Here is a 56,423-nt window from a genome sequence, read left to right as displayed (position 1 = left end):
CAACAAGTCTTCATACAAAACTCCAAATCTCAAATCAAAACAACCAATGCTGGTGTACTCCAAGGACCTGTACTAAGATGTCAAAACGATCTTTTTTTCTGATAATTCACCAGCAACAATTGAAACTTCTACGATGATGATATTCAAAAAATTCTAAATTGGGCTTACCGTTGGCTTGTGAAGTTTAATCCAGCTAAAGCTGAAGCTATTCTTATATCAAATTCTAATAATCAACTTGACATTGATATTCATTTCAATAACTCTGATATTGATTTTGTTGAAACCACAAACAACGTCTGTAAAAATGCTCTAAAACAACAAGGAATGTTGCGCAAGTTGAAATATATTCTAAGCCGCAAAACACTTAACAGAATTTACCTATCTTTTATTCTTCCTCTTCTAGAATACGAATGTGAAGTGCGAGATGAATATTCCTGTGCGGATGCAGATAAACTAGAAAACGAATGATTAAGAAACAACATGCATCGTCAATGGAATGACATCTTACGCGAGTAAATACTCTTTCTACTTTGAAACAGGACGGGAACCTTAATCAAAGATACGTTAATGTCAAAAGTTTCTTCTGTCATAATGGAATGACTCTAACCTACTAACAAGACATAACGCCCCCTCTAGTATCCTCATCTACTCCACATAAACTTCATGACTTCAACTTTCCAACCTTCAACTATTCGCCTTTGGAATGAATTTTCCCGAAGAAAACTCACTAACGCTACATACTTTTAAGAATGTTAAAAAGAAAAATGAAGTCCTTGTAGCCCGTCCTTATTTCCAGATAGGTGACAGAAAACCAAATATCTTAATGAAAAGGCTTAGACACAACTATTGCACCTTAGTGACCTATTCTCTTGTAACCTAGCGATGGTTCATGTATACATGATCCTATATGCGCTTGTGGCGAGTTGAATGAGACGTCGTTTCATTTCTTGTTCCTAGATTTACTAAACAGAGAACAACTATTTTCAGAAAATTACAAATATATAGTCCCCTACGTATTTAATGCTGTACGGACAGCCTTACTCGATCCAGCAGAACACAAGTGTGTATTGAAGTTTAGAACTATATTTCAAGTACTGTTTGTTTTTGTGCAAGATTATTTTCTTTAATAAGCTCTCTGCTAGTTCAATCTCCCCTCCCCTACCATTCTTTTGTCTTCAAACTTATTAAATTACCAAATTAATGTAATGACAAGGCCATATCTTCAAGGAAAGGGCTTACATCGATATAGTGTTGGCATTGTGCCCAAACCTATTTAAACAGCCTAGAGGAACGAAATGGAACCGAGGTAGCTAGTCCATTTCACTCATTTAGAAACATTACCCTGATATTATCAAAACATGAGGTGTCAGAAAATCTATGGAGGTTTCGTTAAAATTTAATGATTTTATGGTTCAAATAACAACAGTGCATGCCAAGCCATGTTTTTGTTCATTTTATTGTTAATCAAATGAAAATACATCACATCTGAAAATATAACAATGATAAAATTGACGGTAGATGTAATAAATCTCATCATCACAATACCCGACATCGCCCGACTTCTTGGTGTCCCAAAGTCGACAATGTCATAAAATGATTTACCTACATCAAAATTTCCCATGATAAACAGGAAGTTAATTATAATTTCGCCTACATTTGCCAGTTTATATGTAGCTGGCAAAATGTACTAAGCAAATGAACATCACTTCCTACTTAGTAGGGCGGTGGGTGTCTGACGGAAATAAAGTTTCATAAATTCATTGATGACCCTTAACATGTGAAATCAGATTTATAACAATTGTACGTGCAATGCGGTATCAACGTGCATATATACAGGTGTCTACTGGTGGTTTCATAGAGAGGGAGGACTGATCACTTTCAAAATCTGATCACAAGAACACGCATAACAATGGCGAATAATACGCTACAAACATAAAAACGAGCAGCGTAACTAATAGTGTTCAAATGCTACATTTTGTATTGGTATACAATTGATATTATTTCCGATTATAATATGGAAACTTTTACACGAGATTTCGCTTTTAAGACAAACTAATTAGGTTGATTTCACAAAAATGGCTCATCAGTATGCTCAACATACTTATTAAATACATAAAATTTGTTGCATTTTCTAAATTCCCGATTGATAATCGAAATATGTATCGCCATTTATTGATTATACTAAACCATTTTGTTTTTACTATTGCATCTCGTACTAATTATTTTAAATATGATTGAAAATCATGAGGTTTCCGTTTTGTTCATACGTAGTAAAGTGATATATAATGATATAAAAATGGAATGTTTTCACATGTCGCAAAGATTTAAATGTAACATCGACAAGAGCATAATAATCATTTCATGCACATGTTTTGGTGAATATTCATTGTTGGTCATTTGAAATATTTTACCATGTTCTTTATAATTTTATGACTTTCTTTTACATTTCGAACTCTTGAGGAATGTTTAGATTCGCAATTGACGAAAAGCATTGTTTAATTTACGTTCTGATTAATATACATCCTCTCAAGCATTAACCGCGAAATTCTACCACAACAATATTAACATTTTTTATACGAACCCAGTGATGTAAGTTTACTCTCTAAAATAGAACCAGGTGCTTGAATAAGTGTCTTAAACGTTACTGTAATGGGTTTAGTAAAAACTAGTCACGGACACTTTTTAATGAGTCTAGAAGATTATCAGAAATACATACATATGTTCACCAGAACAACCCATTACATGAGGAACCAAATACCAAAAACAATAAATAACATGTCTGATTCTGTCTAATACTTCGTATACAAATATTTCATTTCTATATAATAATCTAGAAACATAGTTTACCACACTCACAAACAAAACCATTCTATATCTAATGTCTATAACAATCTTATATTAAATACGACATTCTCTCAAACAACTCCAACATAAATATATAATGTTCTAATATTTTATCATTCCATTTACAAAAAATCTACCCTAAATATATCATATAAAATTGGTCATTTTTACACAATAAACACACTCGAAATCTATGTACAATGAATTCAGATTCTGTAGTTACACATGTAATAAAACATTTTGATATAGTCACAATCCAATGTTTTGAAATCCGAAACAAATATCGTATTAGTTGCTGTAGCATAATATGAATTTCATGAAGCAAATATACACAATTGGTTTAACTCTTTTGGCTTCCTATATCATTTCTAAATATGTCTGTTTATGAAAAAGACATATAGATAGCAACTTCCACCATTTTTTCATATTAATATTCACAAAAAAATATGGCGATGCGGTTCTTATCACTATCAAATATAACTTATTCGCCTTAGAGGTTTACATAATGTTTCTGGTGCTTGGAGTTATGGAGCAACAATCAAAAGTGGAAAATAATGATATAATTAATAAAAAAAAACCCGATCAGTTCTGGTTCAATTTCGACATAAAAACACAACTTCCGTAATACAAACCTAAAGACAATGACTTCAAACACATCACTATACAATATCATATTTTAAATTGCTGAACCGAACAAGACGAATACGTTTTGATTCTCTCCTGAATTACCACAACAAATAAGTGACATTTCTAATAACACCAATCAAGTACTCAACTTCCAATAAAGCAATGAATATCTGAGCTAGCAGCAAGAAAAGCACTTGTAAATAATATATATATATATTGTATATATACATATGCATTTAAGGTCTCATCTAATTATTCTGCTAATGTAATTACAAGTGACTTCATCCCCTCAATCGCTCATTTGAAGTTCAAATGATGAAGAATTTACGTAATTACAAGTGACTTCATCCCCTCAATCGCTCATTTGAAGTTCAAATGATGAAGAATTTATATCAAATTAACGTTTAAAGTTTTCGCGACCCAACTAATGATGTTACTGGATATGTTTAATGGCTTATATAAGAGCACACTAGTACTCGAAAGACAGTAACCCCGATATTTACAGTGGACTGGGGAACCGCCACCTGGGGAATTCACGCCTTTGTGCACCTGTAATCCTACGTAATACTATTTCAAGAGTGTATTTTTTTCATCCTTAAATCTAAGACATTATGTCACATTACCCTTTATTTTCGTTCGTATATAGGAAGTACCCATTTTATATCTTTTTCTTAAAGGGGCATGGTTCAGCATCTGATAGACAGAATTACTTGTGCGAGACCTAAAGCTATACATCACATAAACATTTAGATCTGTAGACCCGAATGCATTATCTACATCTTTAATGTGAATTTAAAGACAAGCTGCCGATTTTCTTTGTGTCATTCAGATGAAAATTAACATATATATGCCAAATTACTCTTACTGCGGCACACGTAAAGATATTAAATTAAAAATACTGCCGAGATCAGGACAAAATAGCAAACAGTAGAGAATTAACTTGCTTATAAATACCTCTACATAAAACCCCAATACTGTGATGCTAAATGATAATATGTTGTCCGTTAATTTGATGGATGAAAAATGCCATAAAGTCCACTGTATTACGAGTCTATATTTGAATGTCTCCCAATTGGTTCACTCGCTCATGGCTGCATTGCCCTCGGTACTACCAAAGCGCTATATGCTTTCAAGAACGATCCCATAAAATTGATGAAGAGTACGGAAAACAGTAGTGTCAATATAATTAGGAGTTTCTTATTCAGTGAGGCGTTTATGCTTGCCAGTATGTTGACAGTCGCGATCAAAGATTAATTGACAGTCGCGATCAAAGATTAATTAAGTGTATAATAATGCAATGACATGTACAAATAAATGTTTGAGATTGAGACCAGTTTAGACTACGCGACGACACACACCAACGCAAGCATCCGAGTATTTCAAGAAATGCCAACATGTTTTTACTATCCTCTAGAAATAAATTCACATAAAATCAAATATAACCAGGAGATGCTGTCACTTATTCGGACTGAACATAAAAGTTTTCAATTAAGAAATGTTTGCTTTACATATACCTAGAATAATCATCCTTAATTTAAGATCCTCAAACAGTCAATTACTCATTGGAGCCTGACATCAAGGAGACAAGCATATTCATGTCAAATATACCTAATGCCTCACAGCACATATCTAATCAACAATGAAATGATACGAGATCTAAATCCGACATGTATGACTTTAAACAAAATATTTCACTTCCACATTTCCATATTATTTCATCTAAATTGATGGTCTGTATTTTTACACTTTCACATACAATACCTTTTGTAACCTATTTAACTATCATGTACAAAACGTTCAGGATATATATAGTGTTACTCAAACCATGGGACCAGATGATAGTTGTATACAATACACACATACACTCTATAATCTATTGTCTAACACCATGCTACCTTAAACCTGTTTCTGACATAATGCATATTTTCGAGGGTGGCTATTTATTGTGGAAAGAATCAAATCACAAAATATAGATATAGATCATGAGTGTATGCAATATTTCGTATGTAATATATTTAAGGCAACACATTGCAAAAGAGAAGTCGATGACACTATCTATAGGCCTATAGCAAAGACATCTTTGAGTGAATCATAGCATTCTAAATATATATATTTTTTAATTTCAGTTTCCAATGATCAGCAGTAAATGAATTTTCATGTAACTATATGGATAAATTGTAATAAGTAATACAAAAAAAAAAAAAACAACATTTGACATCATGAAATGACGACTTCATAAAATGCAACGAATTTTTTTTTTTTTTAAGAACTATAATAGTAATCGATGATATAATGAAGAGGACAACTTTACAGAATCATTGTCTGTCATCATTATTCAAAATCAAATCATTAAAGGTTTTTTTTTAATGAGCTAACACAACATTACCTGAAGGGATGGGCAAACCTGGTAACTTACAGCTATCGTCAGAGATATGATATTGTCTGAAAAATACATTTATTTGTTATAATGATGACTTTGTACTTCAAATTGCAATCTTACAACGATCTGTACGGCTTATGGCTCTCATTCCGATGCATCACAACTGTATCAGCAAACACGATCCCATTACACAGATTACGGTAGTGATGATCCTGGCAGCGCCTCCTACCGGCTCTAGTGCAGATCATGTTACCATATCATGTGTGGCATAACTGGTGATTACAACCAACGCAAACAGGAAATTTCGAATTCAATTATTCTATCTGCCTACTTGACACCTTGGATAATTATTTGTCATCTTCAGATCATCGTTAACAACAGGCTTCCGAAAGGTGCTTCATTTCACATGGATTAACATTGTGATGTGACAAGTATGACATTCTGATAGCAAAGACCTTTTTTCCTAAATTGTCATTAGATTTAAACTCAAATTGTGGCAATGCATACATCGCAAATGAGACACATTTTAAATGAAGCCAAACGTAAGGTAAATTATTATTACGGTAAACTAAACAGCAAATGACAACTTTAATCCACTGAAAAATTCTCATGCGCTAAGTGTTTTAATGATGGAGAATAGAGCTTGGGTTACAAACACACGCAAGATTTGCTGTAGATTCATTCCAAATTGTAACCACCACGAACCATCTCAAGTTAGCAGCGAGATATACACGATGTGACAGTATTTAAATGTCGCTGCTTTGTGGTACTTCAAATGACGCCTCACCACAACAGTTGATTAAAATTCCGCCAGCTTTTGTTTACATACAAAAGTTACTAGTCTAAACTAGACCTATAAGTATACAAATGTAGTTCTGGTTTTGTTGTCAGCATCCTGGTTCTCATTAGCATCAGTAGCATCATATTTATTGGACTTAGATTTACATAGTGTTGCTGATAAAGCAGCAGACGCTTATCCCCCTGGAACACCTGGTTTATTTTAACACAGTTCAAGGGTATCCGTGGAAATCTGTATCAAGATTTTTGTCAGCATTTTGAACTCATTTTATTGATTTTGAGAATGACTATTTTCTTACTGTACATACATCGAATCTGTACATATACTCTATTTGGATTCTTTAGCTTTACTCTTTAGCTTACAATGTACAACTACATTAATATGCCCTGTACACAATGTGTATGTCTAAATGCCTCAATTATTTACATAATACTTGTATTTGTGGACTATGTTTTATGCATACATGTAATTAAATAATAAAGTTATCACTTGTGATGCCAATACGGATTTATTTTCTCCACAATTCAAAAAATCTTCAAATTTGAACTTCTTGAAATTATTATAAATACAATTTTTATGGAGGACAAAAGCACTTTAAGATAATTCAATGCTGGGAAAACTATGAAAAACCATGTGAACACCCAAAATGAAGATGACAACTCTTGGTCATTTGCCTTTAACCTCTTTCCTATGTATCTACATAGTAGCACAGTATACTCAGTTGTTGACAGAGTCAGAAGAGGAATGAAGGCTTCAAATTCTTTCCACCACAATCCCAGCAGTATTCCTTTCTTGTGCATATGCATGCTTTGGGAAAGGACTTTAAAAGGCAGCTAAGCAGAAAATAAAGCATCTGTCTCAAGGATGAAGGACAGGGAGTTAAATCTAAAGTATGTAGAGAATTTAAACTCAACATTCTGTTATATTAGATAGACTTTTGGACAGAACATTGAATCCCTAGCTCAGTCTTGTTACTTTTTTTCCCTTCTTTTTTAAAGGTCAACAATTTGTTTTTTGGATAGATATTATTAATACCATCAATTTGCAAAACAGCTCAGTGCTTGAATACACAAAAACTTTGGTGGGACATGTACAATATCTCAGAAACGACAGCAACAACACTATTAACTCCAGATCATCAAGATGATAACCACATTTTGAAACCTGAATGTTGTGATTTGATACCATGTTTCACAATGCTTGTCAGTGTAATGATGCATAAATGGTGGTCAAAAGTTATTGAAAACTTGATGGAGGTGGTGTTGGTGATGGTGTTGGTTGTAGTGGTGGTGGTGGTTTTATGGGTTTGACATTTGTGCATGGATCAACATGGTAGTAAAATTTTAGTGACATATAATCAATTTAATACATATATATAAAGTATATATTCAATTAATTATAAATCTAGGTCAAACTCATATTCAATATGGAATATTGTCTTGTTTATATTCTATTTCAGTCATATTTCCAATAGACAAAACTTCTTTCCAGTAAAGACATGCTTTAAGTAGACTTCAGTTCAAAACATATAATTTTCATTTTCATGCACTTAGAACAATACATTACAATTTCCCCCAAATTACAATTCATTTGTGCTCAGTAAAACATTTACTTGAGAATAGTGTTAAGCTTGAACTAAATCATCTACAGAACAGTAATTTTTCAAAGCACAAGCATAGTTGCATGTACGAGAGAAACACATAACATATTGTATACAGGAGACAAACATCAAGCCCATCTATTATGACTTTGAGCTCTGCTCTTTAAGTCTAATACAGAATAACAAAATTAAACTGTCCGTTTTCAGGTATAAGATCTTCATGTATTTAATGTGTTATCCCCTTTCTAAATTTCATTTTCTAATGCAAACGAAGATTTTGTTCATGCAAGGTTTAATTAGTATGAAAGGTTTTTGTCAAACTAATTTATTCTATACAATATAAATTTGTTATACAAAGAGCATAAATTATACCAGGTAATTCAATTATATACAGTAAACAATAAACTCAGATGACATGCAGCCATGGTAAATGTGAGGTAAAAATCCAAAGCTGATCAAAGCTCTAAGGAATGATGTGTGTGGGATCCTGTACTAATATAGACACTCACTTGATAAAACTGCTGTAAAAGGAACTCAAAATCAAAATGAGAAATACTTATTGAAAATAACTACTGAAAATAACTACTAACAGCTCAAAAAAGGATTTTTTTCTCGTTGGAAGCATTCTGCTGAATTACGATTATTTAAATTATAGTTTTTCTTCATCTAAGTCAACTAAGTATGTTAACAGTATTTAATGTCAATAAATAGTTCATAAAGTAGATACTAAAAAAAAAAAAAAAAAATTTAAACCCACATATGATAAAAATGTGTGGTAGACTTGATCCACAGTTGGACAGACACAAGCTGCTGCTATACTGAGTAAAGATAGGACTGAGAATATGTAAACTTTGGTGTATCAAAGGGAGAGAACCACTTCCAGCTAAAGGGGTGTCCAAATACTGTCTTTATGCTGAACCATTTGGACTTCTGCTCCCAGGTCACCTGCTCCTTCTTCAGGTGTTCAATACCCTGAAACAGAAAAGAAGGATCTGCTAGTGATAATGTTTATAATGTCTTCCCTTCAAATTTGCACTGGCGTACCGGTTCTGGTTTGTATCTTGAGACATATCAAAGCTGTTATTAGTCTGACCAGTTTTATTATATTGTTACAGGCATGAACATTTTGTTCTGTTTAATTTTAATAACATTCCATGTACTTTTAATTGATACTGCAAATTCCTACTGCTTAAACAATGAATTTGTGAATAAATGTTGACATTTTCATAGTCAATAGGGAATCAGGAAGCATATACAATAAATCACATTAGTTGAAATACTATCCTAGAAATTGTTTTTAGCGGATCTACCAATAGACTTTGTACACCACACAACTGTCTGAATAACGGAATAACCTTTTAAGAATGTACTCAAGAAGCTTTCATTTTATATAATATATATAATATAAGGAACTACAGTGTCATTAGCTAACAGCTGCTTACTCTGTGGCTTGAGATGGCTCAAGTAAAGGAGATCTCTCCTTTCATTATACAGTCAGAGCTGAGCTTGTGATCGCTCAAGCTCGGGGGTTTCATGCCCAACTAGTATCATTAGTATTTTAACTGTATAGGTGTATCTTTTCTAGTAGTGAGTTTAACATAATTATGTAATATTGTAAGTAATTTGATGTAATTCAGTGTAAGAATGAGCAGCCCCTAAGAATGCCAAAAGTTTAAGTAATTAAGCCTGGTCAAGTTATAGGTTCATTCAATAAATTTTTGAACTTCGCTACTGTTTGTTGTGTTGTGTATAAAATTGTCATATAAAGAAAACATAATCGTAATGTTATTTTCAATTGATGAAGAAGCAAAGAGTAAATAATTTAGTGAATTAAGGTGTAGCTCAGAAAATCTCCCGAATATTTAGTGTATATGAGTGTGGTATTAGTCAACATCAATAGACTGTTTATTCAGTAAGGATAGCAAATACCAGGCAGGAAAATAGAATTGAGACGGGCAAGTTTTTATATTTTCAGACTTTGTTTTATGCACTAGTTTATTGACTATATTCTATATACAGATCTAACATTTTTTCCATTAACTTCAGATGTTCCTTTGAACCCAGTGTCATTAGATCATAATGGAGATTTATCTATTTGTACTCAAATTCAAGGACAGTTACATTTTCTTCCTTGATTGCATCTTAATTATATTATCTCTATTGAATTTTATTAATGTTCCCAGAATAAATTCATCAATCTTTAATGAGAAATTAAAGACCAAATCCAAAACACCATCGCCGCCAACAAAATCATCTCATTTTTATAGTTATTAGATTGTCAATGGCAATTCCTTTTTCTGCCAAAATTTCATGATTTCCAAATTAGATTTCAATTTTTTGCATTAACCTTGATCCTGCCCCATAAACCACAAATTCATTATACGTGTTTCTATGAAACTTAACTACATTATGTAAATTTGAATGTATAAAAACATCATTCCAGCTTGTAGTACATACACCACATTATTGGTAATGCAGATTTTGTCCTCTTAACTGTCTTAACTTTTAATCGCATAACCATAACAAGATTTATCACGGTACTAGTTGTCCCTCAGAAATGACAATAACATTATTTATAAGAACAAAGCAATTTTAGCATGCATCATTGATATAATTGAATCAAATTTAGTCATCACTTGAATAATCACAATCCTTTTTTCCTGAGAAACTTCATGGACAGATTTTTTTAAAACATAATAAAGGAGGGATGCCAATTTGGGTTCAATTAGCTAAGATCATGACCACCATACAGTGGTTACTATGCATTGTTGTCAAGTTATTGTGGGGTTGATAAATGGAAGTTTTCAGTAGCTTTTTAAGTATCTGATATCAAAATTCACCAGATGCTTAAAACTGGGTCATCTATTTTTTTTCACTTTTTTACATTTTTTTTTCAACTGAATTTTTAAAACCTGTAACTTCTTTAGCAGGGACTGCAAAAACTATTATTTTTACTCAAATATTGAATTTGTATGAACTTTAATGTTGAACTTTTTTTTTCACTATCGGTCTGACCTTTGACCCTAAAATTTGTATGAGCCCACCAAAATCTGATGTTTTGAATAACATACAGTACCATTATAAATGCAGCTGACCTTTAAGTTATCTTCCAAAAATCACTGAGGGGCCGCACAATGGCCTACATGTAATTAAATTGGCACTTTTCTGTCTTCTTATTTATTAACATACAGTTTTTAGTATGGTGAAGGGTACCAGAAGTTTATTTGAGTACATATACATGATAATAATACTGTACTGTACTACAAAGCTAAATTAAACTACAGTCAAATTACTGCATAATGAAATTTTGAAGTTTTGACTACATGTATATTTTTTTAGTGTAGAACTTTCCACATCAGCAATATACTGTTCCTAAGCCAGGGTTTCAATTCAGATATACAAATTGCACTTAACAGCATTATCAATGGTAATTTCAACAGTAAACTTTAATGAACCTGAATAAATAAATACAAATTATGTGCTGCATATGTAGAGCATAATTATACCTGCTAGAATTATAGGGCAGAATTATACCTGCTGCCCCAATCGCATTATCATAAGAGGCAACTAAATTTGGAACCCTATATTTCTCTTCTTTCCAGCAACTTTGTTCTTCCTAATGTCTCCCTTGACACTTTCATTTTTGGTGTTGAGTTGAGTGTTCACCCCTGTGACAAAGGCTTTGGGTTATGTCCCCTGGTCGTGACATGCTACTCCACCTAGCGCTCAGTATTCATGAAAATGGGACAGGTTTGATGGAAATTAAATGAAGATAAACCCATAGGGGATTAACTTGAAGCGTAACTTGATAAAGTTTTATAAACAAAAACATAGAGAGGCTTTAATTGCTTACCTGGTCGAATATAAAACCTTTGGTCCCTATGGAGGTGACGCAGACAAATCTAAATTTAGGAGTGTATTATCACTTATATTAACGTAGACTGTTTAAAATCTATTAGGCTACATGCCCAAGGGTTAGGTATTTTCAAAATCAAATATTTCCAAGACAATTGACATTTTTCCATTTGCCAAGACAATTATGAAAGTCTCTTTATGCATGTGATATTAAATTGTTTTCCTTCCTCTACATTCTTAGTTCAGAAAACCCACCCAGCTCCAGGAAAATTATTTAGATGTGTTTGTGTATAGGGTTTGAAAATTACATTTCTACCACAATACCCTGTGTTATTCCACTCTCAAGCCATTGTATAAATGATTCCACTAGTGGAATATGACCTTCCGGTCTTTTGATTGGTCAAGAATTTGAACTCTGACTCGAACTGCAATTGTTACTGACGTCATCAATAATCGAATGACGTCACATCACCGGTTCCCAGCTGTCACCTGTACACCTTATTTGTATACGTGAAATAAGACTTGGCCATGATTCCCTTTGATTCAAGCCGATATTATTGTGGTAGAAACAGGTCACGCGACCCGTGATTTTTGGATATGGAATTTATTTCACACCCGTAAGTTATTTTTCAAAAGTTACAAAAGATACTCACTAAAGCTTGTGTCTTGTGTGAATTAAAAAAAAAAACTTACTCGTGTGAAATAAATTCCATATCCAACAACCAGTCGTTGTGTAACCTCGTTGTGTAACCTCTATTTATTTAAAATGACAGTTATCTATAAGGTAACATATTGGATGGTCGGACAGCATAGTGGAAACACACTTGCCTTTCACCTAGGCAGTGTGAAAAGGTATATGCTCTAACTGTGATTAAAAGGACACTGGCACGCTTCCATCCAAGCCAACAAGCATGATCAACAGAAGCTGTATAAGTTGGTTAGCAATTTTTGCAAAATAAATAGTTTCATTTATAATTTTTGGTATTTTTACAAATATTTTCCTGAATTCAAAACTTACTTAAAATCTCCAGGAAGAACATAATTAAGATGGATAAGTTAAAGTCACCAATGAAAGAGAATTTACTTTATCATAATGGTACATATACCTAATACCTTGGTATATAATGTACTTATTTACATGTACATACAATGCACTTATATATATATGTATACATGTCTTGCCTACTCAGGCCTTACTCTTCCACAATGTTAGATAGAGCTGGCAAATACAACAGCCTGAGACCTTCGTGGAATACATAGCTGTGATGACATAGCTGTGATGATACTAAATAAAAATACAGTAGAATATCTGATTAAACCACAGGCAATGTTTGCTTGGGTCTATCCCAATGATTAATTAGGCTAAACAAGCAACACCTTCGGCCTGACCTTCAGCCTTGATATGATCTTTGCATATCATGTGACTTCTCCCAACTGTCGATCTGTGACTGTACGCAACCGTTCAATGAGGACAATGTGCTATCCACTGACATCTAAGGCTACATACAGTAAATAGAAAAGATGAAATTGTGATTAATGAGATGCTGCCTTACCCATGATAACCCCCGAGTAGAGACAACTTTTGGTCAAATCAATACCATAAATATCTATAAGTACACGTTTTGTAGGGGAAATCTCCCTAAATGTCAGTTATTACCAGACTGAACTCTGTGCTAGAAACAGAATTTATCAAATTTATTTGCAAGAAAACTAATTTTGAATGTCTGCACGATAGAACATGGCTTGAGTCAAATTCAAACTATTAAGTGTAATGGACTTTCTGAAATTATCCATTAAGATATAAATCATGTATGGTGGCTTGAACATAAAAAAAAAATTTAATCTGTAAAACACTTATTAATCTGGTCCGTCTAGTTATTAATATATAAGACCCTGTCTAATAGGACAGCCCTATCAGGAAAGCAAAATCTTCCAAATGATGGTAATAGTCTTTATTTAATAATGGAGAGGTTTCATGATATTAATTTAACAAAATTTCACATGTTTTTATGATGGTCTCTTCTACATATAGAGTCCAATTTACCCCACAAAAAAACATTCTACAGTATGTGTTCTCTCCTCCAGAGACTTGTTATATTATAATTCACAAGATGTCTATAACAATTTTAAGCTTAAAGGAAACATCTACACTAATTATATAAGCAATGGCTTAGCAATCTACACATTTCTGTTTACATCTAGTTGTTGTTTACTGTTCCTGCTGTCAGACATTCTTAAGCTTTCAAGTGCAAGTAAAGAGGAAAGTAAACACATTCAATCATTTTAATCCTCTATCTATCATATACTTTATGTGGAAAACCCTTTAGCTAAAGACTACATAATAACTTGCACTCCAGGTGAAATTCAATGTTGTACAAATCAAATCTGGTGTACGATAACACATATATGTCCATGTACACATGCCAACTATATCCAGCTTTGGGACAGGAAGGAAATGAAAAAAAACAAACAGTCAAAATATCACAAAATGTGTTGTTTTCAATTGTTTAATCTATGTATATTTTTCCTTTATATAAACTTCTAAAGAATCTTAGTGCACTTGCGGGCATATCTGTCACACATAGGCTTATATAAAGAATCTGCACTAGCAGAACCCATAATAACGGAGGATACAAATATATCATGGGTGTCTGTACAATAGTCCAGAATATTTCACTTGAGGTAGTGATAATCGACCCATGTTCTATTGCATGAGGCCGAAGGCCGAAGGCTGAGTGCAATAGAAAATTGGTCGATTATCGGTACCGAGGGTCAAATATATTCTGGACTATTGCACAAACACCCATGATATACTTGTTTTATTACATAATCACTAAAACACACTTAGACGGCCTAGAAGTTGCCATGACTGTCGTCTGGAGGTGCTGACATCTGTGTAACTTAGACACTTGAAATAGTAGGACTAAATTCCAAAACATCACAAGTGTTCAATAGTTTGCACATAGCAGTGCAATAGTCATTTTAGCTGTGATATAGTTCAAACTAGAACTGTCGCCAGGATGGCTGACTAATACCCCCGCAATCTGCACGAGTCAATGGTGAATAGGGACTATTAATTAGAGGCTAACTAAGATAACCCAGTAATATAATGACCAGTTGCCATAGCAACCATATTTTGAAAAAAAAAGAAAGTGGCATGCACATCTACACATGGTCCTCTATATTTGTGTGAAGTTTCATTGAAATCGGCCCTTCGGTTTAGGAGGAGTTGTCCGAACAAACTTAAAGTTATGGTTCTTATCAGAAAACCTGTTTATAGTGACCAGTTGCCATAGAAACCATAATTTTGAAAAAAAAAGAAAGTGGCATGCACATCTACACATGGTCCTCTATATTTGTGTGAAGTTTCATTGAAATCGGCCCTTCGGTTTAGGAGGAGTTAATTGTCCGAACAAACTTAAAGTTATGGTTCTTATCAGAAAACCTGTTTATAGTGACCAGTTGCCATAGAAACCATAATTTTGAAAAAAAAGAAAGTGGCATGCACATCTACACATGGTCCTCTATATTTGTGTGAAGTTTCATTAAAATTGGCCATTTAGTTTAGGAGGAGTTGTCCGGACAAACTTAAAGTTATGGTTCTTATCGGAAAACCTGTTTATAGTGACCAGTTGCCATAGCAACCAAAATTTTGTGAAAAATAAAGTGGCATGCACATCTACACATGGTCCTCTATATATGTGAAGTTTCATTGAAGTTTCATTGAAATTGGCCATTTAGTTAAGGAGGAGTAGTCCGGACAAACTTAAAGTTATGGTTCTTATCAGAAAACCTGTTTATAGTGACCAGTTGCCATAGCAACCATAATTTTGAGAAAAATAAAGTGGCATGCACATCTACACATGATCATTAATATTTGTGTGAAGTTTCATGGGAATTGGCCCATCGGTTTAGGAGGAGTTGTCCGGACAAAATGCGTCTACAGACAGACAACCTGATTCCAGTATACCCCCCCTAACTTCGTTGCGGGGGAATAAATACAGCTTATATGTATAGTTAAGGAAAATCAAGTGCATTATGTAATAAATATATATATATACAGTATATATGTTTAGTATATGTATATCTATTATATAAAAAATGCTTTTCACAAATAATTGAGAAAATTTTCAGCCTTATAAAGAAACCTAAAGCAAAGTAGACAAAGAATACTCCATCACATAATCTCATTTATTGGGATTCAAAATGCCCCAGCAGAAGATTTTAATCCCTGGAAAGCCAAGTAATTATTATAAGAGATCCGATATCTCAGGTCTTGAGATATAAGTCACAGTGACATGTATAAAGAAATCAATACCAGAAGTTGGTTGTGACATAATAAGGAGATATGAATTTCTCTAATGACACAAACCAGGCTATCAATTAGGTGGTTTAATCAAGATAACTGTTAGGAGAGTTTGGCACTCGTATCTAGCTGAGAAATGAAAAGGACAAAAACACAATCATTTACCAGTAAAGACTTGGTTACAGTGAGTCGTTGTCAAGGGGATGTAGATCATACATTTACACAGCAATTAAGTCAGTAATTTTTAATCTGCGTTTTAGGACAGTTTTATCTCTAGATCTAGATCTTCTGCTGACTGATATATCATAATGATCCATTTCTCTCCTGAAGCTTTAGGAAGCGATGTAGTCAATGATGTACTTATCAAACTCATTATAGCCTGGAATTTGAACTTATTTAAGAATACTTTTTGTATACTGTAGAAGTGAATATTTTCGCGCGTTGAAATTTTCGCCAAGTCTGCTTCCAAACTGTTCGCGGTGTGGATATTTTCGCCCTGTCAGCCATGATGAAAATATATTGTCCTGCTGCGATGTCATGGGTCAGTACGTAAAGTAAGATACTTTTTCAGAAAATTCCATTGAAATCTCGAGTTGATCAACCCAATACAACTTCATCCCTCACGCTAAGTAGACAGGCCACGCGGGGTGCCGCCCACGGTATAGTTGAAAGAATCGGCGTTACGGTCGACCGAAATGAAGAAAATTTAATGATAAATAAACATTGAACTAGATAAAATGCTATCATTTTACACATTACTTAAATTAGTATCGCCATGCGAGTCTCTTGACCGACCATGACAACGTAACATATCACGGACGATATGACGCTTGAATGCCAACATATATACCACTAGGAACTTGCGTCTTGGATTTTATGGTATTTAGTTTATTTGGTGGAAATATTCGCGTGTCAATAATTTCACGTGTTATTATGTCCGCGTGTGGATAATTTCGCGGATATTTAATGGTAGAAAATTCCCACGTCACAAACATTTCTACTTTTACAGTACGGCAAATAAAGTATGGCAAACTCGAACAATTTTAACAGCCGATTTTATATCTTATGAACCACAACATCTATTAGAATTACCTAACAAAAAATACACAGCAAGAATAATAAGGTTGAAAATACATAAAGTTTTATAATAAAAGGACATGTATCATCTTTCAAAACACAAAGAAATAAGGAGCCGCAAAGATTGGCGTTATCTCCTGCCACCAGCTGTTGGTATGAAAACCCAACTATGATATATATATCAACCTTATAGTTAGAGTTAATATCTTGAAGTAGATCCTATGTGTGTTTCACATGAAAAGGCACAACTTGGCCACTAACCTAATATAAATTGAAAGTTTTGTGGAGTTGAGTGGAATGCTTTTGTGTTTTTGAATGTTTCCATGGTAATACAAAAAATATAAAAAAAAAAATGAAATGTCTTCCATACCAAAAAGGCACAAATAGGGCACTAACCTAATATATACAGAGAGTTTTGTGGAGTTGCAATGGAAGGGTTTTGAAGTTACGGCACGGAAAAGCCCTCGGACAGATAGACGCACGGACAGATGGAGCCCAATTTAATTTCCCCTGGAAATGCATTTCGCGGCGGATAAAAAATCAGACATTTGTAAAAATATTTTACATTTTGAAGGACTACAGACTGAGTTGGGTGAGGTTTCCCCATCTACAGAATATGGGTCATGATGATGGAGAACAATTTTCAATTTCAATCTAGAGAATTTTAGGAAAGTCCTAATATATGTGCAGTTTAATTTATTCAGAGCAGAAAAATTACTTCACATAAGTAAATCCTTATGCGAGTCTCAAAAACATATCCTACAAATAGAAATTTTTCACAAAGCCTATATATATATATAAGCAATATATCTACAAACACCAATAACAAATACTACTATATAGTTAAACTGTACCTCCAACAGAACATACAACAAAGACATTGAAAGTTCTAACATTTAAGTTCAAGACAAACAAGTAATGGTCCTTTGAGGGTTTAATTGAAGGCAATAACCCACAGCAAATTGATGGCCCAAGCACAGGTAACTATACAATTACTTTTGTAAGTCGACGGCATTATAATGTTTCTGGCTTAATCAAGATGAGGATGTGCCCTGGATCAAGCAATCAAGTTTGAATGGTTTCTACACCGCTGCCGTATTTGAGACAAATTAAAATGTACTGCGACACAACCAATAAGGTTGAGTGACAGACACTTTGGCCCTAAAATAGTTATAATTCTCTCAGACTCAATGTATTCTTGTCAGTGAACAATGCTTAAAAATCTTATATTGCTGAATTTATCTGTATACAAAACAATTCTGTGTCCTTGGTCTTCAATTACCTCACAAGATCATCTGACTTTTCATTTCACTTTTCACCCGAAGTGGTACCATCAATAAATTATCTGTTTGTGTAATTGAATAAATTCTTCATTATATTCAGAGTAGATCAGTACTGCAATAAGACGGAAGAAGCAAAGACAAGGATATTTACTTTAAGTCTACAGGGTCTGAGTCTACTTTTATCATTTCTTCCAAACATAAGACGATCAATTAAAGTTATAATAATTTTTATCAATAGATAACACGGTGGGGAAACTACGTTACAAACGTTACTAAGAGAACAACAAGACCGTGGATACATCTCTCGCTTCTCTGTAAGCCTGTCTTACTTTTTACACTTACCCCACAACTTCCCATTTATCGATATGGTCGAAAGTACATTTGATGCATTAAAGATTCTTTGACTGGCAACCGATTATTCACAGGATATGTGGTTGTTTCAAACATTCCAAGACCATTCCGTATACTTGTAACTTTGGCGGTGTTTTCATCAGGACAATTTAGTAAAATTTTAGCAATCATCCACACAGAAATACCATTAATAACACTTGCAGTTTTTCAACCAAAAAAGTTGATGTACAGCTAGTAAATAGGGGAATCGTGTATAAATGAACTTGTTTTTGACATTATTTCATCTCAATATTCCATCTAAGCTTAAATTGTCGGTTGACACAACGTCCTGACAAACACTATCAAAGTTACGAGGATTGTCTTTGAATGTTTAAAACAACCGCCAATTATTTGAACAATCCGTTGCCAGTCATAGAATCTTGGATGCTTCAAATGTACTTTCGACCATTTATTGATAAATGGGAAGTCGGAGGATAAAAGTAAAAAGTAAGACAGACTTGCTTACCGGTCGAGAAGCGAGAGATGTGTCCACCATCTTTGTGTTTTCTTAGTAATGTTTGTGACGTAGTTTCCCCACCATGGATAATCCTTCATTGTGTTAGCAACTTAAGAAATATTTAGGAATGATTTTTTTATTTATCTATATTTTTTTTTTTTTTTCGTATATAAGATTTTTGACAAACTGATTTTTAAATGCCCCTTTGAGCAAGTGAATTAAAATTTTAATACGTGCATGGCTGTCAATGAATAGACACTTCTTCAATATTTTGCAGAATATCATGATCTAAAATCTGTTGTAATCAAATGTCCCAAACTTTAATTACCTAGGGTTAGTAGCATAAAAATTACAAGAATCTTGATATTTTGATAATTTTGCTGACTTTTATTGGGAAATACACTATTAAGAATGGGGCTTTGTATGGAACCCGAATATATGGGCAGGAAAAACACCAATCATAGTTTCTACAAATCCTTTAACTATTGAGTAGCTACTGCAATCACACTTATTCAGCAGCCATTTCTAGTCTACTGCTAAGCTTCTGTTGTAATTTTAGTGGAGATTTGTAAAAGACGTAGCACACTGGAATTTATAATGTTTTGTTGCTTTTGCATCATAATGAATATATACTTTATGATATATGATGACTGATGAATAAATTGGGTTTTTAAATTTTACCAAAATATATGCTACTCGACAAGGATATGGTGCCACTCTCAGCTGATAACAAGAATTTGTATCGTTTTCAAAAGAATTCCATACACTACATATATCTATAAACAAATCTTTTATTATATATACATATACATCCTTACTAACAGGTTTGGTTTCAACAGTAAAGTACATTTTTTCATATATTTCAACATTATACAAGAATTCAATCAATATTAAGTTTAAGTAGCCATCAACCAGAAAGCTAAAATATCATTTTGAAAAGATATTTTCAAAGTGATTCCCTTCTGATACAATTCTCAGTTATGCTGTGTGATGTAGCTTATTCCATACCCCTTATTTCTAACACAATCACATTTGTACTCACTGTTTCATCAGTACAGATGCCTGAGAGCTGAGTGCCACACATGATGGCAGTAAATATGCCAAACAGGAGACTCTCAAAGATGAGGAATATTAGGAAAACTGTTGTAGCTGGTGGGGATATCCCGGAACAATCTGGAAAAACAAAATAATTAAGATATTTACTTAGCTTTTAAAAAATTGCTTAAAAAATCAGTAGATTACATTTTTAAATAAATCATTGAAATCAGTAAACTGCAGTTCATTACTGTCTTAATTAATATCAAATGTGTCCAAAAGCTTAAGGTCACGCACCCCAATTTAACAAACATTAAAAGAGTTGTCTGTCGACAACTTAGCTGGGTGAGTGGGTTGAAATTCGAAACAGATTTTTGAAAAGTATAAGGTCAAAGGTCACAGTCAAAGTCAGCAGGTCTACAAATGTAGTTCCAATGGAAAAGTTTTGTCACAAGGAACACACGTCAAGTATGTAAGCTGGATCCTCATTGGTATTAACACAACACTGTCTATACAGATGCTGACACAGACACCGGCCGATGCCAGGGTATAGCAAAAGCTCCCCTCAACTTCGTCCCGGGGAACCAAAAATTGTCTATAATGACCACCTGTTTTGATTTCCAATGTTACACAATTCAATGTTCATGTATTTGATTCACGCTATAAAGGGCACCTGTTTATAAAAGGACACTGCTCCTATTATCTAATGGTCTCTAGCTATGGTCTATATGCAGGGTTGATCAGTGCATTCATGCATGACCAATACTGTATCTTTCAGACGACATCATCAATGTTTAAAGCATGGTAAATCATGTATTTTTCAACTGAAACTATATGTTATTAAATACTAGATGTATATATGAGCTAATTAAGACATCTTGTTGTCAAATCATATTTAAATGAAACTATATACGTGGTACTATTAAATACTAAATGCAGTCAAACTTCGTTAACTCGAACTCGGATAACTCGAAGACCCCTTTTAACTCGAAGTATTACTCCGGTCCCGGCCAAAATCCTTCTTTTTCTTAGTAATAAAAACTCGGATAATTCAAACTCAGATAATTCGAAAAACTCGGTTATCCGGAAGTAAAATGTTGGTCCCGATATTATAAAACCTATGTAAAATGTACCAGTTATCCCGAAGCTGAACATTATTTTCATTTTTAAACAAAATGTGTCTACAAAATACTCATCGTATGTCTCGGTAAATTGTTTACAATTTCGGGCACGGGAAATATCCTGTTTTTGTTTCGGTTTGTTATTAAATTACATTAAACATACCCGACTATTGTTACTGTAAAACCCGTCTTTATTAAGATCCAACCGTATTGATGTTGACAAACAGCACTTACATAAGCTGATGATTAAAGTAGTGCGATAATTATACTCAAGCTCGCTACACTGTCAAATGTGTCTGGGTCACCATGTGCGATCAGGCGGAACTTATCCGACACACCTGAAATCACAACCATGGCAGAGTAACGCACAATTATTTCCAGGAACTGATCGAACTATGATAAGTTATTTAAGTTTATGGTTTTAAAACTATTGGATCATATTTATGTGACTCAATCAACGTGTACTTGCGCACTGTGTATTTCCGGCTACTACTCCACTTGTCAACACGTGGCCTGTGCTGATACATTTGTATATGTATTATTTGCCGCAGACTTCGTATATTGGTTTTTTATGATGTTTAACAATAATATCATTTATGTACCATGATAGAAATTACTTAAATAGATATTAAAGTGCTGAAATTGTGTGGTAATCTTCTCGTCTTTCACTCACTAAGAAATGACATGTCGGACACGATTGACTCCCAATCACAGGTATACACGCCTACTTGATTTCAAAATGATACGACAGTATTGCATGAAATATAATTTATTTATTAGAAATATTGTTTTTAGTATAAATAATGAATACAATTTTGTTATAATTATTATTTGAAATCAAATAGGTGTGTTGCTGTTAATGATGCATCTTTCTGTTAAGGATTTTTTAAAGATATATATATAACCAACAACTCGGATATCTCGACGTTTTTTCACGATCCCGATGACTTCGAGTTAACGAGGTTCGACTGTATATGAGCCAAGAAATCGTGTTGTCAGTCACTCTAATTGATTTCTTTTTCAGTATTTTGCGTCATTTATACCAAAGACCAGCAGAAGTGTCAAATATGCGTATTTCATTGTATTAAGACCTAGCTCCGTAACACAATTAAACGTCCACTGGATTATCCTAATAATGTACAGCCTAGTTAATGCCGAACAGGCTGTTTCATTACAGACATGTACAGATCACATCCTGTACCAAACAGATGCTACATAATACTGTACATCGGTTAGTCTCTATCTTATATGAATTTCATGATGTTTGTTTGATCATCAAAATATTTTGATGACTGAATGCTTTTGATACACTAATTCATTTCACAAAGTAATATCTTTGAAGGATTTCAACACTTATATATATATATATACAATGTATTAATATATATCTTCCCATTAATCAGACATCAATATGCTGCAGTCTGATTGGTGAAATCGCAGCATTTATCATTCACTAGTCAGTGCTAATATCTGTCAGTGATACAGTCATATTCGATATACACGATCGGTCATCCAATGGATGAGTGGACATTGGCTATCAGACATACTGACCATTAGATATTATATTAACAAGCAATTCAGCCACTTCTAACCTTCAGTAAATCACTATAATACAAACTTTGGTAACAGTTCTAGAAAAAAAAATACATAGAGCCATGACGTCAATTTAATTATATAGAGTCATATGAGGTCAACTTTATTAAATCGAGCCATGACATTAATTCCATGAAATAGAGGCATGACGTCAATTTCATAATAAAATGGAGCAATGACATCAGTTTTATCAAATATAGCCATGATGTCAATTTCATCAAAATAGAACCTTATCATGTCAATTTCATTAAAATAGAGCATTTTGATGTCCATGTCATTAATACAGCCATGACATAAATTTCATTAAGTAGATCCTTATGACATTAACAAGAGGCCTTAACGGTCAACTGAGATTTGAAATATTTCAGTTAATTTAAATTACCCTTTTTGGCCCCGCCCATCAGCCCATTAGAATGAATTCCAATAGAAATCAAACAAGTTATAATCAAAAATGTGATTTCCCTATATAAACTATAGTAAAATTTACCCCCTCCCCAGGGGCAAACTTGTGACCCCAGGGTCATGAAATTCATAGTTTTAGAAAAGCACCATAAGACCTTTTCATCTATGAAGAGTGTTTGATTCCATCATATCTGAGAGTAAAGAAGAAGATTTTTGAAATTTCAGTCAATTTGACCCTTTTTGGCCCCGCACATCATCCCCTGGTGGTCAGTCAGGGCCAACATGTGCATACCATCAACCTGCCATCACAAGCTGATAATGTTAACCAAGTTAGAATTAATTCCAATAGAAATCAAATACAAGGGCCTTAACAGTCATCTGACTCTAAATTAAAGACCCTTATACTATGGCACTGTAGGCCATGGTGGCCATCTTGGAATTTGGATCAACCTGAAAAATAACAAAACTTGATCAAGACTATCTCAGGATCATTTCTGGTAAGTTAGAGCTGAATCCCACAGGTGTAATTTGAGAAGAAGTTTGAAATAGGTGTTGTTAAGGAAAACCATGATTGCACAATCTTACTAGGTGTTGTTAAGGAAAACCATGATTGCACAATCATGTTACAAAATGGCTGTCGTGGCTGCCATGTCAAAGTTTTTACGAGGCCTAAAAATAACAACACTTTGTTGGCTCTCCTTCCTTAACATCCTCACCAATTTCCAGCTCAATGGCACCAATGGAACTGGAGAAGAAGTTTAAAATGTGTTTTCAAGATTGCTGCCATGGCGGCCATCTTAGATTTCTGACTGACCCGAAAAATAACAACACTTGATCAAGACTATCTCAGGATCATTTCTGGAAAGTTAGAGCTGAATCCCACAGGTGTCATTTGAGAAGAAGTTTGAAATACGTGTTGTGCAGGAAAACCATGATTGCGCAATCATGTTACAAAATGGCCGCCGTGGCTGCCATATGTCAAAGTTTTTACGAGGCCGAAAAATAACAACACTTTGTTGGCTCTCCTTCCTTAACATCCTCACCAATTTCCAGCTCTTCGGGTCAGATGACCTAAAAAGTCAAAAATGTGATTTCCCTATATAAACTATAGTAAAGTTTACCCCCTACCAAGGGGCAAACGTGAGACCCCTGGGTCATGAAATTCACAATTTTGGTAAAGCACCGTAAGACCTTTCCATCTGTGAAGAGTATTTGATTCAATCATATCTGAGAGTAGAGAAGAAGATTTTTGAAATTTCAGTCAATTTGACCCTTTTTAGCCCCGCCCATCATCCCCTGGGGGTCAGTCAGGGCCAACATGTGCATACCATCAACTTGCCATCACAAGCTGATAATGTTAACCAAGTTAGATTGAATTCCATTACAAATCCAACAAATAAAAGTCAAAAATGTGATTTCCCTATATAAACTATAGTCAAGTTTACCCCTTCCCCAGGGGCAAACTTGAGACCCCTGGGTCATGAAATTCACAATTTTGGTAAAGCACCTTAAGACCCTTCCATCTATGAAGAGTGTTTGATTCCATCATATCTGAGAGTAGAGAAGAAGATTTTTGAAATTTCAGTCAATTTGACCCTTTTTAGCACCGCCCCTCAGGCCCCTGGGGGGTTGGGGACCATATAATTCACAATTTTGGTTGACCTTTAGCCATAGAAGTTTCATGACAAATTTCCTTGAATTTGGTTTAGGGGTTTTGGAGAAGAAGTCGAAAATGTAAATTGTTTACAGACGGACGAAGCACGACGCACGAGGACGGACAAAAGGCGATTAGAATAGGTCACTTGAGACTTTGTCATGGCCACCATAATAGTTTTACTAACGACCACTCAGAAAAAGAGCCATGGCATCCAATTCATTTAGCAGAGCCTTGTACTCAGAATATATTCCAGTGCTGCAATGATATGCTTCCCTCGATCATGATAAGATACATATCGCGATACTCGTCTCATGATAAGATATGTATCACAATACATTTATTTTGCAAATAATCAATAAAATAAATTCAACATCATCTGTTTCAAGGAACCCAAAAAAATGTCCAAGTACATGATTTAAATGAATTCTAAACAGTCACTTGACGATAGCACTTCTGCCACCATAATAGTTTTACTAACGACCACTCAGAAAACCCAAAACGGCCTGATCCAGAAAAATGTGGGCTTACCGTGATGTGAGAAAAAAAGACTCAAACTGAATTGTGCCTTTTACACCACGATTGTTTTAGTCCCACATATTACTGTTACAGTACTAATATATTTATGCAAGTATGCCAGAGAATTTTGATGATTCTGAATTGAAATATTTCCTAAATTCGTATCTAATATCATAAAAGAGAATCATATATAAGGGCACACATATTACAAAACAATCCTAATTCATTTGGGCAAATTAAGATATATCCATGTGTTCATGAACTATAACTAACTTACAGCTAAAACAATGAGTGTATCTTTCTGAGGTATCTCATTAATAACCAGGATTTAACTTATTAAATAGTTAATGTGAACCAAAAATATCTTGATTAAAGGGGAAATGATTTAAATATCAACCAAACATGTATGTTTTGGTATATGTATTCCGGAAAGCCAATGATATAAGTTCAAGCCAGCCAATCAGAATCGGTGATTGATATGCCCTGTCCCCATTCCATCGGTTAATTTTTCTTCACCTTCCTCCTCCGCATATCTATTTCCAACTTAATTAAGTCACTGCACTCTTCTTAATAACAAGAGTTTTCACATGACTAACACATACAATCAACATCTGAACAAAATCCATCAACTTCGAAAAGAATCATGTGTATAAAGCCAACAGCAAAATAAATCATATTTGGTCCAAGTAAAGTTTCATCATGCTTGACCAGATAATTTAGATGACAAACAGTTTGAGCATGAGAACTACTGGGTATTCACCATAAGTAAAGCTGCCCCAGATTGAAGCTGGTGTTTCCATGCTGCTCCAGTCCCACAGGGTACGTCCTCTACATTTGTAATATTAACCCACAGGGTCCTCTACATTTGTGATATTATCCCACAGGGTCCTCTACATTTGTAATATTAACCCACAGGGTCCTCTACATTTGTAATATTAACCCACAGGGTCCTCTTCATTTGTAATATTAACCCACAGGGTCCTCTACATTTGTAATATTAACCCACAGGGTCCTCTACATTTGTAATATTAACCCACAGGGTCCTCTACATTTGTAATATTAACCCACAGGGTCCTCTACATTTGTAATATTAACCCACAGGGTCCTCTACATTTGTAATATTATCCCACAGGGTCCTCTTCATTTGTAATATTATCCCACAGGGTCCTCTACATTTGTAATATTAACCCACAGGGTCCTCTTCATTTGTAATATTATCCCACAGGGTCCTCTACATTTGTAATATTAACCCACAGGGTCCTCTTCATTTGTAATATTATCCCACAGGGTCCTCTACATTTGTAATATTAACCCACAGGGTCCTCTACATTTGTAATATTAACCCACAGGGTCCTCTTCATTTGTAATATTATCCCACAGGGTCCTCTACATTTGTAATATTAACGCACAGGGTCCTCTACATTTGTAATATTAACCCACAGGGTCCTCTACATTTGTAATATTACCCACAGGGTCCTCTACATTTGTAATATTAACCAACTTTTGATATGATAAGTTATATGCTTTTATTCAATTTTTTCTTCACATTTTGGACACCGACCTTCCAACAATATACATATGCAGCCCGAAAAGAATTATATATTCTTTGAATGACAATATTTCTGAGAATTTCGTAACAAGAAAAAAGAGATTTTAATTTCCACATCAACCTTCATTCTCTAACACAATGTAACACATTGGACCCCTAATGGACCTTAAATGTTGGTTAATTAGTGAACAAAAAAAAAAGACTTACCTTACCAACACTGCCAGGTGTGACATTTAGAGATGAAATGTCGGTGTAATTGCAAAAGTCCTATAAATGAGACCTTTTAGAGCATCGCTAACAGGAAGTTCAATTGCTTGAAGAAACACCCAAATAAATACAGTATATAAATGTTATCTGCCATCTAAATACTGAAAACTATTTTCCACAGGTCCAAAATCGATTAACAAAAACAGTTTATCAGTGGGAATTCATTAAGCCAAAACATTAATCTGAGAAAGAAAGAAAAACAACTCTGAAATGGTTTTTTCATTTTGAGCTTTGAAAACAACATTAGCGCATAAATGTTTTTGGAAATCTGTACCATTTATCTTAGGATAAATGCTAGCTTTTGACACAAAAATACATGCAGCATTACTAAAAGCAAATTTCAAAGACCTTGAATTGAGAATAAATTGTATCTTGGATGCCTAATTGCAGCAAAAATAAAATTCATTTAATTTCACTATTAAGCTTCAATGATATGTTTAATCTTTTAATATTAAATAATGTCAGGGATTGATAATGCCCATAAATTGATATTTCTACAAGCAGGTTAGTCAGCTAGCAATAAAATGCTTTCAACAGTCTCTCGCGTAAGTTCGTAAGTTCGTAAAAGATAAAAAAAATGGTGAAAAAACAAGGTCAAATGAAATAATAATATCCTAGATAGAAAGTAGGCTATATTGGTTTGCCTGAAGCGACAGTCACACAGAACATCCCCATAATTCAGAATGCACCACAATAACAGCTCTCGACCAGTTTAGCCAATCAAATCATTAATTGTCCCCAAGAAAATTGATCATAAACAGTTCTAAAACCATGAAGTTTCTTGTGATTACTGCAACAAAATAAAATGGAGAACTACCATTCACATACTCTTATTATTTGCACTGGAAAAGCAACGAAACACCAGACAACATCATGATCGTGTCAGAAAACCCAACTTTTCAATTAAATTGAAGATGATGAATGATTCACTACAGATTAGCCTTGTTTTATTTACAGCATTTCTCAACAAAACCCCAATCGCTCATTTGACATGTTGCGAGGTTTTATCAATTTTAACATTTTAATTAAGGCATATCAATTTCAAGGAACTGCATCAGCTAGAACTGCAAGTCACAGGCAAACGTATAACACCTCCAAATAAAGAACAATTTCGGTAATATCAATATTACAGGAGTTTTAACAACAGTCACATTGAAAAGTAAAATTAAACTGTTTAAAACATCCATTTCACTCAGACTAATGTAAATAGCTTTCATTGAATCCTATGCTGTACTTAATAGCCTGGATAAAATTTTATCTACAGATGGACACAAAATTTGACCTTTAATTGTGACCTTAACCTACAAATAGTAATGACCTTGATCTTAAATAATGTAGCTTCTTGTTTGACCGAGATATTATTGATTTAAGGCCAAGGTCATTACTACTTCTCATCAAAATCTGTTCAATGAGGACTGCTAATTAAGCTGTCAAATTTTACTTTAGACAACTTGAACTTTGGGTCGGATTTCAAAATTGATGTCAAAGTTTCATGAAATAATCAAGTTCAGTAGAGAAATGACAAGCAATTAATTTGTTCAAATTGACAGACTTGAAAGGACTTCTACCATTACTACTGATAATGCTCAGCATTTTGTCACTGGATGCTCTAGATCTGCCATTAGTGAATGGAATAACTATATCTTCTGTCATTTCAACCTGAATTATGCGTTTGAGCATCAATGTAAACATATGTACCTTTTTATCACTTTTTTTTTATATAATTATAAGATTCAAATTACTGGTATCCATAGGATTTCCATCTTCCAATTAGCTTAATTACCAATTTTTTAATTCATTAATGAAAGACAGTCATTGAAGAAAATGTTCCAGAACTCATTGGAGGAAAAAAATTGTTAACATCTAGAGAAATTTTAGTTCAAACAAATCAACTTGAAAGTTTTTGTGTAAATCAAATTGAGAATATAGACAGAACTGTTATGAACTCGGAGCACTTGCTGAACTACATGTACACTCCAACGACCTTCAAAGACACGAAGAACTTACTGACACTCCTATAAAACAGAAATGCATGTGCACACAATAAAACCCTGAAGGATTTAATCTGCAGGATTAAGTTGTCTGTACAGAAACACTTAAATGGCAGATTTAGATGTGTATGAATGATTTATACCAGTAAACCTTGCCAATACCTTTAGCCAGATAATCAAACATGCAATATATTCTGTTCTACCTTAACAGAACATATACATGTACACCTACATGTCTTTTTCTTCTGAACTCCTTTAAGTTTATATTTTATTATTAGGAATATACATACAGTAAAACACGTTTAGTACGAACACACTTATAGCGATTTTATGGATATTGCGAACTGATCCCGATTCCCCAGCTTTTCTCCCTCTTACTTCTATGTAATTCTGTATTTATATTGCAAATTTCACATAGCGAAATATTGTCTATAACGAACCAATTTAGCGGTCCCATCGGCTGAAATTCCATGTTATTTTAACACTCTAGTACGAACCCATCTCCCAAGTCGGAGTCATGCCCTGGTGATCACGACCGTGTTATCGATAGGCACCCGAGGGCATGTTTCAGGGTATATAGATTTGTACAGCTATTGAATCGGTGAGTTATGTTTTCGATGACTTCTGAATAAAGTGAGTTGTTTTGTCGATGTTTATGTCAAGTTGTTAATCCATTCTTAGATGTCTTATTAGTGTGTGTATAGTACATTGTTTCGCAATGGCTTTGTCATCAAGCGATTAAGAGCTAGTGAAAACGAGACTTCCGGGGTAAAGGTCACCACGACCGATTTCGTCAGTATTGAGAACGTTTTGGACAGTGACGACGAGGAGAAAATAGAGACAGAGGAGGAACATTCCGTAATCAGCGGTGCTACGGCGAGTGATTATTTACACGAGATAAGCAATTTCTGAATGATACGTCAGATGCTTTTCAGTACTTTGTACACACTTGCCTGGCACGAAAAGTTTCGGCAGAAAATTATAACTGACTTAAAATAATTGAATCGCTTTTAATTTGTACTTGCCTGTAATTTTATCTTAATATCTTCATACAGCCAGAGACCTATATATACGTCTCTGATATAGCGAAGTTTTTAGAAAAAAACAATAAAATTCGTAATACGCGTAATACAAACTATCGATATAACGAACTGATTCAGTTGGTCCCCTGGGATTCGTTATAACCGTGTTTTACTGTAACTAATATTTGTATGCATCATGAAGATAAACAAACTAAAAAATGTCTGTAAAACATTAATGACCATGCTGCCATCACAAGTTACAGTGTTCTATTAAAAGTTTTACAACCACTTTGATCTCTTAATAAATGTATTAAGAAATGAAGTAACTAGCTAGGGAGACGACACTAAAATTAGTTTATGATTTTCTATTATATAGCAAGTGTGACCTAGCTCTGCCTTGACCTCAGAACCCTGAAACACAAGTAAATCATAGGTCATGCATACTAGCTAGTATTTGACCTTGTTATAAAGAATTAAGTGTTTAAATCGAATCATAATGCTGCATCAATACGTTTCCTTCACGATACAAAAATTATCACGATACTTGTCTCTAGTGCTGCAACGGTAATCTGTGTGACGATATACCACAATTTAGTTAATGGAATGTTTTTCTCATCACAGTAAGCCTTGGTTTTCCAGATTAGGCTGTTTTCTGCACAGTAATTATAAATATCACCCAAAACTAGCATGGTGGCAGAAGCGCTATATCATTGACTGACTGTTTAGAATTGAAAGTACCGCCTGCTTCATTTAAATCATATATCAAGAAACATTTTCTTCTTGTAACTGAAACAGATGGTATTAAATTTATTCAAAATCACTTTAAAATCAAAATATGATTTTATGGTCAGGCGAAGTCTTCCTGATCATGTATTGTTTGACTGGTCGATGACGACTCACAGATCTAGGTTATTTCCTAGGCTGAATAATGTTTCTCACTACTTCATTAAAGGCATAATTATATTACTATAGATCTTATGGTGTACACGGTCACCAAACATGTTTATCCTAAGTAAAACCCGGAGCCGTCCACCAAATGTTCATTCATCAATATCAGATCAATTGGAAATCAAGCAGAATTGAAAAAATGAAAAAAAATCCAAATTTCAGGGAAAAGCAATTCAACTTTGTAAAACATTTATTCAAACCCAATGTGTCAAAATGCATAATTGCTAATAAGAAATAGCATGTCAAAACTTCTTAAGAGTCAATATTTTTATATTCAATTCAACTTTATTAGCATTTTTATAAATACAACTGTAATGTGATGGCTTAATATGTATGTAGAAATAAGTAACATTGACAAGAGAATTTTTGCTAGTACCCTTGCATTTATATATGTTTGTATCCCTCCAATGTTCAGGAGGGGTACACTTTATCTCTGACCGGATAAAATAATGTAAATGTATCGTATTGTGAGACCGCGATACGTATCATATAGTGAGGAATGAGTATCATTGCAGCACTACTAATTATCGCGCAGAAATCCAGAAACGGCCTGATCAAGAAAACCGTGGCATATACCGTGATACGAGAAATAATACAGAGAATCAAACCGTGCCATTTACACATGCGATGTATTGTCCCACGGATTACAGTTGCAGCACTTTTGAATCAATTGATGATTTTCTACATACAAATGAATAACAGTAAAAAACTGTGACTTTGGCCTTGACCTTTGACCTTTATATATGTGCACAGATACTGGTTGCATTTACACTTGAACTATTGCAGATTGAATTGTACATTGTAGGTTTTCTATTTCTTAAATTTCTTTTTACATACTATTTATCTTCCTGAAAAAGCCATACAATGCACCTACCTGTATGTTTCTAATTTTCTGTATTTAACTGAGTAAAGTTTTACGAAAATCTACAAGTTCTTAAAATAACAAGACAAAAAAAAAAGAGTAAAAAAATGTTTAAAAATCCATTTCAGAATGAAAGTTGTAAGCTGTCTCTTTCACTTGACAAATCTGTAAATTTCAGGCCGCCGTGGGAGATACACATGTACTGTATGATTGTCCAATCAGATATTTATCTCAATAAAAAATGACAATTCCTTTGGGAAAAAAAATTCCAGTAGCACCCAAGAGATGATTTTAACAGGAAAGACAATCTGGAAAATCAGTTATATTCCCAAAATAATTAAACTTAAACATTTTGACAAGGATAAAACAGGACGTGGCCAATAGCATAGAGAGGTGCCCTAATCTTTTAAACGCTAACTACATTGTATGTTAGTGACAGTGCATAAAGTCAACGCAGACAAATTATTGTGAGAAGAAAGTGTTTTTATCTCATTTTTGTATTTTAACAGTGTTGTAATCATTCAAACTTTGATAATGATTGACGATAACAATGTCCATTTCGAGCCTTTAAAAATCTAAATAACACTTTTAATCAGTGCTTTGCCACTTAAAATCTTGCATATCATCGAGACAATGATTGAAAGCAATCGTCAGTGCTAAGCATGATCAATCTAGCCTATTCATAGCCCAATTTATGTTACTTCAAAACATGGTACAAAATGTCAGAAGGGAAAAAAATCTCTTACACGATAAATTCATTTATTGAACATGTACACCAATCAAACTAAGACATGCTATCAAAGTGACAAGATCTAAATTCTACTAAAATGCGCACCAGACAAACCAGCCAAGGGCAAGACCGACAAACTAAAGGTAGACAGTTGGACTCGCTGTTCTGTTCCAATCTTACAGCCATATTGCCAATCACAAAACATTTGTTGTCACTAGTAATCACAGCGGTGGATTCCGCATGCAAGCATTTAAATGTTCTCCATGATTTGTTAGCTTCTTAATCAATTACACAATATATCATAAGTTTATTTTCATGTTAAATTTATCAAAATTTGCAATAAATTGTCTTCAGGTTGATTCTATGAAAATATGGCTTGCGACTATGTTTAAATAGAATGAAAATGGTTATCCAGCAATGCTTATCTGAGACTGAGGTTTATAAATACCACTAATGCATTTTTCCTGTAATAAGCCCTGGTGGCTAACACATTAAAACAACTATAAGTTAGGAGATGAGCTTATTTCAGGACAATATATATGAAATAGCCTTTATAAGCATATTTACTAAACTTATTTGCTTAAAAAAGTTAAATAGAAAAACTCAATTTCCTCATAAACCAAAATAATTCGCTCCTTGTATTTCAAGTAAAACAAATCATACTATTAATCCTTCCTGTTCCATTATATAATCAAACACAATTTTTTTCAAAAACCAAAACAAGAAGTACCTAACTAAGGGTCTGAACAGTCACCTAGCCATGGGTTCATACCCCTATATATAAACTATTACCGTAGTAAACTTTACCGCCTTCCCTATATATATATAACTAGGGCAGACCTGAAGCCTGAGGGTAGTGAACTGCACACTTTTGATAAAGCACCTCAAGACCCTTCTTACAATGAAAATGTCTATATAAGATCTAAGTTCTTGCATGTGTTTTGCCAATTTTGCATCACAAGATCATTTTCATTCTTTCATTACACTCTGTGAAGTCATTGAATAGACTGGACCTTGTACTTGGATCGGTAATCCACTATAGACTGGACCTTGTACTTGGATCGGTAATCCACTATCTTTTTATGAACAGCATACATGTACAATCATATTGTTTACTCTTCCGAACAATATTAATGATCGTGATATGAATGAATGTGGGCTTACAGAATTACTTGTTTACTAAGTTTTTAAGAAATTATAAAAGAAAGTGCATAGCTTTTTGTATTCTTCCAAATCTTATGACACTTCATATCGGTTAAGAAATGGAAATCTAACCATGGAGTCCAAAGACTATCATCTACTTTGCCTCCAAATATATACTTAATTTGCTTAAATTTTGTCTGCCTATTAGTAGGAGTAGTTTTATAAGATACACAGTTAGCCTGTTTATATACTTATTTCCAAGCATTAAGACATTAGAACATTTTCTGTCAAGTTTTAACATATAAAGGCAATGCATAAAGATATCAAAATATAACAAAATATTTTAAGCATAAAATTAAAGTTGATAATATAAGATTACTTCAAAAGGTTGCCTATATTAGTACCGTATCAGCCTCCATTTCATCGATTGAGTTCAGTCTCTATGTCAGACACTTAAAGATTCCTTTGAAAAAAAAGTCACTTACATACAGTGAAACCTGACTTTACCTACACTGTATGGGAAAAGAGTCGATGTGTCAGATATGACAGTGTGTCAGTAAAATTAGTGTCAGCAATTAATGACAGTGGAGAATGTCGCTGTTCTGGATATGGCCGGATGTTACAGGATGTCATTAAAATAAGTATTTGGTAAATTTAAAGTCAGTGTCGGCAATGACAGTGGAGAATGTCACTGTTCTAGATATGGCGAGGTGCTATGGGATGTCATTAAAATTAGGTAAAGTCAGTGTTGGCAATGGAGCATGTCGCTGTTTTGTTGGATATGGTTGGATGTTACAGGATGTTGTTAGTCAGTGTCCTCAATGAAGGTGGAATATGTCGCTGTTCCTTGTTGGATATGGTTGGATGTTACAGGATGTTGTTAGTCAGTGTCCTCAATGAAGGTGGAATATGTCGCTGTTCCTTGTTGGATATGGTTGGATGTTACAGGATGTTGTTAGTCAGTGTCCTCAATGAAGGTGGAATATGTCGCTGTTCCTTGTTGGATATGGTTGGATGTTACAGGATGTTGTTAGTCAGTGTCCTCAATGAAGGTGGAATATGTCGCTGTTCCTTGTTGGATATGGTTGGATGTTATAAGATGTCGTTAAAGTAAGTGGTCAGTTTAGACAGGTTTTATACCAAATCAGGTAAACCCGCAGTGCACCAACCACTTGGAGAATTTTTTTATGCAAAAACCCTAATTATCATTTCTCCTGCCTCATGTCAAAAGCATACTTACAAGTTTCAGTCAATTGGAAATCCAAATATCCACACCCATGATATATATCAAATTTGATTTCCTTTTATTTTATTTGTTTATTAGGTCTTTTAATTATTTTAATTATTTTTTATTAATTGTTTCATATTGCTTCATATGACAATGAACTTATTGTTTATATATATATATATATTTACAGCATAATTTGACAACAATGAAAAATAATGATACGGGTATCAAGAACTGTGAGATTATCAGCTCACTTGGCCAGGTAAAGATCAGTTTACAACATTGTAATCAATTAAAATTCCAGAAACTTTTAACTAATTGTAATATTACAAATATAACAAAGTAATTTGATTGATAAACAGTAAGTTCAGTATTAATCAACATTAACTAATCCGGGTATGCTACCCTATGCAATAGGTTATGCTAGAAGAAAGATAACTCTTATATACAATGTATATATATTTAGACAAGCATTAAAAGACCTGATATCAATTTCTCAAAATGTTTGGTTTTTAAGACAAATGAAATTCAGCTAATCTATACAGTGTCCATACTACATGTATAATGCAACTATGTTCTAGGTTGGGTTAGAACAGTACTGACATTGTACTTTGTAATGAACTATTAAAAGCTAAATGCGAAACTTTAAATACAAGTTTCCCAGCATCCCTGATTTCCAGTCTATAATAAGTGTCTTCTGCTTCATTGATGGCAAAACCCAAGGACAAACCCTGGTAAAATTATGTTCTCATTCAGACAAAACGAGAATCAAGTTAGAATGATCAGGCATTTTAACAACACCTAACCATATGTTAAACTTCACATCACACAAAGAAATACAACATTAGCGATTGAGATTAAATGTGATGCTGACCATAAAATGTTCTAATGGTTTTCAATAACATGCATCTCTCAAATCTGTAATGTACGTTTCTGTCAGCAATTGACAGATCTACATGTATCAAAGAATTTCTGTAAAATGAAATATTCTTTAGATTTGACAAAGCTAAGAAGCGACTACTCAGTTCCCTATGTCATCAATAATTGCCAACAACACAACCTGAACAAGTTGCCATACTTCATTTTTGGTTATTTGAATAATAGGTTAAATATATACTTCTCTCTGACCAATGAGCAATTTCTTTATACATGTATATATAAAACTATTTGGTCACCCCATTTTTTTCTTTCTTTTTTTCTTGGCTATTTTGCTTCCTTTCTTACATAAAGAAAGAATATAAAATATTTGTACCAAGATATTACAGTTCTGGTAATTTATAAAAGTACACACACATATATATATATAATAATTAGAGTCAATATAAGGTTATGTAAAAGGAAATATTTATATCAACAGTGCTCCTGGTAACTTTTGAACATTTTCACCCCTACTTTCTAAAAATCAGTGTTCATACGGATTATGTCAAACCAAATTCAAGGCCTTTTCAAAGATTTTTCAATGTCTTAATTAAATATCCAATGCCCATTTTACCTGTCATCTAAGTCAGCTTGAGAGGGAACAAGAGAACAAAAAAGCAACTTATAACTATCCACTTGATCAAAATAAAACTTGACATGGTTTTTATTGTTATCAAACATTTATCAAAACAGTAACGTCAGTAGAGGAAGCGGTAAAGACAAAGTTGAAACCAAATGATCAATGGCCAGGGTTTCACTTATCCTAATGAAACTTTAATATTCAAGGATTTTTCAAGGGTGTATACCAATTTTCAAGGCTTTTCAAGGCCCAGAATGAAATTCAAGGCTTTTCAAGTCCCAAGGTGTAATTCAAGGCTTTCTCAAGGCCCGTGCTAACCCTGAAAATGCTGTTCTTTCACCCCATTTGAGCAAAGCGGACTGGTGGAAACATACTTTTTTTAAAGTAAAAGCTCAAATCATATGTATACAAGGAAATATATATAAAATTATTCTTTCCAGCTTTCCAAATGTGGCTATTCCTCATTTTAAAGATTTAAAACTGGACTTTGTTGGAAGATCAATTGACAAGGTTTGTCACTTGACCTTGGCGTTACCATTTTTTAAATTGTTTCACAGACGAAGAATTAAGAACTTTTTATGTACCAAATCCATATCATTTAAAAATACATCTGTGATGTTACTATAGCTAGCTACCATATAGAAATATAATAGAATTATAATTCTGTTACCACATAAGAACTAACCACCAAAAGGACTCTTTGTGAACTACAAGCATGGATTATTGTCCCAACACAATGACCTAGCAGATGCAAAACTATTAGAGGTATAGATGTACTATGAAGAATAAACCCAGGATGGCAGGGATCCATGCCACATGGGAAGTTATTTTAGGCCATATTAAGAGAGGACCTTTCATTCAACAGGCCTTCGACTGAGAAAACATTGAACTTAATAGCAAGATATTTAAACAATTGTACCTTAGCCTAAATCTACTTTGATATTTTATAGCATTCATTTTTAATAATATTATATATATAGAGCTTTTGTTAATTACCTAACTAGTAATTATTTATGACTTGCAAGTCAACATCAATCACTTATCACCTTTTATAGCTATATCTCTCTTGTTAGAATAGAGTTATCTATCTTTAATTCAATTATGACGTCATAATACTATCCATTATGATGACGTCACAATACTGACTATTGTTAATGCTGTCACAATTTCTACCTTTGTTAATGATGTCATAGATAACAATGTATATGGGCCCACATTTTTAGTACTTTAGGGGTAGAAATACCCTACAACTTTGTCCTGAAGAAGCCCATTGTATGGGCGAAACCGGTAGACCTAATAAATAGACAAGAACCATCAAATCCTGTTGCTTGTTGCGATTGAATTCTAACGATATATTGCCCCACTTTCTCAATCGCCCTGCATACTCAGAGGTATCCAAGCCGGGATTACGGAACCTACAGAACCTAAATTAGAAGAATGGCGTTGGCTCTTTTCCCGAAGATTGTAAAATTATTCTTATAATAATTTTTAGGAAGGTTTAATAAAATCTTGTCATTCACATTGTGCTTTGTTAATTTGTCTTAAATAGCTATATAAGCTAATAATGCATGTATTCTAAACAGTTGGAATTTGGAGCTGGAAACTGACACTATCATCTGAATTATATTTAATTGGATTACCCTGGCCAGTTCAATAATTGTTGTGGAATTTTTGTTTGTTTATTCTTCGGGGTTTTTTTTCTCAAAAAATATGTGCGTAAATATGCATTAACGAAAGCTATATCTGAAGCACTATATCAAGACTATCAAAAGATCTGTATATATGGAAAACATCATGCAATACTTACGTTTCCATTCCTTCCCGACACACATGATGAAATGGGTAATGGACATATACAGCGCATGACATGATATGATACATATATACATCTGAAACAGAAAGGTTATAGTAGCTTTTAGTCCATCATGTACACCCTGTTTTATTGAATAATGTACTTAGTTAGAATGCTACAAGCAAAACGTCATTTGCACTCATAGGTTTAATGAAAATTACCTATTATCATTTACAATTTAGGTTTTTGGTCACTAGAAACAAGATGACACTCAAATGAGGTAAAAACACATAAATCTATAAAAGATGTACCACAACAACCTTGCAGCTACTTGAAATTTTTGAATTTTCATTTTCATTAAATGACAATTAGGTTAGAGAACAGGAGGCCCAGAGGGCCTGTATCACTCACCTGGTTGAATTAAGCAAACGTCAAAATAATGTTAATGTTCAATTCATTAATAGCTTTATTTGTTGATGTCTAACAATGCTATGTATGGTTATGGAGATGGGATTTCAAATGCGTGAAAGATGTAACCAAGAAATGAAGTCCAGACTCAATATGATTGTGTTAAAAGAAATTAAGTCCCTTGTGGTGGAAAAAGACCCCTGGGCCTATTTTCACAACATGAACTTTATCTTTTGATGCCCAGCAATGCTATATATGGTTAGGGGTTGGGGATCTGAACAGTTTCAAAAATACAAGAAGTCGTCTATAGTAATATAGTCAAATTGCTCCCTCTTTTTTCCGTCCCTCGGGCCCCTGGGGTCAGCCCCATCATTTGTATAAGTTTGAAACCCAGTCACCTAGGGATGTTACCACTGAAATATAAATGTCATACATTGCTTAGTTCCAGAGAAGAAGTCGTTAATATCGATATTGCCAAACTGACCCCTTTCGGCCCTGCCCTTCATGTCCCCGAGGGGTAAGCCCGACTATTTCTATAAATTTGAATCCTAGTCACCTAGGGATGTAACCACTAAAATATAAATGTCATATATTGCTTAGTTTCAGAAAAGCAGTCTTTAATATGAATTTTGCCAAATGGACCACTTTATAATTTTGGCCCCTCCACTAAGGTAAATATTTATACAAACTCTGTTCCCCTTTCCCCAAGGATGTTCCTGGTCGGTTAAATCCAGTTAAGTAGTTTAAGACTAGTAGCAATTTAAAGAAAATGTTGATGGACGGATGGACGACGCACCATGACATAAGCTCGTCGAACCTTCAGTCCAGGTGAGCTAAAAAACCTATTTCAACAGAAAGTTTGAAACAAATGTAATTCTAGACAGTTCAACTTACTGTAAATAATACAAAAAATTTTTGGTTCTTTTCTCCCACGCAATTGTTGACCCATGGACAGTGGTGATCCATCTTCCTTATACATCTCTGACAGACACTGAAAAATAAATGTGATATAAAGATGAAATCAGTAGGAAGACATTTGTGTCAGAGAAATCATGTGTCATAAATGTGTTGGTGAATGATTTAGAATTTCATGTTTGGTTTGGTTTTGTATTGTTTAAAATCCTATCAACAGTTATGGCTATTTAAGGATGGCCTCTCCGCTAGCCCAGTGCTAGCAGACACTGAAAATCCATGGGCCACTAGCTGCCCAACTAAAAATCTACTAGCCCAAAAATATTGGAAAACAGTCAGAAAGACCCTGTATGATATAAAAAAAATTATATATATTATATTAGTCTATCAGTTTCCATTTAAAAAATGAATCTTTTCTTTCATCTATAATATCATTTTCCAAACTGTTTTTTACCCAGTTACAGAGTTCATGAATGAAGAGTTTTTATGTTTTAAATACATCTCGAGCAATCACATATTCTCGCTTACTTTTGAGGAAACTGGGGCATCAATATACATCTTTTTACAACTGTAATTGTTATAAACATAACCGGGTTAGTTATAGACCAAATACCTGCAGTGGTGAGCTCTCTCAGGTTTGATGCTGACACACTTTGGACATTTAAATATCACCTGTCCATCTTCTAAATGCATTCTCTGTATGTTTTCTTTTGTAGCATTTCCTTTTGGCACTGCACCCTTAAGAAAAAAATAATCTATTCAATACATGGTTATTCTACGAAATATAATAATACATTTTAGAAAATCACTATCATTATATTACTGAAAAGTGTATATCAAATAAATCCTACCTGCCAAATTATTTACAGTGCAAGACAACTATTCCCCTCAATTCTTTTTTGAACGTTAAGACTTAATTTTGTAAGTTCATGTTTTCCTTAAACTTGTATTTGTTCCTGCTCTGATGCTATATATAGAAGCATGTGTTAATTTACTAAGAAGTAAGACATAGAAGCTCTACAGAGCTAATGTTCTTTGTGTAACATATACGACTTTAAATCAATCTTCTTGTATCTTGCAAGACATATGATAGAACATGCAGTACTTACAGGGTCTGACAACATGGTTCGAAGGTGTGAGGCAACAGCTAAGAAGGCAAAGAACTGAAATATAACTCCATTGATAAGGCTCCATTCTGTATTGGGATTATACCATAGCATGACAAATATCACCACATATTCAGCATACAGGACCAGGAGCCATGTAATAATGGCACAGACCCAGCCACAGATGTCCCGAACACACCATGCATGTTTACAGGTGAATAGCCATGCAAGTCCAAATCGTTTACAGATTGGTCCACAGTCCACAATTGTTACTCCATCCTCCACTGGGCCTTTGTGTTTAGATTTAAGAGTCTTCACAACTGGTCCTTTAGGACGTTCCTGTTCTTCTCCTCGATTCTCCCTTAAATAAAAAAATTGTTAAAAAAGAAAATATTATACAGTCTTTAAAGTTTTTATGTCCATCCTTTTCTACTAACATAACTATAGAGAAATTCCTTCCATTGGAATAATTTAAGTATTTATGACTTCAAGCTAGACAAAATTAGAAATTTGACATAATATGCTATATTTTCACTAGGTACTTTGATTTATGTTAATGCCATAGCATGCCCACCATTTTTCTAAAGGAGGACTAAGGCTTCTGGTCAGAAAACACAGCTGATCAGGCACATTATACATTGATTGGTTAATTAAACAACCAAATAAGTCTGTTTCAACATATTTATTGAGTGAACCAAGGGTCGTCCTTGTATACCATATATACCATATGTAAAAAAGACATTGTAGCAATTGAGAATGTCCAAAGGAGAGCTACTAAACTGGTCAGGAATATATCTCATCTCCCTTATCCAGAAAGACTCCGTCACCTCAGGCTCCCATCACTCCAGTACAGGCGGAAAAGATACGACATGATTCAGGTATTCAGAATCCTTAATGGGATGGATGTGACTTCAGAGGATCTATTACAAATAACTGGAGAAGGCAGGACAAGAGGACACAATAAGAAACTGGCAAAACCACACACAAGGCTAAGCATCAGAAAAAATTCATTCCCAGCCGCAGTTGTCGATGACTGGAACAGTTTATCATCGTCAGTTGTCAATTCACCATCAATCAACTCATTTAAAAGCAACCTCAACAAGCACTGGACTAGCAAGGAGATCAAGTTCCACCCATCCTGCTACGTGTACTAGTTAAACAACCCGTTTGACCCGCCAAAATACTCTGTATAACACCTACTACCTATACAGTCTATACATGTATATATAGATAGTGACTGTAGATACAGATGGTATGTTAATAATCTAAATATGAAACTGAGCACCAATTCGTTTTTTATGAATGATATTTGATGACCGTATTGAGGAAATTTGAACTACCATATTTTAATTATAAATGAGGAATCTACTATACTTGATACATGATTGAGCATGCGTACTGTAAATAGAATAATAAAAACAGGTGGTTAAGAAGCGGACACGCTTATAAGACCGACGACTGCTATTGCTATCAGTTAAGGAAGAATCATCGGCAGTCCTGGCCTTGACAAACTTTAGATTAAATATCGTTAAATAAATTTAATATCGAAATATTATAAGTAACCTAGAGCTGAAGTCATGTGTAATGATTTTCTTTGAGAATATATCAAAGTTATAATTTGTGTCAATTCAACATATATTGATTTTCAACGGCAAATTCAACTATGCTATTAACTGCACTGAACGTGCTACGATATGTATCAATCAACGGAAGTAACGTGTTAGCGGGTGCCTTTCAATGTAAACATACATCGAACAGACGACTACTAGAAATCTACATATCAGTCGCATTTCTATTTATGTTACGTATATGCATACATATTTCTGGAATGCACTTCGTCCATCATCGGGGATTTAACGTCTCATATTTCGGCCAGACATTACGTCGTGCAGTTTACTTGGATACCCAGAAGGAAAATGTCAATGCCGATATTGTCTGTGTGACAATAATGCTTAAATATGAATGAATTTACGCAGTACGTAGCTTAAGCATGCAAATCACTTTAATGACCCAGATGAATTATCATACCCCTGTTTTGATGACGTTTACAGCATATTCTTCAATCGAAATTCACATTTCCGGTTTTGTTTCACGTGGGTATGTTGTGAAGTAAAGCTCTGAAGATGGTTGATGTTCAACTTAGCGACGCCGAGAAAGTGTTTATTTTACACGGTGTCCAAGTGAGTAAACAATGCATCAACATTGTATATGTTCGAATCCCGACAGTTGTGTTAATGACCTAAAGGTGCATAAAAACGAACATAATACTGATCATGATGATGACATGATACTGTACATTACACTGAACTGCTGAAAGGTACAATCACTGACAGCTGTTGTACATGTATGCTGAAACCGATTAAAATCTGGGTATATTTTACCCACATGGACTGCAGTTATTTCTATACTGTAGCATGCCTTCACTTGGATCGGAAAAATGCATCAATATAACAGAATATGTTGTAGGCCTAGTTATTAATTATCTCCCCTGTTACTAATATGCTACATTATATGTCCAAATTATATTACTGGTAAATTAAACTGACTTTACCAATACAATATATAGATATATATGTACTTATGTGTAAATATGTCTATATATTACAAGGTATACAACACAACAAACTTGTAATAATTTAATACATAGATTTTGCATAGAGTAATGATGCAAAAACATTAAAAAAAAACATTTTTATGTCAAAAAGTCAAGCAAATATATGATGATAATAATGTGATGATTTTGACATAAAACTAACAATGAATATAATTTGTATGTATGAATATATAACACATTTTGATTTAAATGTAAGTAACACTATAATGGTACTGTATATTGGAATGAATTGAAATTAATAATAAATAGTTCCTTATCAGAAATAAAATATGAAATATTTATAAACAGAACATTTGAATGATTTTATATACTTTTTCCTTGAATATGTAGAATTTTCATCTGTGCAGCAGGCAATTGGATTTGAGCTTTGATTTCCTGTGGCAAGTGCCCTGGAAAAAATACTCTCCCTGAAGTTAGTATTATTTTCAACTCAAGGATGAAATAGAATTGTAAAAGGATTCGACCAATTGCTTGGCAACTTACGATATGATCTGTTTTATAATTTTTGCAAATAATAAATAATTTGCTTCAAACTTTTATCGAAAGGAGCAATCTTAACTACATACATTATCTAGTGATGTAATGTTAATCGGCAAGTTATAAATGAAATTTGTGTTACAGGATAATTGTCGTGAAGATGGCAGAGGATGTGAAGACTACAGGCATTTAGAAATTGAGACAAGTGTCATGTCAAATACCAATGGATCAGCTAGAGTCAGATTGGTAATCCAGTATTTTTTGTAGATTTTGTTAAGGCAAGTCCTGGACATGATTTTCAAAATTCTGATGAGTCACTTTACTTAGAGATATAGAGGGGTACTCCGAATTTCAGGAGAAATGTGCAAGTCTACTAAAATATTTGAGTTCCAAAAATCACTATAATTACAATATAAAATAAAATTGATGCTACATGAATAGATGTAATACCTCTAGCATACTTTTCAAACCTCTCATTTTTTGAAAGGCAACTCAAGTTTTGACCCATTTCTTAACATTTTGCATGTGAGCAAAAATACTTGCGATTAACACTAGTTATCTCCCTTGAAATGTTCTAAAACAAACTGGGGCCCATTTGTTCAAAAGGTGAAAATTACAGTTTCATCACTTTTCATGAAAATATTTCTCCTTTACTTCAAAAACCGTGTATGTATTTTTCTTAAAATAAGCAGGCAGGAGGAGACTGAAGAGTGCTATAGAAGTTCATAAAATTTTGTCAAGACAGTTTTGCCAGAAAGGAATTTATTAGGATATTTATATGTATATAAAAATGTTGTTGAACTAAGATTAACCTTATCACCTTTAGAAAAACTGGTCCCAGAAGTCTTTCATTACATAAACAATTCAGCAGAATCCTGATGTAGATGGAAGTGATTTCTCTTTATATTACACTGTATAATATACATTCCTGTATATGGTAGTTTAGGTAAAAGGAAATAAGAAGCTAATTTTTTTGACACTTACCTGATTAGGCTGCAAGCGAAAGGATGACATCTTTGAATATACAGTACATTGGAATGTGGAAGTACATGTATCACAATAGTTTTCAGGATGGTGGTGCTATACAGTATAGCTGCCACATTTAGGTGGACTTCACTATCAACTGTATGACATTAGGCAGCTCCAATATTAAACTGACACAAAAAGATGTATAGTGACTTTTCAGTTAATTCTTTTAAAACACTTCAATAAAATGTTTCATTCTGTGTGTATTCTATGAAACTGTAAAACAATGAATTATGTATATGTATGAACCTGGTACATAGTACCAATTTCATGTTTGTTAATCAAAATTGTATCAATTTATTTCACACACCATTTAGTATCCTACCACAAAATTGTGCATTCCCATGACATAAATTGGTACATATATTCTGATGCAGGCAAACACAGATATCTTGGTTGGTGTAAAGGCAGAATTAGGTACTCCAAATCCCGAGAAGCTTGATAAGGGACGATTAGAGTTCTTTGTGGACTGGTAAGTGATCCATTGAACAACTATTTCAATTTCAATTTGTAAGAAATCACCGATTATGGCTGCTGTATGATGGACATCATGCCTTGATTACATTAAATTTTACTCATTAAAGACAAATTTGGATGGCACAGTTATGAACAGCAAAATAAGATGAAGCAAAAACACTAAAAACTCTGTATTTGACTTTGGTTGTTATAACATTTAAAAATTATTTACTTAAAAATGCAAAATCTGTCAGAACAAATTTTTGGAATTTTCATGCTACCAGGTATGTGATTTGCAAAATCTACTTAATTGAATTTATGGAACTTCCATACTACATCTTTGTACTTGTATACAATTTGCAAATTTATGGAGATTACTTTAATTTGAAATACCCCAGTCATACAATTTTGGCTTTCATTTTCAGCTCTGCCAATGCTACACCTGAGTTTGAAGGCAGGGGAGGTGAGGACCTGGCCACAGAAATCAGTAACATGCTGTATCGTGCCTATGACTGCCCAAACTGTTTTAACCTCAAGCAGCTCTGTGTAATCCCTAGCTCCCAATGCTGGATACTCTATGTTGATGTGTTGGTATGTTATGTTGTAACATAGATAATGTTTTCAGAGTCTACACCAGACATCTAGCTGTCAGAATGTCCAAGTCTGGGGTCAAGGCCATTGAAAACTCAGGCAGATGCACTTGAAAGTACATATATCAGTACTATCAAGACTTTCCCAATTTTTGTGCATACATGTAACACTAGTTTACTATCTGAGTAATACATTATATAATTTTCAAGCTATATACAAATTCATTCTTAATTTTTGGACACCTTTACCTAAGAGCGAGGTAACGTTTTTGGGATGTCTATCATAATGCAATGAAAAACAAAAGTGATCGCCCTGTATTTTATTCATCTTGTAATTATTTTGCAGCTGCTGGAATGTGGTGGTAACCTCTTTGATGCCACTTCACTTGCAGTAAAGGCAGCGTTATTTAATACAAGGTACATAAATCATAACAATACAATTCTTTGCCTTAATTAATGTCATTTACTTCCATTGTGTACTAGTTGAGTGGGAAAATTAGCAAGTCTGCTTGTCCACAGCTAAGCTTTGCTAGACATGTGTGTATCCTATTGAACACACTTCGCTAACGAAGTTGTCTTGTCCGCTGGACCCTCATTTTGCACAAATATTGTACTTTACATCTGTCTCTTGTTCACATCACAATTGTAATAGAATTGATTGTCCTGTTTCTACAGCACCCTCAGTATGTTATAACAAGGTGGGTTGTCCAGGTAGCATTCTGTAGTACGTATACATATAAATTAAATCCTTAAGTTGTTGCTTTGTTGCTTTTACCAGTATACCGAAAGTAACTGTGACTAGAGACGAAGGTTTAGAAGAGTTGGAGATCTCGGATGACCCGTATGATGTACAGAGACTGGACATGAAATCATCACCTTGCATTGTAACTCTCAATAAGGTATTTCTTTCCTGATAACTTCAACCTGTCCCAATCTGTGTTGAAGTTCTGTGTACAAATGAAGGCATCGCTAGTCTTCTTTTCTCACAGATCCTCCAATTTCTTTCCTGCTAGATGATCCTCATCATGCCTGTCAGACTTGCAAAATTTGTTAGCTCACATTCATTCCATGACCTACACACTTATTATTATGATGGATTACCTTTATTCTATAATTGTAACCTGCAATCACCTTTTTATATTTATATTTCCACTCAATTCAGACTCAATGAACCTACCACAGTTAACTCGAGTCATTTTTCAATGAACTATATCAAGTCTGGCGTAGGAATACATTTGTTGAGCTTGGACTATATTTTTTTAATTCCTTTTCAAAAGTGATCATATTTATATGAAATAAATTCCTTTAAAACTAATATTTGTTTTAATTCGCTATTAAGTTTGTTCACGAAAGAAATCCTAAAAGTATTAACCATATGTAGACGAAGAGTGATGACGTACATTTCGGTAAGTTCTGTGGTAGACTTGCACAAGTCCCTATTTGTCAAAGACAAAATATTGTACAAAATATCAAAAAAATATAAATATAAGGATTGAATAAAGTTATGTTGAGGTGTATGGGGGTATAAACCTCAATAGGTCTTGAGACAAATTTATTATGAACTGCGTAGCAGTTCATAAAATTTGTCTCAAGACCTATTGAGGTTTATACCCCCCATACACCTCAACGTAACATTATTCAATCCTTAAGTGTCTCCTCCCCTGTTCTTGTTCACATCCGAGTTCATTGTCCTCGTGTTGGAAGCGGGTACACTTTGACCCTCTTTCTCACACACACAGCAATTTCTCTTATCATCACCCACACTACCTTGATCAACTTGCTGTAGAAGTTCAGATACATGTAGGACGTTATTACATACAGATGATGTATATGGAAATATTTTATTTCTTGTTTCCAGGTTGGTCATTCACATGTTGTAGATGCAAGTCAGAAGGAAGAGTGCTGTACTTTAGCCAGGTACGAAATAACCTCTATACCTGCATACAAATATTTTATATTAAAACATAAATTTGATATTTCTGAATTGAAAAATAGAAAAGCAATTTACTACTGATTAAAAAACTTTTAGTATTATAATTGTATTTTATTGCAGGGTAATTATGGGAGTTACAGAAAAGGGGACAATTACAGCACTGAAAAAAGAAGGATCAGGCAGTTTGGACCCCACCAGTATAGAGGATATGATGGAGGTATGTGAAGAATAGCCATTGGTCACTGTATGTTAATGAAAGAATCACGATATTATTCTGTGCTAACTTTAAAAATCTTTTTAATGTTCTAAGAATTTCAACAGTCTTACCATTGTTCTCACCATAACAATGGTACTATTAGCTCTTCTTTTTTTTTTTTCTTCAGAGAGGACACAAATAAGTGGAATTTATATTTTAGGACTTAATACAATTCAATTTTGTTTGAATCCTCCAAAGAAGAGGAAATGAGATGTTTCATAGGTTGGCTTTATTTACTTTGAAGCTGAAAAAATAATCTAATCATGCAAATTTTTTGCTTAACAGACTGGTAGACGAGTTGGAGAATCTCTCAACAAATGTTTGATGGAAGCCTTAGTGGAGGAAGAAAGACAGGGTGCCAAGAAAAAGTCATCAGGATTCCTGAGATAGCAGGAGTTTTAATTCGGCCGAAAGGGAAAGTGATGTTCAGCATCCACTGAAAGATTCAACAGAAAAAATCAACAAATATCATTCACAGTCACATTTAATGTTGACAATCTGCTTAAAAGTTCATGTTAATGAGCAGATTGAGTTTTGAAGGAGTCATACATGTATGCATTGTTTGACATTATGACTTTGTTGAAGATAGAGATGGTGTAGTGGCAAGAAATATGATTGGTTGAAGTTAATCTTTACCAAGATTAGAGATCGGAACGTAACAAGATGTTTGATTGGTTGAAGTTGATGTCTGTATGGAGGCTTACAGGACCAGATATGGAGTGAAGAGAAATTTGATTGGCTGAAATTTTTCTCTAAATATTAGAAGTGCGATATTGAAAAGACATTAGAGTGGCTAAAGTTGATCTATATGAACATGTTTATTATTCACTCTTGTCTTAGGCCAGAAGGAAGCCCAAGGGGCTGTGCTGTGCACAAGGTTACTCCTACAACAACACAGGTCGCTGGTCGGTCAATTTATTATCTGACGTAATTGTGCCAGCTGTACCTGTCAAAAGTTTCTGGCCATGGTGACCCTCTAACATTGTTGGTTTAATCTCTGATAAGAACAGATCTGAGAGACATGGAGGAAAGTAACACAACATTCACCAGCTATGTTTAAATATAAAGACATGCAATGACAGTAACAATATAATGATTATAATTTGTTTAAAATGTAATTAATTGAAGCATCAGATATTGGTTAGATTTAATCTCTGTTAATTAAGATCTGGTGTTTGCGGATATCTGTTTTTGATCTCTGTTATGGTGAAAGATAAGAAAGTTTTGCTAAATAAGGATGTCAAGTTATATACAAGTTGTGTATTGGATGTATAGAGTGGAAGGAGCCAGGCATTTTATCTTATGTAAATGTGAATAAAACCCAAAAACCTTCACCTGTGAGTCATGTGAGGTGAGCAAATTGCTGACAAGGCACTTTAATTGGATCAGTTCTGTAAAATACAAACAAAAATTACTGTCATGATTGTTCTGTTGATATCTTCCTGGACACTTACCCTCATATGACTCCGACTGTTGGTATCATTCTAGATACTCATCCTCATATGACCCTGACTGTTGGTATCTTCCTAGACACTCGTCCTCATATGACCCTGACTGTTGGTATCATTCTAGATACTCATCCTCATATGACCCTGACTGTTGGTATCATTCTAGATACTCATCCTCATATGACCCTGACTGTTGGTATCTTCCTAGATACTCTTCCTCATATGACCTTGACTGTTGGTATCTTCCTGAACACTTACCCTCATATGACCCTGACTGTTGGTATCTTCCTGAACACTTACCCTCATATGACCCTGACTGTTGGTATCTTCCCGAACACTTACCCTCATATGACCCTGACTGTTGGTATCTTCCTGAACACTTACCCTCATATAACCCTGACTGTTGGTATATTCTTAGATACTCATCCTCATATGACCCTGACTGTTGATATCTTCCTAGACACTCGTCCTCATATGACCCTGGCTGTTTGTATCTTCCTAGATACTCATCCTCATATGACCCTGACTGTTTGAATCTTCCTAGACACTCGTCCTCATATGACCCCGACTGTTGGAATCTTCTTAGACACTCGTCCTCATATGACCCCGACTGTTGGTATTTTCCTAGACACTCGTCCTCATATGACCCTGAATGTTGGTATCTTCCTAGACACTCATCCTCATATGACCCTGACTGTTGGTATCTTCCTAGATACTCGTCCACATATGACCCTGACTGTTGGAATCTTCCTAGATACTCGTCCACATATGACCCTGACTGTTGGAATCTTCCTAGACACTCTTCCTCATATGACCCTGACTGTTGGAATCTTCCTAGACACTCTTCCTCATATGACCCTGACTGTTGGTATCTTCCTAGATACTCATCCTCATATGACCCTGACTGTTTGAATCTTCCTAGACACTCGTCCTCATATGACCCAGCTGAATGTTGGTATCTTCCTAGACACTCTTCCTCATATGACCCTGACTGTTTGAATCTCCCTAGACACTCGTCCTCATATGACCCTGAATGTTGGTATCTTCCTAGACACTCATCCTCATATGACCCCGACTGTTGGAATCTTCCTAGACATTCGTCCTCATATGACCCTGACTGTTTGAATCTTCCTAGACACTCGTCCTCATATGACCCTGACTGTTGGAATCTCTTCCTAGATACTCATCCTCATATGACCCTGACTGTTGGAATCTCTTCCTAGATACTCATCCTCATATGACCCTGACTGTTGGTATCTTCCTAGACACTCGTCCTCATATAACCCTGACTGTTGGAATCTCTTCCTAGATACTCATCCACTTATGACCCTGACTGTTGGTATCTTCCTAGACACTCGTCCTCATATGACCCTGACTGTTGGTATCTTCCTAGACACTCGTCCTCATATGACCCTGACTGTTGGTATCTTCCTAGATACTCATCCTCATACGACCCTGACCGTTGGTATCTTTCTAGATACTCGTCCTCATATGACCTTGACTGTTGGTATCTTCCTAGATACTCATCCTCATATGACCCTGACCGTTGGTATCTTTCTAGATACTCATCCTCATATGACCCTGACTGCTGGAATCTTCCTAGATACTCATCCTCATATGGCCCTGACTGTTGGTATCCCCTAGACACCCGTCCTCATATGACCCTGACTGTTGATATCTTCCTAGATACTCTTCCTCATATGACCCTGACTGTTGATATCTTCCTAGATACTCATCCTCATATGACCCTGACTGTTAATATCTTCCTAGACACTCGTCCTCATATGACCCTGACTGTTGGTATCTTCCTAGATACTCTTCTTCATATGACCCTGACTGTTGATATCTTCTTAGACACTCATCCTCATATAACCCTGACTGTTGGAATCTTCCTAGAAACTCGTCCTCATATGACCCTGACTGTTGATATCTTCCTAGATACTCGTCCTCATATGACCCTGACTGTTGATATCTTCCTAGATACTCGTCCTCATATGACCCCGACTGTTGGAATCTTCCTAGACACTCGTCCTCATATAACCCTGGCTGTTGGTATCTTCCTAGACACTCGTCCACATATGACCCTGACTGTTGGAATCTTCCTAGACACTCTTCCTCATATGACCCTGACTGTTGGTATCTTCCTAGACACTCGTCCTCATATGACCCCGACTGTTGGTATCTTCCTAGACACTCGTCCTCATATGACCCCGACTGTTGGAATCTTCTTAGACACTCGTCCTCATATGACCCTGACTGTTGGTATCTTCCTAGATACTCGTCCTCATATGACCCCGACTGTTGGTATCTTTCTAGACACTCGTCCTCATATGACCCTGACTGTTGGTATCTTCCTAGACACTCGTCCTCATATGACCCTGAGTGTTGGTATCTTCCTAGACACTCGTCCTCATATGACCCTGAGTGTTGGTATCTTCCTAGACACTCGTCCTCATATGACCCTGAGTGTTGGTATCTTCCTAGACACTCGTCCTCATATGACCCTGACTGTTGGTATCTTCCTAGATACTCGTCCTGATATGACCCTGAGTGTTGGTATCTTCCTAGACACTCGTCCTCATATGACCCTGACTGTTGGTATCTTCCTAGACACTCGTCCTCATATGACCCTGACTGTTGGTATCTTCCTAGACACTCGTCCTCATATGACCCTGACTGTTGGAATCTTTCTAGATACTCATCCTCATATGACCCTGACTGTTGGAATCTTCCTAGACACTCGTCCTCATATGACCCTGACTCTTTGAATCTTCCTAGATACTCGTCCTCATATGACCCTGACTGTTGGTATCTTCCTAGACACTCGTCCTGATATGACCCTGACTGTTGGAATCTTCCTAGATACTCATCCTCATATGACCCTGACTGTTGGTATCTTCCTAGACACTCGTCCTCATATGACCCTGACTGTTGGAATCTTCCTAGACACTCGTCCTCATATAACCCTGGCTGTTGGTATCTTCCTAGACACTCGTCCACATATGACCCTGACTGTTGGTATCTTCCTAGACACTCATCCTCATATGACCCCGACTGTTGGAATCTTCCTAGACACTCGTCCTCATATGACCCTGACTGTTTGAATCTTCCTAGACACTCGTCCTCATATGACCCTGACTGTTTGAATCTTCCTAGACACTCGTCCTCATATGACCCCGACTGTTGGAATCTTCCTAGATACTCATCCTCATATGACCCTGACTCTTAATATCTTCCTAGACACTCGTCCTCATATGACCCTGACTGTTGGTATCTTCCTAGATACTCTTCTTCATATGACCCTGACTGTTGATATCTTCTTAGACACTCATCCTCATATAACCCTGACTGTTGGAATCTTCCTAGAAACTCGTCCTCATATGACCCTGACTGTTGATATCTTCCTAGATACTCGTCCTCATATGACCCTGACTGTTGATATCTTCCTAGATACTCGTCCTCATATAACCCTGACTGTTGGTATCTTCCTAGACACTCGTCCTCATATGACCCCGACTGTTGGAATCTTCCTAGACACTCGTCCTCATATAACCCTGGCTGTTGGTATCTTCCTAGACACTCGTCCACATATGACCCTGACTGTTGGAATCTTCCTAGACACTCTTCCTCATATGACCCTGACTGTTGGTATCTTCCTCGACACTCGTTCTGATATGACCCTGACTGTTGGAATCTTCCTAGATACTCATCCTCATATGACCCTGACTGTTGGTATCTTCCTAGACACTCGTCCTCATATGACCCCGACTGTTGGAATCTTCCTAGACACTCGTCCTCATATAACCCTGGCTGTTGGTATCTTCCTAGACACTCGTCCACATATGACCCTGACTGTTGGTATCTTCCTAGACACTCATCCTCATATGACCCCGACTGTTGGAATCTTCCTAGACACTCGTCCTCATATGACCCTGACTGTTTGAATCTTCCTAGACACTCGTCCTCATATGACCCTGACTGTTGGAATCTCTTCCTAGATACTCATCCTCATATGACCCTGACTGTTGGAATCTCTTCCTAGATACTCATCCTCATATGACCCTGACTGTTGGTATCTTCCTAGACACTCGTCCTCATATAACCCTGACTGTTGGAATCTCTTCCTAGATACTCATCCACATATGACCCTGACTGTTGGTATCTTCCTAGACACTCGTCCTCATATGACCCTGACTGTTGGTATCTTCCTAGACACTCGTCCTCATATGACCCTGACTGTTGGTATCTTCCTAGATACTCATCCTCATACGACCCTGACCGTTGGTATCTTTCTAGATACTCGTCCTCATACGACCCTGACCGTTGGTATCTTTCTAGATACTCGTCCTCATATGACCCTGACCGTTGGTATCTTTCTAGATACTCATCCTCATATGACCCTGACTGTTGGAATCTTCCTAGATACTCATCCTCATATGGCCCTGACTGTTGGTATCCCCTAGACACCCGTCCTCATATGACCCTGACTGTTGATATCTTCCTAGATACTCGTCCTCATATGACCCTGACTGTTGATATCTTCCTAGATACTCATCCTCATATGACCCTGACTGTTAATATCTTCCTAGACACTCGTCCTCATATGACCCTGACTGTTGGTATCTTCCTAGATACTCTTCTTCATATGACCCTGACTGTTGGTATCTTCCTAGATACTCATCCTCATATGACCCTGACTGTTGATATCTTCTTAGACACTCATCCTCATATAACCCTGACTGTTGGAATCTTCCTAGAAACTCGTCCTCATATTACCCTGACTGTTGATATCTTCCTAGACACTCGTCCTCATATGACCCTGACTGTTGGAATCTTCCTGGACACTTACCCTCATATGACCCTGACTGTTGGTATCTTCCTAGACACTCGTCCTCATATGACCCTGACTGTTGGTATCTTTCTAGATACTCTTCCTCATATGACCCTGACTGTTGGATTCTTCCTAGATACTCATCCACATATGACCCTGACTGTTGGATTCTTCCTAGATACTCTTCCTCATATTACCCTGACTGTTGGAATCTTCCTAGATACTCATCCTCATATGACCCTGACTGTTGGAATCTTCCTGGACACTTACCTTCATATGACCCTGACTGTTGGTATCTTCCTAGACACTCGTCCTCATATGACCCTGACTGTTGGAATCTTCCTGGACACTTACCTTCATATGACCCTGACTGTTGGAATCTTCCTAGATACTCGTCCTCATATGACCCTGACTGTTGGTATCTTCCTAGACACTCAGCCACATATGACATCTTTATGACCCCCTGCGATGTCTTTCTTGTTTACACTGCTTGTCCCATTAGGTCCACTTTCTCTCATCTTCGTTTATACTTTTAAGATTGCAATAGCCTCTTCTTATGACGTGATCAATTCGTTGTCCTCAACTGTTGTCCGGATTTTCTTGACCTCTTCCATAACAGTTTTTACGAACATGCATATGCATATCGTCGTACGTTTGTACAGCTGTAGGCTGTAGCTAAATTTGTAATCGTATCTGCTTAACTATGGCGCGGGAAGAATGTCATAATTAAATAGTTTTGCCTATGCTAAATTATTTTTGCTTGGGCAAAAATAGAATTTTGCATGCCAACATATTTGTGCATATGCAAATATAACTTTTTGCACTGGCAAAATTCGAATTCTGTTCAACCTATTAGCCGATCCAAAGTAACTTTACAACTTTGTAATTGTTCCTATACGATCGAAGTTTCTGCGTGAAAAAAAACGAAAATGGATGACGAGATGACGTCAACGTCGCCAACGTCGCCAAACGCTACCAAGATTACTTGACAATATGGTCATACTGTCTAAGAAACTGGTAGCCGTTTTCCAAGAACATGATTCAATACGCTCGGAAATAATTTTTCCTTGAATTTTGCATATGCAAAAATATTTTTGCTTTGATTAGTGCCTATGCAAACGATTTTTGCCTAGGCAGAAATCGAATTTTGCCTAAGCAAACATAGAACATTCCCTATGCAAAAATAATTTTGAATATTTTATTTTTGCATAGGCAAAATTCAATTTTTGCAGCATATGCACTTCAGAATATCCTACATTGCACAATATGATTATCTAATAACAATAATGGAACAAGACCGACAATCTACAATATAAGCATAGAAATCAGAAAACCACATATATACGTCAGAAAGTCTGACATTGTATGATACTCGATTATGTGTCTTAACAAAT

The 56,423-nt window shown here is 35.0% G+C and overlaps 2 protein-coding genes across 2 annotated transcripts; one reads left to right on the top strand and one right to left on the bottom strand.

Annotated features, from left to right (window-relative positions):
* Positions 1-1,438: 1,438 nt before the first annotated feature.
* On the bottom strand, positions 1,439-43,332 carry LOC117337312 (palmitoyltransferase ZDHHC3-like). Its single transcript, XM_033898228.1, has 7 exons — positions 43,216-43,332; positions 41,402-41,759; positions 40,906-41,030; positions 40,275-40,371; positions 38,988-39,069; positions 20,661-20,791; positions 1,439-9,222 (listed from the first exon to the last, which is right to left on the bottom strand). Exons 1-7 carry the CDS (start codon positions 43,242-43,244, stop codon positions 9,064-9,066), a joined length of 981 nt encoding a protein of 326 aa, XP_033754119.1. The 5' UTR covers positions 43,245-43,332; the 3' UTR covers positions 1,439-9,063.
* Positions 43,333-43,455: 123 nt separating this feature from the next.
* LOC117338021 (exosome complex component RRP42-like) lies at positions 43,456-50,170 on the top strand. The gene is made up of 9 exons (XM_033899181.1): positions 43,456-43,578; positions 44,634-44,735; positions 45,893-45,987; positions 46,397-46,562; positions 46,908-46,978; positions 47,340-47,460; positions 48,420-48,478; positions 48,615-48,711; positions 49,036-50,170. The coding sequence occupies exons 1-9, from the start codon at positions 43,522-43,524 to the stop codon at positions 49,138-49,140; spliced, it is 873 nt and encodes a 290-aa protein (XP_033755072.1). The 5' UTR covers positions 43,456-43,521; the 3' UTR covers positions 49,141-50,170.
* The last annotated feature ends 6,253 nt before the right edge of the window (positions 50,171-56,423 follow it).

This window comes from Pecten maximus, chromosome 11 (assembly GCF_902652985.1).
Source record: "Pecten maximus chromosome 11, xPecMax1.1, whole genome shotgun sequence".
Classification (NCBI taxonomy): domain Eukaryota; kingdom Metazoa; phylum Mollusca; class Bivalvia; order Pectinida; family Pectinidae; genus Pecten; species Pecten maximus.
This window is presented reverse-complemented; position numbering and strand designations above follow the sequence as displayed.

Excerpts from the sequence above, each read along its gene's own strand:
- LOC117338021 (XM_033899181.1), top strand. The coding sequence starts at position 43,522 with ATGGTTGATGTTCAACTTAGCGACGCCGAGAAAGTGTTTATTTTACAC. Across the intron at positions 44,736-45,892 it reads GATCAGCTAGAGTCAGATTG|GCAAACACAGATATCTTGGT; the intron begins GTAATCCAGTAT and ends ATTCTGATGCAG. Across the intron at positions 48,479-48,614 it reads GAGTGCTGTACTTTAGCCAG|GGTAATTATGGGAGTTACAG; the intron begins GTACGAAATAAC and ends ATTTTATTGCAG.
- LOC117337312 (XM_033898228.1), bottom strand. The coding sequence starts at position 43,244 with ATGATGGACGAAGTGCATTCCAGAAATAT. Across the intron at positions 41,760-43,215 it reads GAAGTGCATTCCAGAAATAT|GGAGAATCGAGGAGAAGAAC; the intron begins GTATGCATATAC and ends TTTTTATTTAAG. Across the intron at positions 40,372-40,905 it reads GAGAGAGCTCACCACTGCAG|TGTCTGTCAGAGATGTATAA; the intron begins GTATTTGGTCTA and ends TTTATTTTTCAG.